The sequence below is a fragment of the Loxodonta africana genome, chromosome 1, assembly GCF_030014295.1.
Source record: "Loxodonta africana isolate mLoxAfr1 chromosome 1, mLoxAfr1.hap2, whole genome shotgun sequence".
Lineage (NCBI taxonomy): Eukaryota > Metazoa > Chordata > Mammalia > Proboscidea > Elephantidae > Loxodonta > Loxodonta africana.
In genome coordinates, this window is record NC_087342.1 from 65765077 (window position 1) to 65837165 (window position 72089).

The window sequence follows — 72089 nt, forward strand, 5'->3', positions numbered from 1 at the left end:
GGACTTGTTCTAATTTTCTTCAGTTTCGACTTGAACTTGCATGTGTATAATTGATGATCTGATCTGCAGTTGGCCCGTGGCCTTGTTCTGCCTGATGATATTGAAGTTTTTCCGTCATCTCTTTCCACAGATATAGTCGATTTGATTCCTGTGTATTCCATCTGGTGAGGTCCATGTGTACAGTCACCATTTACGTTGGTGAAAAAAGCATTTGGCTACTAATCAAAAGGTCAGCAGTTCCAATACTCCACCAGCCACTCCTTGGAAACCCTATAGGGCAATTCTACTCTGTCTTACAGGGTCGTTATGAGTTGAAATCAACTCAATTGCAATGGGTTTGGTATATATATATATATATATATATACACACACACACACACACACATATAATTCCGTTTTATTCCTAAGACTTTGTTGTTGTTAAAACACTGCCTGGTCCTGTGCCATCCTCACAATTGTTGTTATGCTTGAGCCTATTGTTGCAGCCACTATGTCAATCCATCTCATTGAAGGTCTTCTTTTTCACTGACCCTCTACTTTACTAAGCGTGGTGTCCTTTTTCAGGGACTGGTTCCTTCTGATAACATGTCTTAAGTATGTGAGATTAAATCTTGCTACTCACAAGAGCCTGTCATAATGGAACCTGAGGAATAAAGGCTAGCGACTGTTCTTGGGAAATGGTGAGTGGAGAAGAGAGTAACCTCGGGGAGCAAGATTTAGAGAGTTTACTAGAAATGGGAAGTCAGGGTGAGAGATGACAAAGAAAACCAAAAGTTCCTGAGAATCCACATAGATACTGGGGAGAATGCTAACCCACGACATTATGTGGTAGTGGGGGGTCTCCAGTTTATATGGGTATCAAATGAAAGAGAAACTCAAAGGTTTAGTGCAAATGGGGCTGCAGGCAACAAACCCATGAGTTAGAATTATATTATTAGGCTATATATTCTGAACCCACAAATTAGATTATTAGACTGGAAGTAAATCTTTAGCAGCTCTTCCATAAACACCACAACTGGTATTTCAAAAGCAAAAGCCAACACAGTGATTTTCTGGCTCAGGCCTGATGGAAATTTTGTAGGGCTTAAGTATTTAATTTTTCTTCATTTATATTTTTGCTTTTATAAATTGTGTAAAGACCTTGCTTTGGTAACTGTTCTTCTTGTAATGTATAGACTGACTTAGCAGTCATGGGGATTGAAGGTTTCTCTAGCACTCTAAGGAGCCTGGTGAGTGGATGCCAAAAAAAGGGGAAATGGGCTCTACCCTCAAAGAGCTGGCAGACCAGTTGAGGAGTTAAAACATATACGTGTGAAATGATTGTTGTAAGTTCTCAGCCATTTGTCTTTGAAAGTCAACAGTATGCTTTATCTCAAAAGGGGCTTCAGGATAGTTCCCCTATATGAATCAAGGCTGTAGACAGCAACTGGGAGCAACTCCTAAGCCAGGTGGTATGAACCCTAGAGATGAGAGGTATTGGGCTAGGGAAAATGTATTTTACACCTCAGCTGCTATACCTCCTAGTCCCTGGGTGGTACAAACGGTTAATGCCTTTGACTGCTAACCAAAAGGTTGGCAGTTGAGTCTACCCAGAGATACCTCAGAAGAAAGGCCTGGTGATCTACTTTCAAAAAAAATCAGCCACCGAAAACCCCATGGAGCACAGTCTACTCTGACATACATGGTGTTGCCATGAATCAGAATCAACTTGACAACAGTTTTGTTTTTTTTTTAATGTACCAGGTGTTGTTCTATGCTTTTAACATATACTAACTCATTTAATCCTTTGTACATTCAAACCTCATGATGTATCCCCAACTGCAGATGAGTAAACTGAGGCACCAAGAATATAATAATTTGCTAAAAATTGCACAGAAATTAAGTGTGAGGTCCAGAATTTAAACCCAGGCCATCCAGCTCCAGATCTTGCTCTTTTAGCTAATACAGAAGGGCTAGGTTAAGAGGTCAGCTGCTAACCGAAAGGTTGGCAGTTCAAATCCACCAGCTGCTCCTTGGAAACCCTATGGGGCAGTTCTATCCTGTCCTATAAGGTCCCTGTGGGTTGGAATTGACTTGAGGGCAACAGGTTTATTCTCAGATAGTTAATTCAATGGTTCAGTACAACCAATTCGGCTGTACCGGTTGCTTTACGGTGAGTAGATTGGCTGGTGCCTGTAGTGCACTGGTTGTTAAATATTTGGAATGTCCCCTCTGCCCCTAGGTAGTCCAGCTTTCTACTTTGCCAGTTTCATCACATCAGCAGTGTCTTCCTCCATGGCTGTGAGAAGCTCATCAGTTTTAAGAATCTCAAGCAGGTATGATGACGTCCAGCCAAAAAAGAACTAGGCATTTTCTTTCTCTCTCCCCAAATTTTTTTGTTACTTAACTTTTTAAAAAGGTATAACGCACATACACAAATCTTAATGGTTCAGCTTGGTGAATTTTTACTGTTACACCTGAGTGATCACCACACAGATCAGGACATAGAATATTAACAGTGCTTCAGAAGCCTCCCTCCTGGCCCCTCCTACATTCCAATAGTTTTCTGAGGGAATTCTCTATCTTTCTATTTTTTTAGACATACGAATCAGAGTTATTTTAAATTCTGATAATTATAATACTTTGATCGCCCTTCAAAAATAAACCAAACCCATTGCCATAGAGCTAATTCCAGCTCATAGCAACCTAAAGGACAGAGTAGAACTGCCCCATATGGTTTCCAAGGAGCGCCTGGTGGATTCAAACTGCCAACCCTTTGGTTAGCAGCCGTAGCTCTTAACCACTATGCCACCAGAGTTTCCTAATCACCCTTAAAAAAAAAATTTTTTTTTTTTTTTTTTTTTTAAATCACCCTTAGGTCTGTGTATATTGTCTGTTTCTTCATTTGGTTTTTGGTCATTTGGTGCCATTTGTTGATATGTTTGCAAATGTTTTACTGGATTGCAGACACTGTATATGAAAAGTTGCAGAGGCTCTGGCTGATGATGTTCACATCCAAAGAGGATTTGATTTTTTTTTTTCCCCCTGGCAGGAAGAGTATTTTCAGATCAACTTCATCCAGTTGATGGTGAATCTTAGGCTTTATTAGGTTTGGTCTTTTTATGTCCTGTTCTTACTCCCAAAGTAAAATTCTCTGGGGCCTCAGCTGAAAGTCAGGGATTTGTACCAGGGGCTGCCATCTTGTTAGGCCCCCTGCTTCAGTCTTTGTCCCCTCATCACCATAAGATAGTGTAAATCTCTGCACAGCTCTTTAGCTCCCAGCAGCTGCTTTCGGGAAATCTCGCTCTGTACATTCACTGTTTAGGAATTGCCAGATGTATGAGGGAAATGACACACAAAATGATGGGCCAACTTCCCTGTGGTTTCATCTTCCTCTCAAGTCCAGGTCTCTTTGGCAATTCCAAACTCCAACCTTTTCCTCCTAAATCCAATGAGATTACCCCAATCCTCAGCTGTCACTTTGTGCTCTACTCCCATACCATAAATAGGTAACTAGTTGCCAAACTGGTTGATTCCCACTCATGGCAACCCCATGTGTGTCAGAGCAGAACCGTGCTCCGTAGGGTTTTCAGAGGCTGGTTTTTTGGAAGTAGATTACCATGCCTTTCCTGTGAGGCACCTCTGAGTGGACTGGAACCTCCAATCATCCAGTTTGTAGCTAAGCGTGTTTACCATTTGTATCACCCAGGGATTCATAAATAGGTACAAGCAGAGGCAGATGGGGCTCATCTCAGTATGTCTCCTATCTCTCCAGGATGTTGACTGCGTAAGGCTGTCCGCCTTGGTTGAACCAACTATTGATCTAACATTGAAATAGTTGGCTGAAATACTTTATTCAGCTTTTGTCAAGAAGGAACATCTATCCAGTATGTCCCCAGAATTCCTTTTAGTTGTCAATTGTGGGATTGTCTGAAAGAGTCAATGATAAGAAGAATTAGACCATCATATGTAGTTTACACCCACTTGAGTACAAAATTGAGGGTCTTTCCCTCCCCCCTGAAAAAAAAGTATTAGGAGAAGCTGGGATTCCAGAATATCTATTTATGTGATGATATATGTACCATATATAGTAGCTACCATTCATAGTCTAGTATGTGCTAGATATTATGTGAGGTACTTACATATTACTTTAAGATACATAATAATTCTAAAAAGGAAGACATTATTATTCCCATTTTATATTTAAAAAAATAAATAAATGAATCTCAAATGATTTAAGTAACTCACTCAAGTTCCCACAACTAGGAAATTACAAATTTGAAGTTAATTCTCTCCAAATCCACAATTCACACTTTTTCTATTAATTTGCAATCTTTTTGGGTCATTGGCCCCTTTGAAAAGAGTTATGAAAAAATGCATGTTACAAAAAAATACGAATGTTCACATAGACAGAAATTTTTTATATACAATTTCAGAGAGCTTTACAGATACCCTGGGGCCCCATCTTATTAATCCCAGGCTACATGTAACATGCTGCAAAGGAAGGTGGACTACATTATCCATGTCTTCATACAGGTGTGTAGCCAAATCGTTCGTGGGGAAGTATTTCCTTTAATTTGATCATTAAGATTCCAGGTCTACCAAACTTAATTCTTTCTTTTTTTTTTTTTTCAATGTTTTAATTTACTTTTTTTTTTTTTAATTGTGGTAAAAAAATATATATCACAGTTTGCCATTTTAGCCATTTTTAAGCGTACAAGTCAGTGATATTAATTACATTCGTCACGTTGTGCTACCATCATCACTACCCATTTCCAAAAGTTTTTTTATTACCCCAAAACAAAACTCAGTATCCCTTCATTAATGACTCTCCATTCGCCTTACCCTCCCAGACCCTGGTAACCACTAATAAACTTTTGTCTCTATGCATTTGTCTATCCTGGATACTTCATATTTTGGGGTCATACAATATTTGTCCTTTTGTGTCTTATTCACTCACCGTAATGTTTTCAAGGTTCATCCCTATGGTAACAGATATCAGAATTTCATTTCTATTTATGGCTGAATAATACTCCATTGTATGGATATATCATATTTTATTTATCCATTCTTCTATTGATGGAGACTTAGGTTGAACAGTGCAATGAATATTGGTGTACACACATCTATTTCAGAATCTGCTTTCAAGTCTCTTGGGTAATGGCCTTGAAGTGGAATTGCTGAGTCATATGGTAATTCTGCTTTTGAGAACTGCCAAATTCTTTTCCATAGTGGCTGCACCATTTTATATTCCCCCCAGCAGTACCTGGGGGCTCCAGTTTCTCCAGATCCTCCCTATCCTTATTAGTTTTTTTCCTCCTAATAGCTATCCTCGTGAGTGTGAGTTGGTAGTAATCTTAATTCTTGAAATAAATTCTCTTGATTAAAAAAAAATATTCTTTTTATTCCTTGCATTCAGTGGAAGACTTTTTAGGCAGACCTGTGATGCCCACTGAGAGACTCTCTGCCATGTTTTTCCTTACCAGGAATATCAAGTTTTCCAATTGTATGAGGTTCATCATCATCTTGACCTTCTGTAGACAGACCCATCTCTAGATCTAGGATCTTCCTTTCTGCCTCCTATCAGCTCTGCCTTGGTTCCATTATTTTATAAGCTCCTCCGAATCCATTCTCTGCCTCTTATATCTTCAATCCAAAATGTGTCTAAAATCAAGATAAGTGAGATTCTATTATGAAGCATTTGATTTGAAATGCAGTTTTCTTATGTGAAACCAAAATAACATTAAAAACTACATTAAAATTAAAATGTATCAGAAAACTTAAAAGTAATATATAGTTTTCTTCTCAACACCAATGACTTATTAGCTTATAATATAGGAATCTATTTAAACTATAATTATTTATATACATACTCTTGTTAATAATATACTTGGCCATTATAGAATGTTTGGAAAATAACAGAAATGCACAAAGAAGAAAACAAAATTAACTTTAACCTCACCACCCTGATATAATCTTTGTTAACTTTTTGGTGAATATTCATCTGATATCTCTCTCTCTCTCTCTGTGCGTGTTTGAAATTAAAACAGCTTTAACATAGTGGCATTTGCATATGTTTTCAAAACAAACTCTGTTTTAGTATTTATCAACTTTTTCTTTAAGATGCAAAAAAAAATTAAAATCTATAGTATTAGATTATCTGAATATTAGGGCTTCTTAGTCAATTAAGCAATAAAAGTGATAACTCCTTGATACTGTTTTGGCAGTGTTTTCCTCCATTTAAATCATATGACCACACATCCTGAGAGTTTTGAAGAGAAAATGAAATACATTTTACGGGAGTCAGGTCACAATGAAAACAAAGAAGGAATTCAAGAATAATCTGTCAAGTTTCACACTGTCATGCTTATAACCTCACAGCAAACCTTGGAGATTAAATTGCCACACTTACAGACTGAGAATTCAATGCTCAAACTCCTCCTCCTGTTTTATTTCACTAATGTCTGAAGAATGTTGGTGGTCTTACCAGAGAACCTGAGTAGAAAGAGGAAATAGCAAACATTAGGGAATAGCCTAAAAAAATAAAATAAATAAATAAAATTAAAAAAATAAAAGAGCCTAGGAAAATAAAAACACAATATCCTTTCTTCTACCAGAAAATATAGCTGTTCAGCCAAGATTAGTCTTTTCTTGTGCAAGATTATCTATTGGGGTGCAAAAAGAATATTACGACCCTTTATCTTTATTTTTTCATTTTTAAAAGTACATTTTTGTATATATTTTATAATATACGTAACATATTAAGACAGTAAGAGGTATACATATTTTATAAATAAATATGTATTTTGGGAGTGAACTAAAATATATTTAGGTGTGTATACTATAAACATAGGGTCGCTATGAGTTGGAACTGACTCATTTGTACCTAACATCAGCAACTGTTACATACTATAAATTTTTTAATGATGTTGTGGTTAGTTGCTGTTGAGTCTATTCCAACTCATGGCAATCCCATGTACAACGGAATGAAATGTTGCCCAGTCCTACACCATTTTCATGATCATTGGTTTGCTCAAGTCCATTGTAGCAGCCACTGTGTATTTTGAGTACCTTCTAACGTAGTGGGCTAATCTTGCAGCACTGTATTGGAAGATATTCTGTTGTGATCCATAGAGTTTTCACTGGCTAATTTTTAGAAGCAGATCACCAGAACTCCCTTCCTAGTCTGTCTTAGTCTGGAAGTTCTATGGAAACTTATCCCCCGTGGGTAACCCTGCTGGTATTTAAAAGACAGGTAGCATAGCTTCCAGTATCATAGCAACATGCAAGCCACCACAGTATGACAAACTGACAGGCAGGCGGTGGTTTTTAATGATAGGAGTACACAATAAAAAATTTGGATATGAGTGCTTAAACTTCCCTCAAAATCGCTTGTTTACTGGAGTCTTGAAAGAGATTCAATTACATAGTAAAGGATCAGATCTTCACTGGAAAATGCACTTTTTAAAAATTCTTTTTTTTTATGTCTTTAGTGAAGTCTCAGTTGCCATATTACTAGATGGAGTCTCTTAAAGAAGAGGGACTTCCCCTTAACCTTTCCCTATGCTTGTTTACTATTTATTGGGTGAGTGCCTCTCTGTGTGGAATACTGCTGGAGCACTGTGAGGGAAACAGGTGATTAACACATGGTCCAGATACCAAAAACCCGTTACTGCCCAGTTGATTCCAGCTCATAGCGACTTATAAGACAGAGTAGAACTGCCCCCTAGGGTTTCCAAGAAGCGGCTGGTGGATTTGAACTGCAGATCTTTTGGTTAGCAGCTGAGCTCTTAACCACTGCACCACCAGGGCTCCAATAATAATCTATAATTCAAGGGAAAGTGAGACTCTTTAATGGAACGGTGGATGAAGCACTATGGGATTGCAGAGAAAGAAGCTATTAGTTCAGACTGGGGGTGTCAGGGAAAAGGTTTCCAAGGTGGAGCAGACATATTGGAGAATGAGAAAGATGTCCATAAGCAAGGCAGTGCTGGACATTGCTGGCTAAGAGATTAAACAGAGCTGTGGAAAGTATTTCTTCTGTTGGAGACAACAAAAAGTCCAAAGAGGCTGGATCTTAGGGACCACAAAGTGACAGAGAGAGCTATAGGCTGAATGGAAAGAAGATCATAAAGATTCTTGGGTATCATGCTAAGGAGTCTAAGAAACAGCCCTGTAAGACTGTTATTTCAATCTCCATTTATATATATGAAGAAACTGAGGTTCAGAGAGGCCCCAAGGCATAGTGCAGGTACGGAGCAGAACCAGCCTCTAATCCAACATTCTTTTCACTTTTAATTTATAACCCTTAGAAGTATAAAAACAAGAGTGCAGTATAAAATGCTTTTCTGCATTATTGGCTAATTGTCATGTGGACTGAGAAGAGGTAAGCTGAAATAACTAATAAGACTTAACAGTTATACTACTGGTCCTTTTGAATCAGTATGTTTGAAATCATGTTGTAATGCTCACAATGCCAGTAATTAAAGCATTAATGGCAGGGGCTGAAATTTGTGGCTATTATATCCTCAGAAGCTGATACTGCCTGGACTATAGCAGGTATCAATAAATACAAAGAAAACAAAATGATTCTCTTTTCATTTTAGGGTAAGGAAGTCTATTAAATTTAAATTCAATCAAGGAGGTTGGTTAGTAGTAGCATGCACACAAATACATTTGAAATGAATTTCTGTCCGTTGTGGATTTGGAATTATGAAAATTTTATTTACAAAACTAGGGCCTTTGAATTTCCAGTCAACAGCTACCTAATTGTAGTATGGGAGAGAATACAGTAGAGGACAGGGCACGGGTTTAGGAGTTAGATTCAGGTTAAAATCTTGGTTCTTTTTTCACATGTTATTTAACCTTGGATAAAACTTTGTAACCTTGGATACAACTTTGTAACCTTGGATACCTTCTGTAAGTTTCAGTTCTCCCATCTGTAATATAGGAACATTAATACTACTTTGCAGGGTTGTTGGAAAGATTAGAATAAACTATCTGGAAAGTACCTGTCATAAAGTAGATAGATAGTTGCCAGTGAGTCAACTCCGACTCATGGCGACCTTATACACAACAAAACAAGACATTGCCCGGTCCAGCAATATCCTGTCAATCACCAGCATGTTCAAGACCACTGTTGAGGCTACTGTGCCAATCCATCTCACTGAGGGTCTCCCTCGCCCCCACTGGCCCTCTACTTCACCAAACATGATGTCTTCCTCCAGCAATTGATCCTTCATGATGATGTGTTTCAAGGCAAGCAGGTTGGACAAGGTTCTGTTGTGATCCATAACATTTCCATTGATTAATTTTTAGAAGGAGACCACCAGGCCTTTCTTCCTAGTCTGTCTGAAAGCTCTGTGAAATCTGTCCACTGTGGGTGATCCTGCTAGCATTTGAAATAATGGTGGCATAGATTCCAGCATCATCGCAACATGCAAGCCACCACAGTAGAACAAAATTTCAGATGAGTGGTAGGTAATATAGCAAGTACTCAATAAATTGTGGCTATTATTATTTTCTCTTTTATTTATTTACTCAGTTACACTTCCTGACAGGTAGTAGTCCTGCTTAACAGAAATCCTAGCTTATGACATCCATGAACGTGTTCTATAGCCATATAATTTTCTCGGCTTTTGAATGACATAAATTAAATACAGAATAATCCTGTAAGTACGGATAACTTCAGCTCACTTGTTTCACATCTATAAAAATATTATCACCATTTATTTAATAACTGATGTCAGAATACGGTTAATGCAACCTACAGAATCGTAGTGAAATTGAGTTTAAATAAATCTGTCTGTTTATATTTAATTCCTTCCACTTTCTGATAGAATGAACAGTTTTATTAGAAACTAATCAGTATGCAGATCTCTTTTCTACACATTCTTCCCACCTTCTCTACATACACCCCTTAATCTCAATGACTCTTGTTGAGTTGGGCTCTTACGAGATAACTATGAATATTAAGCATAGTAGCTACCACATTCTTCATTCTGTAGGGAAATTGATTTGATGGGAGCCATAGATTTTGAGTGCCAACCTTGAGCAGTGGGGAGAATGTACAGAAATAAATAGATAGCAAAGTAAACAATATCTTTAAAGAACTTATCATTCCCTCTCCAGAAAGGGCTCGCAGAGTCATTCTTTTGCTGTGTATCTTATTTTGTTAGACACATAAATCTCAGCTCTAAAATCATTTGAGGACTCTGTTATGCAACTTCATAAGAAGTGTGCTTGTGAGCTTTTCAGAGTTCCCATACACTCGAAGCATCCCACTCATTCCCTGTTCCCTTGGGAATGCTTCATGAGAGGCTTGAGACATGTGAGTTAATAGGGTTCACGATCCCCATTCTGTTTTTCCTCCAAGCAGGTCTCTTAAGAGTATTAATTTACACATCCTATTTCAATAGAGACTTTAACACTAAAAATGTCAAATTCTTACCCACATAATTTTTGTCACTTATTAGTGAAGTCTCAGTTGTCGAATCCCCCTTCACCTGAGAAGTTTGCATGAGATGAGTTTCAACTCCATTGCAGTTTTCCCTGTTGAAATTCCACACTCTGGAAATTCTGTGTGCAGATCTCAACCTGTAGGAGAACGTTACCTTTTAACCTTCAACTCCCCCTTCCATAAAGACAAGTTTCATCCTGTTTGGTAGTAGACATTTGTTAAATTCTAACAGTCCTTTTTTTTTTTTTGGTCTTTGTAATACCATTTCCCCAAATAGTTTACTTTTCAAGTAAAAAGGAATGGGAAAAAAAAAAGTGGAAATACTCCATACTGTAACGGGCTCTTCTTTTGTGGCAAGAGTCCAAAGGTTTTTACAGAGGGTGCCTTGTAGTTTGCTGGACTTTGGCCAGTCTCCACAGGGGAAAGTCAGGATGGGAGGACTGTGAGTGTCCCCATGGATCCTTTTCCTGCTTTCCTGATGCAGTGGGGCCAGGAATCCTAGGTCAAGGTGTGGGCCCTTCAGAACTCTACATTAGAAACCTGACAAGCATCCTGGAGAATGAGTTCATCGATTTATAATAGGTTTTCTTTGACCTCACAAGGTAGTAGAGTACAGGTCAAGAGATATCACCCCAACTTGAAAGACAATATACAGATCACTGCAGCTCCAGAGCCTATGGGTGATTGCCAGGGCTGCAATTGTTCAAGTACCCTCTTGTTCTGTCTTGTCATAGTCTCCTCAGATGCCAGTTGTGGATCTCCAGCCATTTGGTTGGTCCAATATTTAGTAGGTGTTATCTCCCATACCACCACCCATCTGTTAGTTTCTCACACTGTGGAGGCTTGTGTGTTGCTATGGTGATGGAAGCTATGTCACTGGTATTTCAAATACTGGCAGGGTCACCTGTGGTAGGCAAGTTTCAGTGGAGCTTCCAGACTACAAGAGACCAGGAAGAAAGGCCTCGTGATCTACTTCCAAAAATTGGCCAATAAAAACCCTATGGATCATCTTAGAATATTGTCTGATATAGTGTTGGCAGATGAAAACGCTAGGTTGGAAGGCACCCAAAATATATAGTGGCCGCAACAATGGACTTAAGCATAAAAATGATCGTGAAGACAGTGCAGGACTGGGCAACATTTCATTCCATTGTACATGGGGCTGCCATGGGTCAGAGCCAACTTGACAGCAACTAAGAACACCAATTTCATGTATTCTGTTAGTGGTGCCCTCCGTGTACTTCAAGTTTGATGTGCAAAGGGTGAGTGTTTAGGCAGAGCCCCAGAGCTCCTTGCTGAAGTCCTAAGTCCCCCAACTGCTTCCTCTCGGGTCTTTTGACTGGGTAGGTCAACACGATTCCTCTCTGTATTTAGGACTCCATATATAGCACAGTTTGGAACATGCTCTATTTTCAGGGCACTTTCATTTTAGTTTTTCTACTAAGAGAGAAGGTGGGATAAGTGTCCTTAGATGTTCTAAAAAGCAAGTTCCTAAAACTCTAAAGATTTTGCACCCCCATGACTTTTTCCTAATGAGCTTCTCCTTGCAAACATTCCAAGGAAGGGAGTAGCCCTGGTTAAAACTGGGGAGGAGAGTATCTCCATTCTTACACCAATAATCATTGCAGCATTATTCACTATAGCCAAATGGTGGCAATAACCCAAGTGTCCACCAACAGATGAATGGATAAACAAAATGTGGTATATGCATACAGTGGACTATTATTCAGCCATTTCGGTATGACAAATTGCTTTTATATGGCTTTTCTAGCCATGGTCTTATAACACCCACAAAATGATTGGCTGGGTCACAGTCTTGCAAGGGATTTGTTGATTTACTATGCAAATAGTGTCTTGAAAATCATCCAATAGAATTGAGCCCCTTGTGGTCCAGCTAAAGGATTGATCAGTTTTACCATCTTGGTAGGCTCATATAAAAGCTAATCTCTCAGAGGTTCAGGAGAATCTCACAACCATCAAGAAGAGTCTGGAGCAGAGCGTGTCCTTTGGACCCAGGGCCATTGGGCTGAGAACCTCCTAGACCCAGAAGAGAGAGCTGTAACACTGAAGATGGAGACACAGTGGTCAGCCCATAGAGAGAGACACCAGCGGTGGGCCAGTAGGCCCACGGAGAGCGAGTTGGGTGCCTCGGTGCAGAAGTTTGTCGGTAGAGTGCTTCTGTGCTAAAAAGCTATAATACTTGCTCACGCAGGGCACAGGCATGAGTGTGCTCCATGTAACATGCTCTTCCACCAGACATCATGGCAAGAGCTAAAGGAGCCCTCGGGCAGGATGGGCCCAGGTAGCATTGTGGCAAGAGAGAATCATGTGGGCCTGGGGAGCATGACGGGAGCCAGCAGCAGAGACCTAGGAGGGCCCAGTGACACAGGCTCAGGAAATCCTGTAAAGGGGTTTTCACTTTGGCAAGGGAAGGCTCAGTGAGGCCCAGAGGCAGAGCAGAAGGCTCAGTAGCCATGCAGGCCCCCTGAGCAGCACAGGGTAGCTGGAGGCAGCAGTGACGTGAACGCAGCACCTGACCTGAAGCACAGTGCCTCCACCCAGCGACATAAGAATGGACATGGGTAATTTGGGAAAGTCTAAGTGTTTCCCCTTTGAGAATGTGTAGTTATTGTTTACCGTGCGCTTTCTATAAGTAATGATAACAATGGCTTTTACTTTGCCAACACTGTGTGTTTTGTGTGTCTGGCTTGATCACAGATGTGAACGTAGCACCCGTGGAATGGTTGATGCCAATGGGTGTACATGCCTCATTCCTGGCATGTACACCTACTGGCATATGCAATGTAGATAGGGAGACAGACAGGCAGGCACATAGCCATAAAGAGAAATGAAGTTCTCATCCATGCTACAGCATGGATGAATCTTGAAAACATCATGCTAAGTGAAATAATTTAGATACAAAAGGTCAAATATTGTATGATGCAACTTATATGAAATATCTAGAACAGGCAAACACATAGAGACAAAAGTGGTTATCAGAAACTGGGGGAAAGAGAAGAATAGGGAGTTATTGCTTAAGGAGTTTCTCTTTGGGGTGATGAAAAACTTTTGTAAATAGTGGCAATGGTTGCACAGCATGGTGAATGTAATTGATGTTACTGAATTGTATTCTTAAAAATGGTTGCAATGGCAAACTTTTTAATGAATATATTTTTTTGTCGTTAGGTGCCATCAAGTTGATTCTGACTCTAATGATCTCATGTGACAGAGTAGCACTTCCCCATAGGGTTTTCTTGGCTGTAATCTTTACAGAAACAGATCGCCAGGTTTGCTGGAGTGGGTTTGAACTGCCAACCTTCGGTTAGCAGTCCGGAGCTTAACTGTTGTGCCACCCAAACCCCAAAACCCATTGTCATCAAGTCAATTCCACTCACAGCAACCCTGTAGGACAGAGTAGAACTGCTCCATAGGGTTTCCAAGGAGTGGCTGATAGATTTGAACTGCCAACCTTTTGGTTAGCAGCCGAGCTCTTAACCACTGTGCCACCAGGGCTCTGTGGTGCCACCAGTGCTCCTTACATGTATATTTACCACCATAAAATTTAAGAAAACAAAAACAAAAACAAAAACAAAAAAAAAACCCTGCCTATCAAGAAGGAAAAAGTAAAAAAAAAAAAAGGAAGGCCTCCTTAAATTAGATCATTTCCCCCTTCTCTTCCAAACCTTTCCCTGCCTTTCCACCTCAGGGTAAAAACTATGGGGTTCTGCAAGATTTGGCCAGTTGTCACCTCTCAGCTCTCATGCCTCCTCCCCCTTTCTTCCTGGGCTCCAGCCGCAACGGCCTCTTCTCTGTTCCTCCAACGTCACCACCGTGCTCCTGCCTCAGGCTTTGCCCATCCTATGCCCTCTACCTGGAATGTTCTTCAACATATATCTGCCTGATTCTTCCCATCGCCTCCTACGTCTTCAGTCAACTGCAAGCTTCTCAAGTGACACTTTCCCTGACCTCCTTATATAAAATTGCACCTATAACTCCCTACACCCTTCCTACCTTCCTTCTTCATTTAATTTTTATCCTTAGCACTCATTACTAATATTTTATGTAATTGAAACTTTATTTTACTATTTGTCTGCCTTTTAAAGCGTGAGCCTAATGAGGGCAGGGATTTACGTGTGTTATTCATTCCTATATCTCCAGCACCTAGAATAGCCTTGGCCCATATTAGGTACTCAGTTAACATTTGTTGAATAAATAAATGCCTGAGTGAAGAAGGAGCCCTGGTGGCTCAATGGCTAAGCGCTTGACTGCTTACCAAAAGGTTGGCAGTTCGAATCCATCAACAGCTCCTTGGAAACCCTATGGGGCAGTTCTACTCTGCCCTATAGGGTCACTGTAAGTTGGAATCGACTCAGCGGTGATGGGTTTGATTTTCTTTTTGAATACAGAAGAGATTGAGGGCAGGCCCAGGGCTCATTTACCACCACTGTTGGTCGTCCTCAGTCAAGGAGATACAACTTGCCCTTTCCCAAGGGTCACGTGGTTCTCCATCCACCTCTATGGAAGATCCAAGCTGCTGTGGGACCCTGGTTGAGCCCCTGAACACCTGAAGTTGGCTGGCTCCTCTTTCACTGTCACTGACCTGGCTGGGGGTGCAGTTAATATGTATTCCTTGGCTCATTGTAAACATGAACTCAGTATCTCCAGCCTTACTCTCCTGTGGGTACAAATGAGGTCAATCCTTACAGAAGGAGATCATGTTTGGTGAAGTGGAGGGCTAGGGAAAATGAGGGAATTCCTCAGTGAAATGGATTGACACAATGACCACAACCATGGACTCCAACATAGCAATAACCATGAAGATGACACAGGACTGGGCAACATTTCATTCTGTTTTACATCGGGTCACTATGATGTGAGCCTGCTTGACAGTAATAAAAACAGTTAAAAGTTTTAGCACGCTGCCTGGCACCTAGAAGCACCCAAAAACGTTCACTAGATAGCAGAATATTAAGTATTGTTATAGGGTTGGAACAAAGTCAGAGCACAGCAAAGAGGGTATTTAGAGATAAAACTGAAATATAAATCACAATGGCTCTCAGCGCCCCTTCCATCCCTCATAATTACAGGACCTCTATGCATCTATCCCAATTTATTTCTGTTCCTGTTTTTCCACACCAACTTTGCCAAGGCACCTCGCCGCCATCTCTGCTATCAGTGCCCTCTTGAGAAAGGGACCCACTGTGCCCAGCACCACACAACTGAGAGTCTCCTCTGCTCAGCACCAGAGCTTCTCTTGGCCCCTGGAGGAGTGAGGGAAGGAGGTCAAGTAGCTCTGTTTCTGTTCCAGAGTGACAAAATCTTGAGTGACCACAGCTGCTTCCGGAGCTAGGTCTACCATTTGCACCTTCAAGGTGTATACACAAAACTTCAGGCTGGTGGGGAGTAGACAGCGTACATCCTCCCCTTTTCTTTCTCTTCCAGGTGCTTGGCCCTTCTCCCCAACATAGATGGCTCTGTGTAGACAGACACCTGGACTGAAAATCTGGAGTTGTCACCCATATGCCAGAAGTTTCCAATCTACCTTAGCAGGATACCTTGTCACTCATCCTTCTCCTGTTTAGAGGATTCTTTAATGTGCCAACCCAGTCTCTCTCAAGTTCACTCATAGAGGATCCCATTACCAAAGCCATGGCCATGGAGTCAATTCCAACTCATAGCAACCCTATAGGACAGAGTAGAACTGCCTCATAGGGTTTTCAAGGGTGTAGATCTTTATGGAAGCAGACTGCCATATCTTTCTCTCACGGAGAAGCTGGTGGGTTCAAACTGCTGACTTTTTGGTTATTAGCCAAGTGCTTTAACCATTCCACCACCAGGCCTCCTTTCATAGTGGATCAGGAGGTAAGTATTCCTTCCCCTACAGAGGACACAATCCCAGTTCTTTCAGGATTTTCTGGGAGAATCTGTGGAAAATTGCTGTTCATCCTCCTCTTTCCTTATATGTAAGCTCATTGAGTTAGTACAAACTACTACTTGTAGGGCTACTTGTCTCTTGGGAAATTGGTATTATTTCACATCACAATTAAGAGTTCCCTGGTAGAGAAAAAAATATCACCCTAAAGTCATTTTTCCATGGTCTCTTCCTTTACACTCTTGTTATTAGCTGCCATCAAGTTAGTTGATTTTTGGAAGTAGATCTCCAGGCCTTTCTTCCTAGTCAATCTTAGTCCAGAAGCTCCTCTGAAACCTGCTCAGCCTAATAGCAACATGCAAGCCTCCACTGACGGATGGTGGCTGATCATGAAAGTGCATTGGCTGGGAATCGAACCCAGGTTTCCCACAGGGAAGGCGAGAATTCTACCACTGAACCACCACTGCCCTCACCTTTACTCTCAAAAGTTGGCAAATTATTCTGATCCAAAATTATGACCTTTCCACATTCCTTCCATTTACGCCCCTTCCCTTCACCTCCACAAAAAAACAAAAAAAAAAACAGCCCTAGTCAATTTGTGACATGCTAAAGACCTTGAATTTGGAAAATAAGAGTTTTAACAAAATAATGCACATCCTTCAAATGGGAGTGTTTATTTTCGGCATCTTTTAGTGATTTGATTGTAGCTAAAAAGTGCTTATTAAATAGAAGCAATGTGACCAGGAAATGTTTTTGTTTTAGGTACCTCCAAGTCAGTTCCAACTCCAGCAACCTCATGAACGACAGAACAAATCACTGCCCGGTCCTGCGCCATCCTCAAAATCATTGCTATGTTTGAGCCCATTGTTGCAGCCACTGTGTCAATCTCTCCCTTTGAGGGTCTTCCTCCTTTTCGCTGACCCTCTAGGAAATACTGCTGTCTAAAATGAGCAAAAGGAGCCCTGGTGGTACTATGGTTAAGCACTCAGCTGCTAACCAAAAGGTCAGTAGTTGGAACTCACGAGCCACTGCGAGGGAGTAAAGACCTGGCGATCTGCTTCTTTAAAGATTTCAGCCTAGGAAACCCTACGGGGACATTCTACTCTATCTTAAAGAGTCGCTATGAGTCAGAATCAATTCTACAGCACACAGCAGCAGCAGGAGCAAAGTAAGCAATGTTCTATGCTTACATTTGAATCATAAAAGACAGTAGTCCTCAAATTACAACTCTAGAGCTAAAGGCAGCTGCTCCTGAGGCAGGGAGCCTGCGTCTGGCCTTCAGCCTGTGTGCTGTGCTTCCTAAGTCCCCTGTTGCTTTGCACACTTACCCTGCTTTGCTGTAGCTTTAGGACAAACAGAAGTTTGCTTTAGTTCCCTACGTGTGCTTTCTTTTTTTTAAATGGCTCAAAGCTGGAAAAACATTGAGGATCAACTGTTCTCAGAGGAAGAAAAAGAAAATACGTAGGGATTGTCACTGCCAGGAAAACTGGCACTAAACGGTCGCAGAGAATTATATACTCTGCTTGCATAAAGGCTGTTTTTCAACAACCTGGGCTGGTTCTCACACAGCAAGAAGACAGTTGGCTCACGTGGGACTGAGACCGTTTCTAAATCCTTTATCCAGGAACCGCAGATGTTCACAAGATAAGTGAACTGGTGTGCTGTCTTTCGGGTTCAGCTCAAAGTCCACAATTTTTACAAATAGATGTTTCTTGTGAAAAGGATATCTCAAGATTGCCACTTTGAGAATCTGTTTTCACTGAAGATGTGGACTGTTTTTATTATCAAATGTCCCTTAGCCTTGTGACCCGAAACAAAGTATCACCGAGATTTGAATGTTAAGAACTTAAAAACTGTTATGAACTTAAAAACAAGAAACCTGCATATATCAGCATTTTAATCCAGGAAAATGTCAATTTGGAATTAAGGCTCAAATTTTCAATTGCCTAAGTGGCTGACACTGATTCTACTTTGAATCACGGCTGACTTATTTATCCTGGAATAAATGCAATGCCATTATGTCTTGGTGACAACAGAAACAAGCTTTGGCCAGGTCTGTGCATAGTTTGGGGATGAAGAAAATAAGTTCTGAAAGGCAATGGGCATTGCTGATTATAGACTGTTATTAGGAACAGATGTGGGACTCTGGTGTTTAGTGGTAGACAAACTGTTATTAAAACAAGTCTGCTGACTAAGAACCATATCTTCTTTTTTAGGAAAGAGAAACATTAACAAATTTGATTCATAATCGTTTTCTTTAAGGGATCACCCAATCATCAAAAACAAACTCTGGATTGTTTATTTGCGCATACATTGAAGAGTGCACGGTTCAACAGGGAGCGCTATTTTTGTTAACATTTCTCCAGGTTGAAGCAGAGGTTTAGAAAGTGATTCTAAGAACTTCCCTTACCATTGTTACTAAACCTTCAGATCCTCTGCACTTTAAATTTGTTTATGGCTACCCCTGTCTCACAGTTTCCTCCTCTTAGGGTCTAGCGACACTAATGCCAAGATATACACTGTGGGATCTTTTTTGTGTATTCCAGGGCTGTGTTCCTCAAGGAGAGCATGAACACTTAGGATTACCTGCTGCCTAATTTTGGACTGGAGCCCTGGTGGCGCAATGGTTAAGAGCTCAGCTGCTAACCAGAAGGTCAACACTTCAAATCCACCAGCTGCTCCTTGGAAACCCTATGGGGCAGTTCTACCTTGTCCTCTAGGGTCACTATGAGTTGGAATCAACTCCATGGCAACAGATTTGGGTTTTGAGGTTTTAATTTGGGGCTGGGTCAGCTAAGAGGGAGACTTTTTTAGACATTACGAATAGTTTCCAGCTCTCCTTGCTAGCCCGCTTTCTCCCTACTCACTAATTGAGGCCCCTTCATTTAAGGACACTTCTCAGAAATTTCCTATGACACTTCTGATCATATACCATTGGCCGAACTTATTCAGAGTCCTTGGATGATGCAAACGGTTAATGTGCTAGGCCACTAACTAAAAGGTTGGAGGTTCAAGTCCACCCAGAGGTACCTCGGAAGGAAGACCTGGTGATCTGCTTCCAAAACACCAGCCATTGAAAACTCTACGGAGCACAGTTCACTCTGTGGGGTTCGCATGACGGGGTTGACTCAGTGGCACTTGGTTACCGGTAGAATTTATTCACATGGCTACACATAGCTTCAAAGGAGGCTGGGAAACAGGTTATTTTCAGTGGCCATATACTAAGCTGCAGAATCAGAGTGTAACTTTGTGAAACGGGAAATGGATATCGGGAACAAGTATAGTCATCTGTACCACAGGCTTGTACCAACGTACCAACGTACACTCCTGTCCACAGGTACGAGAGCTCCTTTTCCACCACGTTTTCATTAAACTTTGGTTTTGTTGAATATTTTATTTTTGTCAATCTGATAGACATTCATCTAAAAAAAAAAAAAAAACTTTTCATATTCTGTTATGAATTGCATTGTGTCCCCCAAAACTATGTGTTGAATTCCTGGTCCTTTTACCTGTGGATGTGATCCTGGTTGGAAATAGGTTTTTCTTTTGTTATGTTAACAAGGTCATACCTGTGTAGGGTATATCCTAAACCTAACCACTTTGGAGCCCTGATGGCTCGGTGGTTAAGAGCTTGGCTGCTAACTGAAAGGCCAGCAGTTTGAATCTACCAGCTGCTCCTTGGAAACCCTGTGGAGCAGTTCTACTCTATCCTATAGGATCGCTATGAGTTGGAATCGACTCGACGGCAATGGTTTTGGTTTTTGGGAACCACTTCTGAGTTACTAAAAGGGCAGAATAGCCACAGAGACACACACAGGGAAAGACAGAAGCCATGTGAGGATCGTCTACAAGCCAAGGAACATGAAAGAACCAAGGAAGGCCCATGGTTACCAACAAGGAAGGAATCAACATGGCTAAGATCCTGGTTTGAACTTTAGTCTCCTGTAAGAAAATAAATTTCTGTTCTTTAAAGCCACCCACTTGTGGTATTTGTGTTACAACAGCACTAGGTAACTAAGTTGTATTTATATCCTACTCCCATTTCCTCACCCTCACAGGCAACCATTCTAATGGATTGAACATGTACCTTTGTTTATAGTATACACAATGGATATTATTTGGTATGACCTATTTTTAGTTCTTTAATCCATAAAATTATTGCATTACATATCTGTGTTTATTAAGCACTGTGTTTTTAAGGTCATTCAGGTTGCTATTTTTGTATCTCTGTTGCTTCTGACTGCTGTGTAATACTCTGTGATATACACCCACCTGTTTTACTTGTCTCCTCTCCCGGTGATGGACACTCAGTTTGCCTCAAACTCCCCAACATCACCTACGTTTTACAATGAGCCTGTGAAATAAGTATTATCATTGGAGTTTTACAGATGAGAAAACCGAGGTTCAAAGAGGTTCCAAATTTGCTCCAGTTTCCATGGTCAGGGTGTTCTACTACCTTAGCTTCTAGAAAGAAGGAAAAGGTTCCAGGGAAAATTTACTTGTAAGTAGAAAAGGTAGTTTGTGTATCTGGTGTGATTTCAGAGGTTCCAGGTAAGCTGTCTTCTTCCTAACTATCTCCTCCATTCAGCTCCAATAATGCTTCGGAGTCTGAAAGTAGAGATTTCTTTTCTGTGACTTTATGATTCCTCTCAGAATCTGAATGGGTTGTAAATCTATTGGTCATTTATGCCTCTTTTCCTGGAGCTAAAGGATTAGGTGAGCTGTATAGCTATTGAAAGGAGCTTCGGTGGTGCTGTGATTAAGTGCTCAGCTGGTAAGTGAAAGGTTGGTGGTTCGAACCCACCAGCCGCTCTGCAGGAGAGAGATGTAGAAATCTGCTTTTGTAAAGATTTATAGCCTTGGAAACCCTATGAGGCAGTTCTACTGTGTCATACAGGATTCAGAACTGTCTCAACAGCAATGGGTTTGGGCTTTTGGTTTTATAGCTATTGAGGGTTTAGAGGGCAGTGGTATTGTATTCAGCTATTAGTATATGAAAACCCAACTATCAGTGACTTCAACAGACAACAATTCAGTTGTCAGTAGATCTCAAAGTGGTCTCGCACCAGCAGCATCAGCATCACCTGGGAACATGCTAGAAATGCAAGGTTTCAGGCACCCACCCCAGGCCTGCTGAATCAGCCACTCTGGAGGAAGGGCCCAGAAATCTGTTTTAATGAGCCCTTCAGGTGATCCATGTACCCCCTGGGGTTTAGGAACCACAGAGATTTCCCCTATAACTGGAGGTCCAGGGTTGGGCAGCTGAGGGATGGTCCTACGGCTCAACAATGTCACCAAGGACCCAGGCTCCTTCCATCCTCCTGCTCTGGTGCCTTTGGCATATGGCTTCCATCTTCATGACAGCAAGATGTACTCTAGACACCACCTCTGCATTCCACCTAGGAAAATGGGGGAATCCATAATGGGTGGTACTTATATCAAGAAAACAAAATTTTTGCCAGAAATCCTCTGCTTATGTCTCCTTGACAATAAATGTCACCAAAAAAACAAAACCAAACCCAGTGCCGTCGAATCAATTCCGACTCATGAAACCCTGGTGGCGCAGTGGTTAAGCGCTACGGCTGCTAACCAAAGGGTCGGCAGTTCGAATCTGCCAGGCGCTCCTTGGAAACTCTATGGGGCAGTTCTACTTTGTCCTGTAGGGTTGCTATGAGTCAGATAAATGTCACAGTCATGGCCAAATGCAGTAGAAGCTGGATCAGTAAGTATGTTTTAGCTGTGAATCCTGCCATCATCCCCTTTCCTACAAGCTGGGATTCTGTTAGTAGGAAGAATGGGGTGATGGATATTGTGTGTTGGCAAATCAGCAGGTTCTGTTATTTGCACTTAACTCAGAGATGGAAGAGGCCAAAATAGAGTGTGAAGTGGTCAAGAATGGATTTAAACTGCTTCATAACATTTCTGGAGATTGGCCTCTATATGATAAGCGCTCATAACTCTTTATAAGCCCCTACACTTGAACACCACCTGTCTTTCAGTTTGTTGTATTATGATGATTTATTGTTGCTCTAATGCTGGGAGCTATGCCACCGGCATTTCAAGTATCAACAGGGTCACCCATGGTGGACACGTTTCAGCTAGCAGAGCCTCTAGACTCAGACAGACTGGGAAGAAAGGCCTGAAGATCTACCTCTAAAAATTAGCCAATGAAAACTCTATGGTTCAAAACAGAATATTGTCTAAAATAGTCCTGGAAGATGAGCCCCCAAGGTTGGAAGGCACCCGTGGATTCAAACATACCAATGATCACGGCAATGATGCCAGACTAGGCAACATTTCGTTCTGTTGTGCATGGGGTTGCCATGGGTTGGGGGCTGACTCGACCGCAGCTAACAACGCACCTGAGAGAGACTGCATGAATAACAGTCACTGGGATCTGTGGCCAGCAGTTCCTTTTGTCCTCTGAGATCAAGACAAGCTCCATAATTCAACCAAATCTGAAACCCTAGCCTCAGCACCGAGAATGTATTCTGTCTTGCAAAAACCACAGATGCAATTAGCAGTGGGACAGAAACAGATTAAGAAGGGCTTGTTATGATGAGTTTGTTTACAGGAGTGCCCGCAGCCCGGGAGCAGGGAGCATAATTTATTTTTGCCTCTCAGCCTTGAGCCTGTTTTTTCCCTGAGTGTCTCCGCCTGTTGACTCGCTGTCTAGCTCAAGGAGTTTTTTCACTTCATTTCTACATATTCTTTGGACTAGGCCCCTGAATGGAAAGAAAAAATAAGTATTTTTTGCTTACTCATCCAAGGGCTGTCTGTTGAAAAAGAAAGGCTAGACCTGTTGTGGGCTGGATTAGGCATTTGGAGGTTATCGAGTGTAAGAGAGAGCTGGTTTAGCACAAGTCACGGTGGGAAATAAGCAGAAATGAAGTCCCTATATATGCTGCAATATGGGTGAACCTTGAAAACATTATGCTGAATGAAATAAGTCAATCACAAAAGGACAAACATTGTATGATTTCACCAACGTGGAACACTTAGAACAGGCAAATGTATAGACATCAGAGTTTAGCAGTGGTTATCAGGGACAGGAGGGAAGAGGAAGGAGGGAAATCTATGTTTAGTTTGCACTGACTTTCTGTTTATGGGGATGGATAATAAGGCAATGGATGTTGGTGATGTTTGCACAACGCAATCAATTTAATTGGCTTCATTGGATTGTACAAGTGAAAAGTGTTGACTTGGCAAATGTGTTACCTATATTTTTACAACACTTAAAAAGAAAGAGAGAGAAAAAATAAATCTAAGAGGAAAAAAGGCTATTAAAAAAAAAGAGGGAGTCAATGGGCAAGCCTGCATCCCCCAGCCTGCTGCCCGGAACGGGTGTGGCCCAGGGCTTACCCAAGGACTTTCATGTTTCCTTGCTACGAGGAGTAGGTTTTGCCCGTCAACACTACAGGTGGGTCCTAGGCAAGTGCCAAACAAGCAGCTGCACAGCCCAGGGACTTTGAGCTGTGTGCAGCTCCCCTCTCTTTGTACCCCTGCCAACTCATACACACCTGGGATCTCACCAGCTGCCTGCCCACTGCAGCCCTTTCCACCACGTGATCTAATCCTCATTCCACCTGCTCCTCTGCAGTGCCGCCAACCCCATCCCCACCTTGTCTAAATAAGGCTTGGGGAGGTTTGAACAGCACACACACTGTTCATGGTGAAAACAGCCAACTCCACTGATTTCATGGCAAATTATGAGGGATGAAGAACTTTGAAGAGAGGCCGGAGCTGACAATTAATCCGCTTGGTCACTTGGGGATCAAATCAAATTGGACCCAAGGTCTTGGCTCAAGAAGGGAATCAAACTCTCTCTTTTGGCATGGTGTGTGCATTGGACTGAGAATACAAACACCAACCCTCTCCATCTTCCTTCTTTGCCTATAGATGTTCATTTGTGACTAAAACACGGCGTGGGAGAGGCAAGTACTATAATTTAGTTTTTTTTAAGTGAATGCAGGGCTTCCATTTAATCCAGCAAAGATGTGTTTTGTCCTCCTTTTGTCTAAGACATCACTCAGTTAAGTGCTGGGGGTAATAAATCTGAGCAATACCAGATTTATTGCTTCAGGGAGTTCAAAATCCAGTAGAGGACATGGATAGCCTATTAAGTATAAATTTGACTATCTAGCACTCCAAGGTATAAAAATCTATACCAGTACCACCAGCTGCCATCAAGTTGATTCCAACTCATGGCAATTCCATGTGTGTCAGAGTCAAACTGTGCTCCATAGGATTTTCAATGGCTGATTTTTTGGAAGTAGATTGCCACGCCTTTCCTCTGAGATGCCTCAGGGTGGACTGGAATATCCAACTTTTCCATTAGCAGCTGAGCATGCTGTTTGCACACCCAGTGACCCCATTAAAAGCCATGTTGTTGTTGTGTGCCATTGAGTTTATTCCGACTCATAGCAACCCTACAGGACAGAGTAGAACTGCCCCATGGCATTTCCAAGGAATGACATGGATTTGAACTGCCAACCTCTTAGTTAGCACGGAGTTCTTAACCACTGCACCACCAGGGAAACTACTAATTCTGATTAGGATTACCAATGACTTTAGAGAGGAGGGGACATTTGAGCTGAGTTTTGAAAGATGAATGGTAGTTTTGTACTTTCTCTCTTTGGACAGACACTGTTAAGTGACCTGAGGTCAGGATACTTTCTTTAATTATGTCTGACACTGTTTTGCATCATTATTGCTCCAACATTTTGTGTGTGACTATAGTCCAAGGCTAAAAGCAGTAATCACCTTTGGAAACTGCCAACTAACATGAATAACTCTTCTGAGGCCAACTTTGCTCAAGGAAGTAATAAATGTCCTCTTGTGGCTAATGGCAATAAGCATGAAAGTCTCTCTCTGGCTCCCTCCCTGTCCTGTGACTTTGGACATGAAACTTAATATATCAATTTGTTGCTTTTACAAATGTGGATTAAGATGGTGTTAATTAATCAGCAAATAAGTTACAAGCACTTGTATGTGCTTGGTACTATTCACTGACAGTTCTGTCACAAAAGTGCAAGAAAGATGAAAAATAGGACTATAAAGCATGCTAATTGTCATATGTAAGAAACCACCTTATTACGTTAAAACAGAACTTGTTCAAGTGGCCTCTAAAGTTTTTAGGTAGCTGGCAAATTTTAGAATTCTAGGAACTTTTCTAATAATTTTACACCTCCCCTTGATTAGAGATCATTCACTATGGTAGACTGGTAGACATGAGTGCTGCTCACTAATATTTCCAGTTCTCAGGGAGCATTGTTACTGCTGCTAGCTGCTGTTGAGTGGGCCCCCAATTCATGGTGACCCCATGCACAATAGAATGAAAAGCTGCTTGGTCCTGTGCCATCCTCATGATGGGTTGGGTATTGGACCATTATGATCCACAGAGTTTTCATTGGCTGATTTTTAATTCCTAGTCTGCCTTAGTCTGCAAGCTCTCCTGAAACTTGTTCAGCACCACAGCAACCCACGAGCCTTCACTAACAAATGGGTGGTGGCTGTGCGTGAGATGCATTGGCCAGGAATCGAACCCATCTACCGCATGGAAGGGAGGATTTTGTCATTCAACCACCACTGCCCCCTCTGGGAGCATTGGTGATTGCATTTCTTTATTTGCTTGAGGTTAGGCATGACCATGTGTCAGGCTTTTATCAATTAAATGTAAGTGGAAATGGCATTTCATATTTGAGTTGAAGCATTTAATTGCCAGCGCACGGTTACCATTATTAACTTTTTAAAATGGAAGAGACTGGAATAAATTAGAACACACCCACCCTAAGTAAATGGATGCACAGTAGTTATTTCAAGGTATTGTTGTACATGCTTAGACCCTTTACATACAAAGCTTATAGCACTTCATATAAACTATCTCATTTTAATTCTCACAACAATACTCTGTGACAGATATTATACAACAGATGAGAGAACCAAGAATCACAGAGTTCAAGTAACTTGCCCAAGATCACAAAAAATTGTCAAGGTGATGCCAAAAGCCAAGTTCTTTCCGTTATCCTCACTGCCTTCCAGGATGTTAATGTAGATTGCTTCCTGATTGTATTATTTTGTACAGATTAGCATGAAGCCAAAGCCCACATGGGCCAGGTAATTAGCCTTTTTTCCTACAGTCTCTAACCTCAGTCTCACCTGAATTCTGAATCAAATGTCTGAGGGATGTGTGCCTTCAGTGTTGGAGAAACCAGATAAGAGAATGTGGAAGGAATGGGGGAAACCCATCCCAACTTCTGGAAAACACAAACCAGATAACTGGTCAACAGGGACATCACTATGTATGAAATACAAACAAGATTTAATGTAAAATGTTTCTTGTTAGCCATTGTTCATGGCGACCCCATGTACAATGGAACAGAACATCGCCTGCTTCTGTACCATGTTCATGATCATTGTTATGTTTGAGTCTGTTGTTGTGGCTACTGTGTATCTTGACTGCCTTCCAACCTAGGGCGCTCATCTTCCATCACTATTATCAGGCAATATCCTGTTGTGATCCATTCCATAGGTTTCCATTGCCTAATTTTCAGAAGTAGATCACCAGGCCTTTCTTCCTAGTCTGTCTTAGCCTTGGAAGCTCTGATGAAACCTGTCTACCATGGGTGACCCTGCTGGTATTTGAAATGCTGGTGGCATAGCTCCCAGTGTCATAGCAACATGCAAGCCACAACAGTATAACCAACTGACAGACAGTTGGTGGATGTGATACTGAGATTAAGCAAAACTCAGAATTTCAAAAGTTCTAAAAAGGTTGTCCATGTTCTATTTTTCTAGCAAAAAAAAATGGTTATAACCTAACTAGGGCAAGTGTACCAGTTCTGACCTTAATATGTCCAATAAAGTTTTCATGATTTCACACAGTGAGAGTCTTGCCCGTATCCCTGACAATGGATAAGCACTCCAGTTTCCCCGTATTTGCATATGGCCTGCAGTCTAGCATCAGGGTTATACACAGAACAGAGTGAAGCTCTATGAGGACAGGAACCATGGCGATCTTGTTAATTAAATGGATCTTTTTTTTAATGCCTAGTTTAATGTCCCGGCAGAGAGTAAACACTTTGAAGTATTCGTTAAACTAACAAAGAACCCATGACCACTGACATGGATTACAAAATAAACACAGAAGGGATTGTGGTTCTGCCAAAATGAAAGACCTGATTTAGCCAATCACATGAAGGGCTGTCCCTAAAATCTGCTTATGAAACCATACCTAAGAGCCTATCTGAAGCCCAAACTCAAAAATGGAAAATGATCTTTCCCTCTATATGTAAGCTGAGAACCTCCTTAGAGGTTTCTGTTTTATGCACTCTAATTTAATATTAATAAGAATTATGTTGCTGTTCCTAATATATTCCTTTGGTAAAGGGAGAAATTTAAATTGGGAGCTTTTGGAGGATTTTTTATTCAGGATATGCTGGCATCTGGCCTTGGCTTTCACAAGTGGAAACGAAAGCTCAGTCGAATGAGCATTGGACACGCACTGCCAAGCCAGCTGCCAAGTAGGAAGAAACTATTTGAAGAATCCCATGTTGCTCTTTGAAGTGTGATCCACCTGACTCAACAACAGCCACCAGGCAATTGGACTTTTTGAAGTGTCCATTGATTTAAGAAGAATGGCTCATTATTTGGAAATTCTAATTCCAATACATGCACCATCTTCCACAGTGAAGGTAATAGATAGTCACCAGAGAGGTTTTTCTCAACCATATATACCTATACATGGTAGATATTACAAAGATGAAAGATGTATCTGCGTGTACAAATGTATTTCATGAGAATCAGAGCATCTCATTTTAATTAATAACTATTTTTCCCCCTAGGGATAATTTTTCTGACTCTAATGAAAAATTGAGTCTTATTTAAAAAGAAAAAAAATGTTTGCATTAATGGGGATAGGACTGTAAAAAGCCTTCTGGTGCCAGAACTACTGCCTAAGGCAACTCCTCTTTATTTATAGAAGGTCCATGGCTACTTGGAATGATGAAAAAACTGGTGCTGCATGACATTTTCTAAGTATCCAGTGGTTATTAGCGAAGCTCCTTCATCTTGTTCTATATATTCGTCCTTTAAGTTTCTAGTAGAGGGATTCAGAGAAGCAGATGAACTGCACTATCACTCTAGAATTGGTTTTGTGAAGAGGCTGAAAGAGGAATGTACAATGGCCCTGTTTTCCAAATCGATACTGAACTAAAAGAAAGTGAGTTAATTTTATTATTGTGTCTCCCCAACACACACACAAATCAGGGCATGTGATCTAACAGATGTAAATGGGACAAAGTAATTAAAACTGGGACTGTAAAAGATAGTCTAGGCAACACAGAGACCACTCATTAAGTGCCTTACTGGACAATTGCGGTATAGAGCACAGTCTTTAGGCAAGTATGGAGCCCTGGTGGTGGAGTGGTTAGAGCTAAGCTGCTAACTGAAAGGTTTGGCGGTTTGAATCCACCGATTGCTCCCTGGAAGCCCAATGGGGAAGTCCTACTCTGTCCTACAGGGTTACAATGAGTCAGAATCAACTCATCGGCAATGGGTTTGGTTTGGTTTATAGGCAAGTATGTGCCTTTAAGGAAGTGATGGACTTAGGGATGGGAGCAAAGAGGGAGGAAGGTATACCCTAAGTAAATAGAGAAAAGTAAAAAAGGAACAAATACCTTCATGAGCCTGCCTTGAGGACGTGAATGGATTTATGTTTCTTCTTCATGTTTCTGAAATCTTTTAGGGAATGTGTTTCAGATAGTATTGTGACCAATTGCAAATAATAGAAAACCCAACTATGGTGGTGGAATAAAAGTGGATTTTTCTTATTAGAAGTTTGGAGGTTGGTGATTGCTGGCGTCAGTTCAATGACTCAAAACTGTAGGGAAATGTCTCTGTGAGTCTCTTGGCCTTTCCCTCATAGTGCTATGATGGCTGCTGTAGCTCCAGACATCACATCTGCATTTAAGAGAAGGAGAAAGGAAAAGTGGTTTTGCCAGACATATTTGTTATGTTTTACCAAAAAAAAAAAATTTATCCAGAGCCCTGACCCTTGATCCCACAGATATTCATTCATTTAACATTACCCTGAGTTTTCACACCATTACATCTAACTACGAAGGAAGATGGGAAAGTATTTAACTATCTCAGCTTTTAGAGTAGAGGCAGGCAAGGGAAAAATAATGAGGAATGGGTATTGCGTCTACAGTCTACTTGTCTGACATGAGAAGACTGCTCAGTTATTTTCCATATTTATTTAGAAAACAAGAAAAGTTTCCATTAGACATAGGAAAAAAGTCTTAACCCTCAAGTCAGACTACTGAGACAGACAGCAATGCCTTGGAGATCTTCTGCTATTAATGTGTCTTAAAAGAATTTGGTATTCAGTTGTCTGAAGCCTGGGGCCTAGACCAGATGATTTCAGTAGGTCTATGATTATTTGATTCATCATTTCAAAGCTACACATTCTCCATCTCTCAGAGCACTGTGAAATAACAAACAAGAAAAACCAAGGTGCCTTCTCCCCTGTTCTTCTCCCCCCCTTATCTACTTCATTGGAAACTACCAAATGCACTTAACTTTTAGAGATTCTAACGCTGTTCAAAACTGGTTGCAGGAAAAGATCAGACTTAACGGTCTGACTGAGACAAGAAGGACCCCGGAGATCATGGTCCCCAGACCTTCTGTTAGCCCAAGACTGGAACCAGTCCCAGAGACAACTCTTCAGGCAGGGATTGGACTGGATTATATATAAAGTAGAAAATGACACTGGTGAGGAGTGAGCTTCTTGGATCAAGTAGACACATGAGACTATGTGGGCAGCTCCTGTCTGGAGGGGAGATGAGAAGGCAGAGGGGGACAGAAGCTGGCTGAATGGGCACGGAAACACAGGCTGGAGAGAAGGAATGTGTTGTCTCATTAGGGGTAGAGCAGCTAGGAGTACATAAAAAAAAAAATTTTTTTTTTAAGTTATATATAAATTTTTGGTATGAGAGGCTGACTTGATTTGTAAACTTTCACTTAAAGCACAATAAAAATTAAAAAAAAAAAACTGGTTGCAGGTCTGTCAAGGAAAAAAGCAAGAACTGGATAAATGAAGTATAAGGTAAAGATCGGGAAATCATGGTTTGTTTAGTTTCCCTAAATGTATTTGGGTAAAGCTAAAAATTGATCTAAGATCCTATCAGGCAGATATGGAACAGTTACTTGACTATGATGTGGGCATTTTACAGTAGAGCCTCAAAACTTTCCTCGACATAATATTATACACCATTATGTGTTATGCTTATTCTTTAAGTAAACACATTTGTAAATCACTGGGCAAACATGTTGGGATCCCATGGTTTATTTCTGCTTTGTGTTGCACTGTAGTCTTGGCTACCCCAGGTTCCCTGATGGCAAGGAGGAACCTTTTCCAGACAATCACTCAGGCCCCGAGGCAGGGAAGACAATGGTGCATTGTGAACTTACTTGCACAAGGTTTACGAATGTGGTGCAATCTTGCTGTGCCCATGGCCTGAACTTCAGAAACCCATCGATGATTCCCGCCAGCCTATACTTGTCAGCCAGAAGGCATGAGGAAGACTGGGTAAAGTCCCTTCTCTTAACCACATTTAAAGATGATCTAAAAGACACTTTCTTAAAGACACTTTCTTCCCCTCTGGTTTTGTAAATGACCAGAAACAGGAGTGGGACTGGTTTCACAATAATGAAACAAATCATCTTTTTCACACATATTTATTTTTATTATATTACCAGGTTAGTCTAGGGAAATTTGTTAGCATCTATTTCTTCTGTAGACTTTTGGATAGCTGATAGCCCTTTTTGTTTTCACCAGGTTCCAGGCTCTATGCGAGGTGGACCCTAAATTATCTCTAATTTATTTCATCCATTCGACAAAATTTTTATTGAACATCTGTTATGAGCTGGTCATGTTCTGAGTATTTGAGACACTTGCTATTGCTAACAGTCACAACATTACCAGGTAATTGCTATTATCTACATAATAATTTTACCTACATAAAAATATTGTCATGGATTGAACTGTGTCCCCCAAAATATTTGTCAACTTGGCTAGGCCATGATTCCCAGTATTGTGTGATTGTCCACCATTTAGTCACCTGATGTGATTTTCCTATGTGTTGTAAATCCTACCGCTATGATGTTAATGAGGTAGGATTAGCAGCAGTTATGTTAATGGAGCAGGACTCAATCTACAAGATTAAGTTTCATTTTAAACCAATCTCTTTGAGATAGAAAAGGGAAAAGTGAGCAGACACAGGGACCTCCTATCACTAAGAAACTAGAGCAAGGAGAATACCGTGTCCTTTGGACCCAAGATCCCTGCTTTGAGAAGCTACTGGACTGGGGAAGACTGATGACAAGGACCTTCCTTCAGAACCAACAGAGAAAGAAAGCCTTCCCCTGGAGCTGGCACCCGAAATTCGGACTTCTAGCCTCCTAGACTGTGGAAGAACCAATTTCTCTTTGTTAAAGCCATCCACTTGTGGTATTTCTGTTATAGCATCATTGGATAATTAAGGCAAATATTATCTATTTGCCTTAAATAAAGATTAACAAACTAAGGTCCAGAGAGAATAAACAACTTCTCAGTCACACAGCTAGTGTGTGGCAAAGCTGGGTTTAAACCCATAGTCCATACGTTTTACACAGTATCTTGCTGCCTTCCTCCTATCGACTGATCTTATCGCAAATGTCCATCATTATAAATGGATGAAATCTTTTTGTGTGTGTGGTAAAAATATATATGATGGAACATTCACCAATTCAACAATTTTTATGTGTACAATTCAGTGGCATTGATTACATTCGTCATGTTAGGCGATCAACACCACTGTTTCCAAATTATTCTACCACCATTAACAGAAGCTCAGTGCCCCCTAAGCAATGACTCCTCCTTTCCTCTCCCCTCCCACCCCTGGTAACCACTAATCAGCTTTGGTCTCTATACATTTGACTATTTCACACATGTAGGATCATACAGAATTTGTCCTTTTGTGACTGTCTTATTTCATTCAGCATAATGTTTTTTCAAGGTTCATTTATATGTAGCATGTATCAGAATTCCTTTCTTTTTATGGCTGAGTAATATTCCACTGTGTGCATGTACCACATTTTGTTTATCCATTTATCTGTCGATGGATATTTAGCTTGTTTTAAAATCTTTCTTGAGATTATAATTCATGAACATTTATGCTTACTCTTCCAAAAATAGGTAATGTTCATAGTATGAGAATTAAGAGGAAAATTCTACCTTTGCTAAGCCCTCCTCCCTAAATTGCTCATCTTCAAAATCTGACTTTAGAAACCTTTAATTCGAAGGGATAGCTAATTCATGCTTCCGTTCAGTGTCCTGGCAGACTAACTTTAGATTGAGGGTTAGGGGGATCCTGGTAGGAGTATCCTCACAGACACAAGAATCTTGAACTACAGTCAGAAAGGAGACCCAGAGTTTCTGATCTGCTTGCTCACCAGCTGAATAACTTTAAGTTGTTTAAATTCTGAATGTCCCAAGTTTGAAGCCGTGAGAATCAAATGAGAGAACATGAAAGTGGCTTGGAAATCATAAAGCAAATATATAGATATAAAGAACTACCATTATCATAACTTACAAAACAGAAGAGAAAGAAAAAGACAGCATGAGAAAACACTTCAGCTGAACTTTACAAACCTTCTAATAAAAGATTATGTAATGAAAAGGCTACGAGGAGGGATAATGAAATTAAGCATTTTCTGTCACAACCCCTTTCCTACTGGTATCTGGGGCATGGAATTCTGAATATCATTAATTCTTCTTGAGCATAAACTCAACTGTGGTCAAGGGTGGATCCTTCTTGCCCCGCCGATCTTCTAAAAACTAAGTATGATGGTTTAGTGGGTTCTCAATGATGACTACTGAATGGAACGTTCATAGCGTATCAGAGGCAAGTGGAGGGCAAGGCAGCTGCTTGCCATTTGGTTGGTGAACCCCAAATGGCCTCCACGTGGCCACAGGCAAGAATCACAGAGGTAGGTCTTTAAGTGTCTTTAGACTTAAAGATGCAGGCATGGAGGGAAGAGAACCAGAATGATTTTTGGTGGCCTAAAGCAATCCAGTAATTGAAGTCTTCTGGAATGAGGTAGATTATAAATGGAAATTTATACTTAATGGTCAATTATACTTAATGATCAATTAGGGTGGCTAATTTTGCTTTTCTTCCTTTCCCTAACAACCTTTCTTGAGGGATAAATAGAAGAATTGGTGGACTTGAAAAATACAAAGACTTCTAAATAAGGGTTGAGTCTCAATATACACCAAGAGCTTTACACTGTTCGGATCCTGTTTTAGCAATTTCATTTATAGGAACTTATCTTAAGCAAAGAAGCAAACACTTTAAGTTATTCATATAAGAATAGTGTTACTTAGGTAACAGGTATGAATTTCTCTTAATGCTTGGGTACCAAATAACCTTTCTAAGCAAATTAAGTCTGGTTTATCACCCATTAGCCAGGGTTGGTGGGTAGTCTAAGCACAATCTTTTTTTTTTTTGAATTTTACTTTTCCTCTTTCATCCCTTAGGATTGTCAAGAATCCTTGGGTTTAAACTGTACAGGAATTTAGGAAAGGTAGTTCCTAGTTCAAACTGTGACGTTGGCAAAGAATATTGTAGAATGTCAAAAGTATGAACAAATCAATCTTAAATACAACCAGAATGTTCCTGAGATGCAAGGATGGTGAGACTTCGACTCATTTACTTTAGACACATCTTTAGAAAAGACCAATTACTAGAAAAGGACATCATGTTTGGTAAAGTAGAGGGCCAATGAAAACAAGAAAAACGCTCAATGAGATGGATTGACATAGTAGTTGCAACAGTGGATTCAAACATATCGATAGTCATGAAGATGGCACAGGAACTGGACAACATTGTTCTGTTATACATGAGGTCTACATGAGTCAGAGCCAACTCAACAGCAACTAACAAAGTTCCTAGGAGCTTCACTATCCAGTATTTCATACTGCCAAGGCCAACACCTCTGCTCACAACTTCACAAATACTTGAGCCAAACTCAGCCACAGAGACCAGGGTAGTCCTCAGGAACCCTCACAGTCCCATATCTTAGGTTCTGCCACCTCCAGGATGTCATCACCAGCTTCCTGAAGAATCCTTTCCTCTTTGCAAGTTTCAGAATGTTCCACAGTTCTTTTTTTGGTCAGTCCCTTTTCCCTTTTTACTCTAGAATTTCAAAGCCTCCAACCCTTTCCTATCTAGCATTCTCAGTTTACCAGACTTCCAGTTGACATACCTCTCTGAGCACACATTTTTGGAAACAAAAGCCTGTTAACTTGCGTTTGGGGCCAAAGAAAGCCCGGATCATCACAACCCAAAGTCCAACATGGGCTCTTGGGAGGAAAAGGGAAGAAGACCTCTGTTGTTTCATAATGAACCTGTTGTTGTTGTGTGCCCTCGATTCAGTTCTGACTCATAGCGACCCTATACGACGACAGGAACTGCCCCATACAGTTTCCTGAAATCTTTATGGGAGCAGACAGCCAGGTTTTTTCTCCTGCGGAGCTACTGGTGAGTTCAAACCGTCAACATTTTGTTTAGCAGCTGAACGCTTAGCCATTTTGCCACCAGGGCTCCTTATAATGAACCTACAGCCTAGAAAACCAAAAAACCAAATCTGTTGCCGTCACGTCACATCAATTCTGACTCATAGTGACCTGTTTATTCCCAAACAATGTATTCTGCCACATTAAATTTTTAATAAGTCATCAAATTACACTTATAATTGTGAAATTCTGGAAGAAACTTAAATGTCTTACTAAAGGGGTTGTATACTAGAATAATATAGAGTGATTAAAGGGCTCAGTTTTTTTAAAACTATTTCAATAATTTGGAAAAGCACTCATGGTACACTCAAAAAAAAGTAGGAGAAAGATGTGGCAGTCTGCTTCCAGCCTTGCAAGCTCTATGGGGTAGTTTAACTCTGTCCTATAGGGTCACTATATGTTGAAATCACTATGTTTTGGGTGGTTTTTTACATAGTAATAAAGACAAAAAACCTGTTGCCATCAAGTCAATTCTGACTCATAGCTGCCCTATAAGACAGAATAGAACTGCCCCATGGGGTTTTCAGGGAGCAGCTGGTGGGTTTGAACCGACAACCTTTTGGTTAGCAACCCAACTGCACCATCAGGGCATCTATAAATGACGTTTACATGTCCATGATTTATTGTGTGTAAACCACCTACACAGTCCCGGCTACATCCTCTCGCCTTATTTCCTAAATCTTTTTCTCTTTTTGTCTCTGGAATTTTCTTTCAGAAATCCAATGGTGAAAATTATCACATTTAACCAGGTTTTATTTTATGAAATGATGAGTCTCCTACCTTTAGATATTAATTTCTTAACATCTCTGTTTTAAACTTATGCACTGAATACTGAATTCAGCACGAATGGCTCCTTTCTTTAAGTGTGGATTGACTCCAATCATCTCCTAACTCAGCTGCTGCTGGCTTTCTGGCTAGGTCAAATACAAAAACCAGTGTACCACTTTGATATGCCAGTAGAGAGAAAGAGAGAGGAAATTCTTTTCACTTGTCAGAACATACATAAATACAAAATGGAATTTCCATATTTTTAGAATTTACTAACATTTTTTAAATTCTGGACTAAAAACCTCAGCTAGAGACTGGGCATCCTAGCGGGTAATCACCCTTTTTCCCTTCGTACTAACAGTGAAGGTGTGCTTGCCCACTAAGACAACTACCAGCCAATCAGGTTCTTAGTGAACTGAGATATTCAAAAGCTAGCTTAGGTAACAGGCCTGGCTCAGTATTTTCAGGGCCCAGGCAAGAGTACAGATGGAAGTCCCTATACTGTATTTCTAAATATTTAAAAGGTACAGATCAAGCCAACGCATTGTTAAATAACTTCTACCCTCTTATCTTGATAAATACCCCTGCCTAAAGCCAAAGTTAGGGGCAGTGGTGGTTCAGTGGTATAATTATTGCCTTCCATGCAGCAGACCCAGGTTCAATTCCCAGCTAATGTACTTCATGTGTAACCACCACCCATCTCCATGATGGTGCAGGACCTGGCAACATTTCATTTCTTTGTACATGGGGTCACCATGAATCAGGGCCGACTCCACAGCAGCTAACAACAAAAACAAGGCCATAGTTGAATTTAGGATTCTCCCCAGCCCTGGTGTTCCATGTGAGACTCTGGCAGCCATGTGGAGAGGGCCAATGCCTGTTCTCTGGCCTGACCCACTCCTCTGCCCACTGCTGGCTCTCTCTTGCACTAGAAAAGCCCTCTCTCAAATATGTGGATATTCCAGCACACCTGATGCTCTTCCCCAACAGCCTGGCAGCAAGTTCATCCTCGGAATGGTGGTCCCAGGGAAGATGTCCACGCAGGCCTGGGGTGCAGCGCTGTTTGCGCACAACTTCAGGACTCCAGGGTCTGGACACCCAGAGCATGCTCTAAAGGGGGTGAAGCACAGGCTCTGGGTAGACATGCCCCCTAACGTACTCCTTACCCTGTGACAGGGCAAGTGGATGGGTGGAAAGGACTCTCTAACGTGCAGCTGTCTATCTAAAGGGTAGGTCCCAGGGCAGCCACCCCTCATGCTGGGTCAAAGGGTGGAGTTTTTCTAGTTTATCCTCAGTGATGTGTTGTGTTTCATGGGGTGGAAAGGGGTCAGGGATAGTATGGTAGAAAATTAATTTTCTATGATGCTACTCTTTGACCCTCCTAGAGGGAAAGACCCTATGCCTTCCCCTTTTATTATAATTAAATTTTAGTTATGCTTGAATATTATCCATAATTTGATTTTTCAAGATAGAATTCTGAAATACCACTTTCCTGGAGAACCCCTGAGGAAAACCTGGAGAACTCACTTAGAAGAGCTTAGTTATTCATTGGCAGTTTTTGCTCCTCAGTGGGCTAAAGGCTGGGGGAGTTTTTAGAACTTGAAAAGGGAATTTAGATTGGAGGTCTACCAAAACCAAAAATCAAACCCACTGCTGTCTAGTCGATTCCAACTCATAGTGACCCTACAGGACAGAGTAGAACTGAGCAGCTGGTTAATTCGAACTGCCAACCTTTTGTTTAGCAGCTGAGTTCTTAGCCACTGTACCACCAGGGCTCCTGGAGGTCCACTAGCATAAGCAAATTTGGACATCAGAAGAGAGGACAGCAGTCTGCTAGGATTTATTAGATGACTGATGATGGAGGGTCAATTGAGTTGTATGATGATGGCAATGATTATAATGACACTAGTATACAGTGGAAGCCCTGGTGGCACATTGGTTAAGAGCTCGGTTGCTAACCAAAAGGTTGGCAGTTTGAATCCATCAACTGCTCCTTGGAAACTCTATGGGGCAGTTCTACTCTGTCCTGTAGAGTTGCTATGAGTTGGAATTGACTCAACAGCAGTGGGTTTGGTTTTGATTAGTATACAGTGAGGAAGTCACTAGTGTGCAAATGGTTAATGTGCTTGGTGCTAACCAAAAAGGTTGGAGGTTCCAGTACACCTAGAGGCATCTTAGAAGAAAGAACTGGTGATTTACTTCAGAAAAATCAGCATTGAAAACCCGATGGAGCACAGTTCTACTCTGCCACACATGGGGTCATTATGAGTCAGAGTTGACTCAAAAACAACTGGTTACTGGTAAGACATAGTGAGTAAGATATAGTAAGATACAGTGGTAAGATATAGTAGGTGCCATGTTCTGTACTAAATACATTATATTATGTCATTTTAAATTCACAGCAACCCTATGAAGAACTGAACCTTAAAAGTTTCAGTAACTTGCCTGGAATAATGCTACCAGTAATGGGCCAAAACTGAGATTACAATCTAGGTTTGTCTTGCAATAGAGCTTAAAGTCTTAACCCATCTGTTTCATCCGAAATTTAGTATATAAAAATAGGCAAATTGGTACAGTTCCAACCAAGGATAGACTCAGCATTAATAGCTAGCCCTGGCAGTGCAATGGTTACACTTTTGGCTGGTAACCAGAAGGTTGATGGTTCAAACCCACCCAGTGGCTACTTCTGGACAAAAACCTGTCTATCTGCTTCTGTAAAGACTACAGCCAAGAAAACCAGAGCTTCAAACCAGTTCATTTGGGTTCAAATTCCTACTGAGAATTTGCGTTTCTACTCCAGATATACTAAATCAAAGTCTACAGTTTAACAAGATCTCCAGGTGATTCTTACGTATAATAAATTTTGAGAACACTGCTCTATTAGTGGTTCTCAAAATTGGTCCCTAACCAGTAGCATTAGCATCGCCTGGGAACTTGTTAGAAATGCAAATTCTCAGCAGGGGTTTGAACCTAACTGGTTGATTGAAGATTGGATTCAATAGCATTCAACAACCAGAGCTTTAGGCATTCTGAACTAAATGAAGAAAGATGGCCTGAGGGAGGAGACACCTAGAAGGTGGTGTCCTGTGTAGATGACCCAAAGCCTGAGGAAGGAAGCTTTAGGAATATCCTCACCCAGTGGGCCAGCACCAAGGCAGAACTTAAAAGCTACACCTTTTTACTACTACCGAATGCAGTGTTTTATGGACTAGAGCTAGAGACTAGAAATTGTAATCTCTGAAATTTGGCAAATATTGGAAGCATAGAGAATGTCCCCATTCTTAGCAACCCAAATATTATAGAAGATTGATCTAGGATTCAGTTAAGAGAGGAATGGGTAAATCTCATCTACAAGATTGAATCCAAGAGTTGAATGAATGCAGAGGTATCTAGAGGGCAATCCTCAACTCACTTACGTTTTAATTGAGACCAAGACAAATTAATTCCTTTAAGAGTTCTTGTGATTCTCTAATTCCCCACCTTTGCTTTCCATAATCATTCCCCTCAAGTTGCATGCGGTAAAATTACTTGAAAAATGAAGAGATTTGTTTCCTGGTTTCTGAGAAAAAAAATTAGGAGTAGGGAATAGGGAGTAGGGAGGAAGCAGGAAAGAGAAAGTAGAAAGGAAAAAAAAAAAAAAAAGAAGAGGAAAGGGAAGAGGCAGAGAACAACCCAGGTGAAATAATAGTCGGTGGTTGTTGAGGAGGCAACTAGGTTGCTTCCCAGGAGCCTGCAGGAGAATGAAAGGAACACTTGTCCAAAAATGAGAATCACTGGTTCACCAGTTGCTATTCAGTGGATTCTAACTCATGTGGGAACCCCATGTGTGTCAGAGCAGACTGTGCTCCATAGGGTTTTCACTGGCTGATTTTTTAAACAGGTCACCAGGCCTTTCTTCAGAGATGCTTCTGAGTGGACTCGAACCTCCAATCTTTTTGGTTAGCCGCCAAGCACATTAACAATTTGTACCATTCAGGGACTCCAAGAATGGGAATGTTGTTGTTATTCGGTACTGTTGAGTCATTTCTGACTCACAGTAACCCTATGTACAGCAGAACAAAGCACTGCCTGGTCCTGGTCCTCCACCATCCTCCCAATTATCGGCTATGCATGAGCCCGTCTTTGAAGTCACTGTGTCAGTCCATCTTGTTCAGGGTCTTCCTCTCTTTTGCTGACCCTCTACTTTACCAAGAATGAGAATAACCCAAAACCCTTGCCATAGAGTCAATTCTGACTCATAGCAACCCTATAGAACAGCCCTCTAGGGTTCCCAAGGAGCGGCCAGGCTGGTGGATTCAAACTACTGACCTTTTGGCTAGCAGCCATAGTTCTTAACCCCTTTGCCACCAGGGTTTCCAGAATGGGAGTAGTCCCTGGCTATTCAGCAAGTATGCCCTGACACCTCCTCCATTGCAATACTGATGTAAGTTAACAGTGGTCCCTGGGCTTGGTGGGTGAAGGCTTACCTGGGGACGGAGGTTAGGGCTTGCTTCTCTCTACCAGAAATGAAAGATTTGTACCCTTCAATTTAAAATCTAGGATCCTGAGAATTTGCAACCAGCCACTTACCACGACAAAGTCATAGTTTATGCCACATAAGAAATAACACTGCATTTTTTTCGAAGTTCTATCTTCATCATATATAAATTTTACTTAAAGTAAATCACTATAGACAAACGTTGAACTCTAGTTAAACACTTTAGCAGGCATATCCTTAGAGGAAAGTGTACTGATATCTGCAACTTAGTCTGAATTACATCAAATAAATAAATAAAGTGGATTGATTGATAGTTGAGTAGATAAGTGATAAAGCAAGTATAATAAAATATTATTTATAGAAGCTTGATGGTTGGGACACAGGTGTTCACAATTTTTCAGCTTCTCTGCATGTTTGGGAAACCCTGGTGGCGTAGTGGTTAAATGCTACAGCTGCTAACCAAAGGGTCTGCAGTTCGAATCCACCAGGCGCTCCTTGGGAACTCTATGGGGCAGTTTTACTCTGTCCTATAGGGTCGCTGTGAGTTGGAATTGACTCGATGGCACTGGGTTTGGTTTTGGGTCTGCATGTTTGAAATTTTTCATGACAAGATGCTGGAAAAAAAATCTATCTTATCAAAAAGAGGGGGCTCTTTAAAAAGACAGTATGCACGCACACACACACACAATTATCAGCCTTTTTTAGTCGTGCAATTTTAAAAAAAGGACTCACTGAATAATGAGAGAGATTTCATTTTTTACCTGTTTCTTTTGTCTCATCTGCCTTTTTCTCTTTGGCAAACTACTAGAGCACAAATATTGGTACCTGGTAAAGGCACGTTTCATTACTACACGCTGAAAATTTCAGGGGAAATACACGATGCCATTGTTCTTGTAAAATATGTTAATTAGGCAAATCTTCTGTCAACTATGAATATTCTATTTGGCTCTATGTGAAATGCATCTGTTCATCACAGTATTTGTTAACTAGTTAACAAATGTTAAGTAGAGATTAATGCATATTGTCCCTGAAGAGTTTTTTGTTTTGTTTTTTTACTCCAAGAGGGACTTTAGTAATGAGATGAAATTTAAAATACACAGGTGTCCAGAACAACTGCAATGATGAAGGGATAAATTTTATACATTCTATCTTAAAGCACAAGGCATTTTTGTGGTGTTTATGCATGTGTTTCTATGTGTTTAAATTTTAAATTACTACTTGGCATTGTAGCCGATGCTCTGGAGTGACTGGGAGTCAGGAACAAGGAGAGAAGAGATACTTTTTTTTTTTTTTTTTACCTTTCTTCTGCCCGTTAAAAAAAAAAAAAAAGAAAGAAAGAAAAGCTGCAAAATAGTGTTAGGCTATGATTGTCAGGGATTTCACTTAAGTTAACCCCTGCTAGTATACGTTCACAGTTGATTCTTTAGTTTTCAAATCAATTGCAATTATAAAGTTATCCTTACAGTCTTTTTTAACCTATGCTAGATATGTCTAGAATGTCATAAGTAAGATATATCCATAAGTGGTAAAAACATTGTCCATAATGGATTAACACATATCTAATGAATTTATTTTAAAATATTATGTTTATTTGCATTCAATTACTTTTAGAATTTGAAAGGAAAATTTAACACTGGAGTTCAAGGTTTTTAAGCTAGTTAGAAGTGCTTATATAACGAATCTTTTCTTTTTTGTGCCAAAGAAGTGAATTTCACTATCCTCAAACAGTAACACATGATAGTAAATTCTTACTTATATTTTATTTAAAAAAAGGCTAATATTCTGGTACTACATCCTAAAGAAATAAACTCCTCATTCTCCAAAATAATAAAATGTAAATATTAAAATCTTAAGCTCCAAACTTGCTATTTTTATCAATAGAATATAATTAGTTTCTAGTAAGCCCCCAAAAGTAACATAAGTCTGATTCCCAAATATTCTTGGATCATTTTGGGATACTTTTATTACTTAAATATCAGACCCGTAAACCCGTTTGTTCGACCAATGATTACTCTGCTCAGATTTTGGCTATTAAAAAGCTTTAACATGGCTGAAAGTAAAAATCCTTGGCAGAATATAAGGACTGTGTTTTATGAAAAAAGAAAACACACTGGCACACAGATAGTGTGAACTTTCAAAAAGCCCTTTGTCAACTAACTGCCAAGCCTCTCAAAAGATAAGAATAATAGGTTCAGTATTAGAAACGTGAGCTCTCTAAAGAAAACAATATGGTAACATAATTGATATCTAGTAAGTTGCTTACTATTTGGAAAAAAAAAGATTACTTACTAAGAACTATTTTCCCTTTTCCTTTGAAAAGCATAGAAACCTTGAGTGCATATAGGTAAAGGGAACAAAAACTATATTTAAATCACTTTTTAAAATACCACGTTTTCACTTGTACTTAGGAAAAAAGTTGTTAGTTATTTTGAAGGTAGTGAGAATAACAGTAAGTAGGAAGAAAGCATAACATGAAAAGCATGTGTACCCACTGAAACCAAACAGTGAAGAACATACTCAATTGCACAAATGATTGGAAATACAACTTACCTCATTCTCAGGAAGGTACTGTGGGGGTGCCGGATATGGGACGGGGTAAGCCGTGACAACAGATCAAGGAACCTACCAGAGCCAGGGATCTCTATCAATAAAACAGAACGTTAGTCAGATGTGCTTCAAACCTCCCTTCCTCCCAAAGTGTTGCCAGACCTCAGAAACCCTACCTTACGTAATCAAACTTAAAGGACTTGAGTAGCAGGAACCCACAGACTGTCTTCATGCTACTGAAAGAAATATTCCAGAAGCCTTGTGCCTGTTAAACGATTACAGTCTGTTCTCAAATGAGGATTTATAAACATGCCACCTCCTGAGGATGGCACAAGTACCCTAAGATGAATTGTGTGGTCTGCCAGGAGAAAAGTTATCTTTAGTACAGACTTCTTCTGCTAGATCACATGCACACACAAACACAACCAAAGTCCTATCAAGGCTTCATTGAATCACTGAATACAACATACATACTTTTAATCAAAGCCACACAAAGGTATTCCTGCTTGGCTCCCCTGAGCTTATTTTCAATCTGAGAAGTTTTTAAACACACCATACCAGGATTCCAGTTCCTTGAAAGGATCTCTAACCTCAAAGCAGGTGGGGATTTCAAAGAAGACACAAAGACATACATCTTATCTCGGCTGCATTTTTAACCTCCCCTCCCACAACAGAATCTTCCCTCCCTTCTGGTAAGCACACGCTTGTAGGTATTCAAATAAAGAAGGTGTATAAATTAACAAGCCAATGCTCTGTTGTATCCAAGAATAAACCGCAAGCCCTCACAGGCGTACCCTTTCCCCAAACAGGCGTTCAGGGTATAGGCATTGGGAAAAAAAAAAAAGCCCAAGATACAAAATTGCAAATCAAATGAAAGAGACATGGTAACCTAGGAGAGTATTCTTTGCTAGGCTTTCAGAGTTGAGGTAGAAGGCACAGTGTTCCACTTTTGTTCCGGTGACAGATCCACAGACACCAGACATGGTGACATACAAAGGGCATTGATGGCACACAGTTAGTCTTAGTGAATGAGGTGAATTAGAGATCGTCTGATGGCATTCTGTTGTTGCCATTGTAATCACCGTCATTTTCCTGGGTAATGGTGCTTCGTGATGAAGTGCAGTGCTCACAGGATAATTGTGAAAGATACCGGAGGATTCGGGAGACAGCATCTGGTTTTAAAAGGCTCTTCAGATTCAGATTGGCATTTTACTTTATCTTGAAAATTTATTAGAGATTCAGATCATGCCGGTTTAAATGGAAAGGTGAAAGCAGGGTAATTTCAATCTATGAATTATTCAATCTCAGCCTGGCGAAATTGCCATCCATGAGCTGACGCTCTGACAGTCCTTTCGCGGAGCCTCCATTATGCTTGTCATTTTTATTTCTTTATCTATGAGCGCGTTCTTGGTTACAGGGTTTGTCCCTTAGGGCTCAGCTTCACAAACCAAGGATTTCAAATTGGCAATAACCTAAACGTGCGGCTGTCTCAAATTGCTGTCTTCACGGACTGTCTTTTTTTCCAAATCATTAAAAACCACATCCATGATGATATCTGTTAGGCTCTCAGATTAGAAGAATTAAAACACACGTGCCTGCACGCATGCACACACACACACACGCACACATGCACGCACAAAGGAGGGCATCATTGCGAAGAAGAGTTAGGCTCTGCTAACATCACAAGAGAAGACAAAGTGATGCTTTCTACTTCCTTCTTTGTTGTCAGTGTGACCCATCCTAGCTGCATAGCATCACGCAGAAAGGAGCCAGGGCTAAAGCAGCTTGCCTGGCACCCTGGTTTCCAGCCCGAGCAGATGAGGACGGCTTGGTAGGCAGACTAATCCCAACAGCTGTACACTTAGCCAGCCCAATCATTTAGGAAAATAACAAGAAGTCGTCGGATAACCGAAATTAGACTGTGCCATTCTCCTAGGCTCCACCTGGCACAGGCTGCAATCCAGCGATTCTCCACTTGATGGCTGGTTGTGTCACTGCTAGTCAACAGCTGCCCCGCATCCAGAGAAGACTGGGATTGATTTAGGTCAGTGAGTCGGGTTTCTCCTTTACACCTTGTTCTAAGTGAGGCGGGGGCATCTGTGCCAGCCCCTGTGACCAGCCTTACATGTGAGCTGGGAGAGTCACACCGCTTCAGGGAGGCAACGTTGCCTGTACAGGCCCCAGCCAGACACCCCATGGCAAGCATTGTCTCCATTGTCCTAGACTTTATTCCTGTAGGTAGAGCAGCGTGGCATAAGAAGCCCCCGAACTATTCCTACAAATGGCGGGAGACCAGCCGTTCTCCATCGGAAGCCGTTTGGCTTACAAGGCTCCGAGCAGTACCTGCTCAGCTGAAAATTCATGCTGCCAAGTTAGAAGCCAACGTGTGCGTGCAGACTGCATCTCTGCTTCTGGCTGAGCAAATACTCCTCAGATAAGAAAGGATAAGCAGTAGCAGGAGAATACAACTTTAGAGCTCGGTGGCTTTGCACTAGGTGTCTGCCTCTGCTTTGCCGCATTGCGACTCGGCAGCCACAAGAGCTGGAGCTCTGACAGTTTCGATAATGCAGAAAGCAGCAGCTATGACACAGCAGTCAGCTGACTTGCAGGGTGCTATCATTCAATGTCCTCTACAGAACGAGGCCAGCTTCTAAGGTGGCACCAGGCAGATGACCTCGACTACAGAGAGTAGCTTACATAGGGCAGCCTTTCCCAGGCCACACCTGGCAGTGACATCTTACATAGCTTTTCTCTCAGCCAGAGGTTTTAACTGTTTCTGTCCTCCTTGCTAAGATGGAACAGATTGGGGTGACCATTCCAAGACGAAAACAGGTTAAAACCATAACCATCCCTATGATTTTCACTCATTTCATGTTCGAAGTGTAATTGTAGGAGAATTTCTTCCCATGTTTTGGCTTTAAGAGCATACCTCTTATTTAACAGGTAGGAATTGCCTGGAGCTACTGCTGTGTGTGTGTGTGTGTGTGTGTGTGTGTGTGTGTGTAAGTGCTACTGCTGCTAACCAAAAGATCAGAAGTTTGAATCCACCATGCACTCCTTGGAAACTCTGTGGGGCAGTCCTACTCTGTCCTATAGGGTGGGTATGAGTCAGAATCGACTCGACATCAATGGGTATACATATATGTATATGTGTATATACATACACTCTGAAAGAGCTCTGGTGGCGCAGTGGTTAAAGCACTCAGCTGCTAACCAAAGGGTTGGTGGTTCGAGCCCAGCAGCCACTCCGCAGGACAAAGATGTGGCAGTCTGCATCTGTAAAGATTTACAGCCTTAGAAACCCTATGGGGCAGTTCTACTCTGTTCTGTAGGGTCACTAGGAGTTGGAATTGACTCCACAGCAGTGGGTTTGGTTTTGGTTTTACTTTTAAGCTCTAATGAGCTAGTAAATTGTACCTAACAGAATGGCAATAGCAATCAGAAAAAACTCAAAGGTAAATTAGTCCAGAAGTAGCCTTAAATCAGGGCCCGATTTCCACACAGCAGTATGCACAGTGTATGTGAAACACAGACTTGCATCCCAATCAATCTGACAATGGAGCAAAAGCCTTATATGGGATTACCCCAGTGGTTTGAGAAATGCTAAAATAAGAAAGCAGTCATTATTATGCATTTGTTTAATGACTGTAATCATACTGAATTAATTTAACTTGCTGCAATGTTTAACAGAAAGTCAATTATAAATTTGTGCTAAAAGAATAACAATACTGGCATTTGCATAGCACCCTGTTCTGTGGAGACATCCTCTGAAGATAACCTCATATCCTGGACATTTACAGAGCAGTCAGGACATGGTAAGTGCTCTCCAGAACAATCCAGGGCCAGCCTCTCTGAGGACAGGTGCTTCTGATTCTAAGCCAGAATGGCACATATATTGTATGAACAGCATACAGAGAGTTGCCACATTCATTTATGCTGGTCACTTTCGAAGGGTTCAGTGGTTTTTTTTTTTTTTTTATCTCTCAATTTTATTCTCCCATTTGCTTCTCATTTGGCTCTCTTGAAATGAATTCCACTTGAAAGGGGAAATTTCCAGATAGCAAACAGAGAGGTCAAGATTTGACGAAAGATTTCCTGGAGGGAATGTAAAATGGTACAGCCACTGGCGAAGCAGTTCGGAGGTTCCTCAAAATGTTAAGCATAGAATCACCATAAACCTATTGCCGTCGAGTCGATTCCAACTCATAGTGACCCTATAGGACAGAGTAGAACTGCCCCGTAGTTTCCAAGGAGTGCCTGGCGGATTCGAACTGCACACCTTTTCGTTAGCAGCCGTAGCACTTAACCACTACGCCACCAGGGTTTCCTAGAACTACTATATGATCTAACAATTCCACTCCCAGGTACACACCCAAAAGGATTGAAAGCAGGGACACAAACAGATACTTGTATACCAGTGTTCACTGCAGTGCTACTCACAATAGCCAAAAGAGGGAAACAACTTAAAAGTCCATCAATATATCAATGGATTTAAAAAAAAAAAATGTGTATATACATGCAATGGAATATTACTCGGCCATGAAGAGAAATGAAGTTCTGATGTATGCTACAACATAGACGAACGTTGAAAACATTAAGCTGAACAAAATAAGTCAGTCACAAAAGGAAAAATACTATACGATCTCACTTACATGAAGTAAGCAAATATATAGAAACCAAAGATTATGAATAGTTACCAGGGTTGGAAAGGAGCAGGGAAGGAGGATTTTTTGTTTGGAGGCTTTGAATTTATGTTATTGGTAGTGGGATATTTTGGAAAAGGATAGCGATGATGGTAACACAACATGAAAAATGTAACCAATGTCATTGAATTGTAAATTCGGAAGTTGTTCTGGCAGATGTTTTGGTGTATATATCTTTACCACAATTTAAAAGGAAACAAAAAACTGAATGAAAAAACAAAAAAAATGTTTAAATAGCAAATTTTTCATTACATATATATACTTACCACACACATATAAACTAAATAAAAGGCCATTATCCATGTAATTAGAGAATAACTATGAGTGTTAAGTGGCATTTAAATAAGGGACTGATCCTATTTGAGTTGGAAGGGCTGTAGTAGTGAGCTGTAGGCTCATGCTGAGAGGTGACAGCACAGAGGACCAAGCACAGGCCCTCTCTTTCTACACCCTCTTCAGCTCTCATTACTAACATCCAATATTCTCATTAATTAAAGCCTTGCTGCCAACTTTCAAAGCCTGCCATAAGGAAATGAACCCTCAGTCACAAAAGGATACAAGTAACTGGTAAGTTTTCATGTAAATCCACAGAGGCAGCTGTATTTCTGGAGAAAATAAAGCTTCCAGCAAAGGTATGGCTACTTAGTTGTGGACTTTCAAGCATTGATTCTCCAGATGGAAAATCATTTTGAGGAGTAAGGAGGCCTTCTAGGGAGACCACTTTTCCTGCTTCATCATACGAGTTCTGAGCCCAGGACGCTCACCTCCCAACAGTGGTAGGTAAGGCTTGGCCAGGAAATCCCTAAAGCCAACATAACATGGACCTCAAATATTGCTGGTCAGTGTGGGTCCTTGAGGTAGGACAAATCGTGGCATTGTCTTTCACTCTTCTCAAGGACATCATTTCTTTGGTTGTGATTTCTCTCAGGTTCTTGACCACCAAAGAGAAGTAGCCTGAGCAATGATACTTTTTAAAAGCTCCCCTAGGTAATTGATTGTACTGTGTACCCAGGATTGAAAACAACTAATTAAATAATGCTAAGTACTTCTTTTTGCAAATGTGAATTTCTGGTTGGAAATTCATGCACACTACATATGTTTTAAGGAGCCTTAGTAGTGCAGTGGTTAAGCACTTAGCTGCTAACCAAAAAAATGGAGCTTTGAACCCGTCAGCCACTCCTTGGGAGGAAAAACCTGGTACTCTAATCCCATAAAGATTTACAGCCCAGGAAACCTTATGGGGAAGTTCTACTCTGTCCTATAGGGTCACTAGGAATTGGAATTGACTTGATGGCATACAACAAAGCAAAATATATCTTTTAGGAGTCCCTGGTGGCATAAGTGGTTGATGTGCTCAGCTGCTACTCAAAAAGTTGGAGGTTTGAGTCTACCCAGAGGCATCTTGGAAGGAAGAACTGGTGATCTGCTTCTGAAAAATCAGCCACTGAAAACGCTATGGAGCATAGATCTACTCTGGCATACATGCGGTCACCATGAGTCAGAATTAATCCAATGGCAACTGGTATGGTAACCCTGTTGTTGTTGCTGTTGGATTGCATGGAGTCAATTCCAACTCCTAGTGACACCAGCTGACTGAGTAGAACTGCCCCATTGGGCTTTCTTGGCTATAAAGTTTACGGAAGTTACCCTGTCAGTTGTTGTCAGGTTCTGATGCATAGCAACCCTATGTTCAATAGCACGAAACCCTGCCTGGTCCTGCCCCATTCTTACAATTGTTATGCTTGAGCCCATTGTTGAAGCCACTGTGTCAATCTGTTTCATTGATGGTCTTCCTCCATGATGTCCTTCTCCAGGGACTGATCCCTCCTGGTAACATGTCCAAGGTATGTGAAACAAAGTCTTGCCATCCTTTCCTCTAAGGAGCATTCTAGTTGTACTTTTTCCAAGACAGACTTGTTTGTAATCTGTTGCTGTCGAGTTGACTCTGACTCACAGCGACTCGACAGGACAGGGTAGAACTGCCCCATAGAGTTTACAACCCTTTGGTTAGCAGCTGTGGCACTTAACCACTACGCCACCAGGGTTTCCTGTATAATAACAGAACTGTAGAAGGAAGAATAGAAACAATTACCATTTATTGAGTATCTGTAATATATGAGGTACACATGATAATCTTCCCAAAAGTAAACACATGTATAGCACTTTCTACGTACCAGAATTCCGAGTGCTTTGTATATAATGGAGCCCTGGTGGCGCAGTCAGTGGTTGAGAGCTACAGCAAGCTACGCTTGCTAACCAAAAGATCAGCAGTTTGAATCCACCAGCTGCTTTTTGGAAACCCTATGGGGGGAGTTCTACTCCGTCCTATAGGGCCACTATGAGTCAGAATCGACTTGATGGTAACGGGTTTTTTTTATATATAATAAGTCAGTTAATCCCTACAACAACCCTATAAGGAAGATGTTATTATTATTCCTATAACAACTCCATTACACAGGAATTACTATGCCACTTTCACAAATGGGAAAACGGAAGTATGGAAAGGTGAATATTGCCTGAATGACACAGCTCGGAAATGTGGGTGTACAGATTCAGACTCATGTGTGTCTAATCTGGGTTCAAATTCAAATCCTCTGTTCTTAGCTACTAATATGCAGATATGGGCTTCCTACGGATTAGTGTTTAGTTGCAATAGTTTCTGATGAGTTGGAAGAGCCTAGATAAAGAAGGAAAAAACAGAAGCTAGACTTGGAATCACTCAGGGGATGGGTGTAAATCTAAGAATTGGTGGGTAAGGAGACTCTCATAAGAATTACCAAAAAACTGGACTTTTTCACTAATATATTTCTTTAATGATATTCGGGCTTGGTTGTATGCTGATAAATAAGCAATCTGGGGTGGGGGCACGGGGGTGGGAAGCTCTGGTTTGTAGTATTTGCCATTTCCTAGAATGGCCAGTTTTAAGATTCCAACAGTTTAACAACCTGCTTGCAAAATTCCTGCATATTTTTAACAATTGGCTCTCAGAAGGCAGTAAGAGTTGGCTCCAGAACACCACTCTTTGGGCTGAGTAAGACTACTCTGCCCCCTCCGGAAGCCACATTATTTTATTTAAAAAAAAAACCAAACCTGTTGCTGTAGAGTCAATTCTGACTCCAGCGACTCTATAGGCCGGAGTAGAACTGCCCCACAGGGCTTCCAAGGAGCGCCTGGTAGATTCAAACTGCTGATCTTTTGGTTAGCAGCTGTAGCTCTTAACCACTACACCACCAGGGCTCTGCATTACTTTATTAAAAAAAAAAAAAAAATTACTTTATAGTACCTATAAATCCCTCATAATAGACTAAAACATACCAATGGTCATGAATATGGCACAGGACCAGGCAGCATTTCTTTTGTTATACATAAGGGTGCTATGAGCTGGTGCTAACCTGATGGCACCTAACAACAATGACAACATACATTCAGAGTGGAGTTTGCATTAAACACACTGTTCACTGATGCTGAAAGACCTTAGGTAGTCTCCTATATCTTTCTTGCTCTCCCTCCAAAAGTGTGTACTTTTACATCTTGTATTAAATTAAAAAGTTTTTTACTGCCTTTTTTTTACTTCAAAAGGAACGTAAGAATTTTATATTTCTCTTTGCTCGACTATGTAATAATCCTAACAAATGGGAGCTGCATTTTAAGGGGGAGTGGTCCTTGATTAATTGGGTGAAAGATTCCTCACCACTGTCAAGTGGCCAGCCTTTGGAAAACCTAAAGTAGCTGCAGGTGGATGTTTATGTAGGCACTTGTGTGCACATACATGCATTCACAGTATTTATTGAGAGCCTAGTATATAAGCCAGTAGCATGTGCAAACACTATCCTCACCATTTTGGACTAACACCTGTTCCTAAGTGCTTTCCCATGTTTTACCTTAGCAATGCACAATATTTTGAGGCCTTGACAGTCATGCAAGTCACCTTGTAAGTATATGATTACCATGAGGTCATGATCTGAATTCAGACCTAGCAAATTAAATGGCAATTACCCTTTGAGAAACCATGTAACTCTAAGGATAATCACCATGTTCTGTGTAATTTTTTTTTAAGATCTTTGGGGGCACAAATTTGTAAAGCACATATAACCAATTGAATAATTACATAAGAAGTGGGCTGAAAGGTAATTACAAAATAATTGCATGCTATTTGATCCCTCTATGAAAACATGTTTAATAGGATATTCCCCCAAACTGTTTCTTTTACCTGTGGACCATTTCAGGCTTATTCTTTTTTCTCAGTTCTGTGCAACACTAAGCCATAACTGTTTTGAATAATATTATTTGGTAAAATATACTAAAGTGTAGGTCTTAAGTATAGGTTAAAAAACTAGATATGAAGCTTATTTTCCTTCTACTTTATGTCAAGTTTATTAGTTTTTAAACTTGATTGTTAAATGTGGTCTATTTTTAGGAAAATGCACAATAGAATAGAGTTTTTTTGTTTGTTCTTTTGCTGTTTATTCATGCAGGGTTCTTTCTAGAATCTGAATGAGCTTGTGGAGTACTTCCCAAGTGTTACTAACTTTGTATTCCTTTTACCTCAAATGGCAAGCCTGGCCACCTATATTTCTCTCTCCCTCTCTCTGTCTCTGTCTCTAACCCTCTGTGACAGTTAAGTTTGTGTGTCAACTTGGCTGGGCCATGATTCTCAGTGGTTTGGCTGCTATGTAATGATGTAGTTTGGCAATTAGGTAATGATATAATTTGGCAGTTATATAATGATGCAGTTATCCTTCATTTTGTGATATAATGCAATCACCTCTATGATACGATCTGATGTGATCAGCCCATCAGTTGTAAGGGGAGTTTTCTCAGGGGTGTGGCCTGCATCCTATATATGGACATTCCAGCAAAGCTCACTGGCTTTTGCTCACTCTGGATCCTGCATCCAGCTCACCATCATCTAATCTCCAGTTCTTGGGACTTGAACAAGTGGCCTGCCGTACTGCCTGCTGAGCTTAGGATTTGTCAGCCTCCACTCTGTGAACTGGCAGCCTGCCATCTGGTGTGCTGATGTTGGATTTGTCTGTCCCTGCAGCTATGTGAGTCAGGAGAAACCTCCAGCCCAACGCCTGACCCACAGACTTGGGGCTTCCCAGCCTCCACAACCGCATGAGCAATTTCCTTGAGCTAAATGTGTGTGTGTGTATACATGCCTCACTTTCACTGGTTTTGCTTCTCAAGAGAACCCAGTCTAAGGCACTCTTCTTCCATCTCTCTCTACTTCCCTCCCTCTCTCCCTCTCCTTTTACTTCAGGAATGGAATCTAACAGTGGTCAGAGATAAAACTAAATAAGTGCGTTTATATGCCACGGAGGAGAGATGTGGGAGCTTGGAGATAGTAGACACTGGGTAAATCACTTATCTTCTCTATCTCTGGCTTATTGTTTTTATTTTTTGTTTGTGTTTTTTTATTTAATTGTTGGCTGATTATTTTTAAGCTGGGAATGAAAACATTTTATAAGTAATGCATGCACATGGATAATGCATGTCAATGTGTATTAAAAAGTTCACAGTGCTCTTTTAAAATGCAAGTACTGATAAAATAGTCATCTTTAAAATTTTTGAGTAATTTTATTCATCAAAAATGATTTAATGCTATTCTATTACTTACCCTCCACCTCTACCACTCCCGAACCCTGTCCCTCATTCTTACTTCTCTTTGGCCATTTCTTGCTCTAAGTGTGCTCTGCAGATGGTCAAGGACCAAAAGCTACAAAACAGCCAAATAAGTGTCAGCAGAAAATTATTCTCTGTATTCTAAGAGGCGATTAAGTTACTGTTTCACTTCTACCTTTAGGAACTTCCAGGATTTTTCCTTGAAGACTATTGCTTGCTACAATCCACAGAAGTGGTCTAAGTGATAAAATTGGCAAGAATTAGAACTCTTAACACTACCAGTGTTCTGAACATACTTTAGATGGCGAAGTGTAGAAATATAATTACATGACACTTGCAATTGAAATGTATGGTTTTTCCACGCCTCTGTGAAAGTATTTGACTTTCAAAGTGTTTTGCCAAAGTGATTCAGGTCTCTTCCCTTCTCAGAGGATATGGTGCCTGGGGAATGACAACCCAGGGCAGATTCAGACTGACAACAGATTCTCTTTTCTCAGACCCTTCATGTCACTAATGCTTAGTCCACTGATAACTCAAAATGAAACCAGCCATTTTTCATTTACTTTATCACTCAACATACCACTGTTTCCTTGATAAGTTAAATATGGCTACAGCTATCAAATTATTTTCTAACTGTAAAAGAACAGAAGTAGTCAGCCTTAAGAATGGCATAATGAGAAAACCAGTAGAGAGCCAAGAAATCAGGGCAGAGTTTATGTTTACAGAGCTTTATACTGAATTAAAAGTCTTATTGATTTAGTAGGAGAACACATTTGTGAAAACTAGGCTACTTAACAGATCTACGAATGTTTTCTTGATGCACATCAGATAAATAAGTTTATGAGATACAACCATCCAGTTTGTAAACTTCTTTGACTTATAGAGATGGCTGCCACTGGGGAGGGACTTATATTCTGTGATTGTACAACACACTTGGAAATTGGGGAAGGTGAGAATGGGAGGCAAAGTCAGAAGTGGAGACAGCTTATGTTAAACGTGTTAAATATTCCTTTCAGAAGTGTGGCTAACAAGAAAGACTCATCAGAAGGAGTAGTTAGAAAGGTGTACATTTCTACAAATTCGGTTGAAGAGAGTATTTATGTATTTATATTTCTGATGAAAATTTTTTGAATAAATGTATTGGCTGAGGAAAAAAGAACGAGTAGAAAAGGATAAGTTGGAGATATAGGAGACAGAAGGGTCCAATGTTGGCGCAAGTTCCCAGAGGAAACATGGGAGGAGGAGAAGAGCCAAGGTGGAAGAGTTGGCCTGGAACATCTGTCTCATCCTTAGACTGAGGCAAAGGTGGTACGGATATAGGAAAGAGCTGACAGTCCTGCCTTGTCTGAGTGTGAGTCCCTTCATTAAAGCAATGCTGGATATGTATTCTGGTCAGAAAAGATAGAGACCATCATCTTTCTAGTAGTCACCTGGATGGCACCAAGGATTAACTGCTTGACTGTTCATCAAAAGGTTGGCAGTTTGAATCTACCCAGAGGTGTCTTGGAAGAAAAGCCTGGTGATCTACTTCTGGAAAAATCAGCCATTAAAACCCAGTAGAGCACAGTTTTAGTCTGACACACATGGCAGTTTTTTTCAATCATCTTCCTGTGTAGTCCTAGATGGAGCTTTTTAAGACAATAGATCAGTTTCCTTGGGAGATAGTATAATATAAAGGTAAATAGTGAGGGCTCTGGCATTAGGTTCAAACCCTGGGGTACCAGCTTTCCAGCCGTGGGACTTTGGTCAAGTTACTTATAATTCTCAGTTTTCTCAAAATTAAATGGAGATTATGATAACAATAATATATCTACCTCAGAGAATTAAGTAACTCATAGTAAACATTCAAGATAATATTTTGATAATATTTTGGTTGCTGTTATTACTCTTGTAATAAATTTAAATTAATAAATATGTTTACAGGGCACTGTTAAGAAATGGTTCTTCTCATTCTGTTTACAGTTGATTTCGTAGGCTCTGGGGAAAGCCTTTAATTTAACCCTATTGAATTCTGTGTGTTAGATTCATTTTATTATTCCTTCCTCCTGAAATCCTTTCGAGTTTTGACTGCATCATTCAATACATTTATTGTCCTTTCCAGCCTGTGTAATCTTTGAATCTCAAGAAAATCCTGTGACAACCACCGCTAATGACATACCCAATATCCATTCTCATCTTCTTCCTTACTGACAAATCCTTGATTTGGCTCAACTGTAGTAACGGGCCCAATCAAAGTACTCTATCTCCCAGTATCACTTTCAGCTAGGGGTGGTCATGTGACACAGTTCAGACCAATGAGATGAAGGCAGACGTCACTGGGTGGACTTGTTAAAGGGCCCAGATCCATGAGAATGAAAGACATATTCTAAGAGTGATGGAGTAGAAAGAAAAGTAGCTTGGGACATGATGCCATTGTGGTGCCACTATGCTGACCCTTAACTGTGCATCTGCAGGCTTCTTGTTATATGACCAAAAAAAACCCTATCTGGTTAAGCCTCTAAATGCTACATTTAGCAAATGCAATTCCTACCTGCTACAGATGCCATCTACAGATAGTTATGGGGTAAAAAAAAAAAAAAAACTTGAACAGAATGGAGCTAAGGATGAGACCCTATGATATATCATTACAAACCATCTTCCACGTTGTTTTTATAATATTGTCTTTGTAAAAACTGCCACATCAATGGGCAGTTGTTTTACCTGTATTAGACTTGTTTCCATTATTAAATGGTATAGATTGTGTCTTATTTCCTTTATATTTGACACAGTGCCTACCCCTATTCTGGGTGTATGTTATGCACACACATTTCATAGATTTGTAAAACTGAAACGAGTCTTGTAATGATCAACTTTTCATTTCACAGATAAGGAAACTGGGGCTCAGACGCCTTGTCCCAACTAGAAATCCAATAAGTCATAATCACTCTGTGTAAGTCACACCCACATTTTCTGATGTCCCAGGCAGTGGTTCACTGCACTGCACCACCCGCATTTGGAAACGAATATAAACTTTCCTTCAGAATTCTGTTTTATTTTACCAAAAATTATATTGTTAACCTTTATGATATCCTTGGAGGCAAATGAGGGATTAAAGAAAGTTTTTTTTTTTTTCTTTCTATCTCAAGTGAATATACTTTGACTCTGAGTACCTGAGTATCCTGTCCACAGTCACAGAGAACCAGGGGCTAGAATTAAAGGAAAATTCAGAGCTTTTGCAACAGTACAGCCACTGTGTCAAAAAGAAAAAACAGACTGATAAAGGGTCCCACATTTCCCTTTGGACTCGAGGAGGTCACTCCGCCTCACCACCGTTGTTGGAAGCTCAGTAATAATGCCTTTTCCCCATTAATGAGTGTTACTCTTTCTAAATGGAAAGCAATTTGTAAATCTCTCTTACCACCCTGAAATGGGGCCATATTGGCACAGTCACTTCCTTGATATTTAATAGCTCCCTAACTCCCTCCAACTGCTGCAGCTGCTTCCCGACAGGCACAGGGAAAGATTAGATACGACATTTGCACCTGGCCAGCCATAAACTGCCTCTTAGCTGCACAAGAAGGTTAACAGGCTCCATCCCCTTCTCTTCTAAGACCCAGAATGTTGAAAAAAACAATAAAAGAGGACTGTAATTGTTTATAAACAATAAAAACTGTGGCATGTATAACATGAATGGATTTATTTGCCTTCTCAGAGTGGTTGCTGACACAGTTGGGCTTGTGATTAGAAATGCCTTCTCTTCTCCTTACTCTTAGTATTCAAATGTTAGACCATAGGATTTGTTTGTATCAGAGTAACAGAGGTTGCCTCCTAACACTGACCGTGTGCTCCATCTGCTAACTAGTGATTCTAACCTTTGAAAACGAAGACTCTTTCTCCTTGTAGAAGCCCCAAGTGGTGCAAATGGTTAACATGCTCAGCTGCAAACTGAAACGTTGGAGGTTTGCGTCCCCCCAGAGGCACCTTGGAAGAAAGGCCTGGTGATCTATTTCTGAAAAATCAGCCATTGAGAACCCCATGGAGCACAGTTCTACTCTGACATACATGGGCCACCATGAGTCAGAGTCAATTCAGCAGCAACTGCTGGTTTTTTTTTTTCCTCTTTTTGTAACTTTGCCTGGGTACTTTCTGGTACATCTGCTTCCAGATGGCTGGCCTCTTCTTTCACTGTTACAGTTTTGCTGACCCTGGGTTGATCCTGAGGCGGAAGAAGCATAGCTCGGCCTGGGAAATAGGGCAGAGTTCGGCACGTTGCACTGATTCCTCTTCTTAATCATGGTTCAGAGAATCCTAGCTGGCTGAAAGCACCATTAAAATGAGTTTATAGGCCACTACAGCCAGCTGCCATCTGCGTAAATGCAATGATGTAATTTGAGAGCATTAAACAACAAAGAAAACATAAAACTCAAAGACTTCATATTAGCAGATAATTTGAATCTGCTAATTTTTCCCACAAATGCTAATGTTGGAGATTCATTCTTAGAATTTGAATAATTCGCTTGACCATGTGGCGTTCAGAGGCACACAGGGAACTTTAGGTGAAATGGAAACTTGCCATATTGGTGACACTTTCCAGTCCTACTTTCTAGTAGTCCCCAAACTGTCCAAGTATGAGAGCCCATTGTTTAACTTACTAATACTTTAGGTGGAACACTTCTGCTGTTTAGCAGACTTGTTGTTGTTGTTGTTGTTAGGTGCCATCGAGTTGGTTCTGACTCATAGCGACCCTATGCACAACAGAAAGAAACACTGCCCAGTCCTGCGCCATCCTTACAATCCTTGTTATGCTTGAGCTCATTGTTGCAGCCACCATGTCAATCTACCACGTTGAGGGTCTTCCTCTTTTCCACTGGCCCTGTACTTTGCCAAGCATGATGTCCTTCTCCAGGAACTGATCCCTCCTGACAACATGTCCAAAGTATGTAAGATGCAGTCTCGCCATCCTTGCTTCCAAGGAGCATTCTGCTTGTACTCCTTCCAGAACAGATTTGTTTGTTCTTTTGGCAGTCCATGGTATATTCAATATTCTTCGCCAACACCACAATTCAAAGGCATCAATTCTTCTTCGGTCTTCCTTATTCATTGTCCAGCTTTCACATGCGTATGATGCAATTGAAAATACCATGGCTTGGGTCAGGCACACCTTAGTCTTCAAGGTGACATCTTTGCTGAAGTCCTTTGCAGCCGATTTCCCAATGCAATGTGTCTTTTGATTTCTTAACTGCTGCTTCCATGGCTGTTGATTGTGGATCCAAGTAAAATGAAATCCTTGACAACTTCAATCTTTTCTCCAATTATCATGATGTTGCTCATTGGTCCAGTTGTGAGGATTTTTGTTTTCTTTATGTTGAGGTGCAATCCATACTGAAGGCTGTGGTCTTCGATCTTCATTAGTAAGTGCTTCAAGTCCTCTTCACTTTCAGCAAGGAAGGTTGTGTCATCTGCATAACGCAGGTTGTTAATGAGTCTTCCTCCAATCCTGATGCCCCATTCTTCTCCATATAGTCCAGCTTCTCGTACTATTTGCTCAGCATACAGATTGAATAGGTATGGTGAAAGAACACAACCCTGACATGCACTTTTCCTGACTTTAAAACCAATCAGTATCCCCTTGTTCCATCAGAACAACTGCCTCTTGATCTATGTAAAGGTTCCTCATGAGCACAATTAAGTGTTCTGGAATTCCCATTCTTCATAGTGTTATCCATAGTTTGTTATGATCCACACAGTCGAATGCCTTTGCATAGTCAATAAAACACAGGTAAACATCCTTCTGGTATTCTCTGCTTTTAGCCAGGATCCATCTGACATCAGCAATGCTATCCCTGGTTCCATGTTCTCTTCTGAAACCGGCCCGAATTTCTGGCAGTTCCCTGTCGCTATACTGCTGCAGCCGTTTTTGAATGATCTTCAGCAGAATTTTGCTTGCATGTGATATTAATGATGTTGTTCTATAATTTCCACATTTTTTGGTTGGATCACCTTTCTTGGGAATAGGCATAAATATAGATCTCTTCCAGTCTGTTGGCCAGGAAGCTGTCTTCCGTATTTCTTGGCATGGATGAGTGAGCACCTCCAGCGCTGCATCTATTTTTTGAAACATCTCGATTGATATTTGTCAATTCCCGGAGCCTTGTTTTTCATCAATGCCTTCAGAGCAGCTTGGACTTCTTCCTTCAGTACCATCGGTTCCTGATCATATGCCACCTCTTGAAATGTTTGAATATTGACTAATTCTTTTTGGTATAATGATTCTGTGTATTCTTTCCATCTTCTTTTGACGCTTCCTGCATCATTTAATATTTCCCCCATAGAATTGTTCACTATTCCAACTTGAGGCTTTAATTTTTTCTTCAGTTCTTTCAGCCTGAGAAGCGCCGAGCACATTCTTCCCTTTTGATTTACCATCTCCGGATCTTTGCACGTGTCATTATAATACTTTGTCTTCTTGAGTTGCCCTTTGAAATCTTCAGTTCAGTTCTTTAACTGCATCAATTCTTCCTTTTGCTTTAGCTGCTCGACATTTGAGAGCAAGTTTCAGAGTCTCCTCTGACATCCATCTTAGCAGACCTATGGCTGTGTATTTTTTTTAAATGGGCCAATGTAATTTGATAAAATTCCTAATCAGCTCAAGTTTCTTTTATCTTCTTACAGTGCCTAACCCTTAACCAGTATAATCACTGCATTAGCAATAGTGAACTACCCTTGAAAATCCTTCTTTAGGAAAACTACATTAAGTAGAATGCAGAGAACATGATGAACAATTTGATTGAATTATTATATGAGATTATTAACAAATATTGGGTTATCATATATAATTTTTAAATCATGTTCTCTCTATTCAGACCCTTAAAATAATAATAAGACAACTTGTTATGTATTAAAAATTATTTCTAGCTTAATTTCCCTTTGGGTTTGGGGCAAGTAATGATCCTTAAAAGATTCTCCAACTCACATCTTAAAATACAAAGCAAAATTCTTTCTTCTCTAAAAAGTCTGGGGGAAAAAAAATTACATTTGATTTTTCAGTTATCTCCTGTTCATATTTTCTCCTTGGAGCCCACTCTTCCTGACAGAATTACATTTGACTTATAATCTGAAGACCCAATGTTTTCACTGGGTGACAAGAAATGAAAGGATCTGCCCCACACCTAAATCAAACTATTCTCTGGATTATCCTCTCCAGATAGCAAACATCAGAACAAGCAGAGATAAACTTCACGTGGGCAGCCTCAAGGCTACCCATCCCTTGGAGGAATAGTTCCAGACTTCACTGGGTGCTTAGTTACAGAAACAACACGGTCTGTGGGGAGGAAAGATACACATTCCCAGGAAGAGTTTATACAAGTTAAATAGTGACCCCTCCAAACAGGCTGGGGACCTGATAACCTCTTCTAGTCTGGCTCTCCAGAAGGATCCTTGAAAGCCATAAGGTAGACTGCTGACATAAATTCGACTGCCCTGACAAAATGCAGTGGGCCTGCCAACATCTAATGGCCACACACCTACACAGACCTTCTATAAGGGAAGAAATCAAAGGCTTCGCTCTCAGTCCTGTTCTGTAGCACAGGGCTGCATTCTTCACATATTGTAACACCCTCTTCCTTCACCCCAAAGACTTCAACTCTCTCTCCAGAGCCTACCTCCAAGCCCACTCTCCCTGAATTTGCATTCAGGTGCAAATCCAGAAGCATGGTGGGAATCCTTTGTCAAAATGCAAATCATTTTTCAAGATCAAAATTCTTTGGCTACGGGATTGTAGGGACCAGCCTCTAAGAAAATTTGTCTTTTGACTGGTGGTATAAGCCATGGGTTATAGAAATGGAAGGACAAAGGGATCATTGCGAAATCAAATTAACAAACAAATGAGACACAAATATACTCTATTAACTGTCTACATTTTTTTTTTTAAACAGGAAGGGATTAGAATTTAGAACGTTGAAAAGCATCCAACTGAACAGGGGGGAAAAGACTTTTAAAGAATTACTTATACAACTTGAGATGCAGACTGGGTAATTAGTGTCTCCATTACTGTAACTCAGTGGAAAGCTGGCTAGATTTAGCCCTCTTCAGATGATTTGTCAGAGGAAATGTCTGTATTTCAAAGTTAAGAGTTCCATATAATTGTGGTTTAAGACATCTTAGAATAAAGAATATTTAAACTAATATTGGAAAGGAAATTTTGAAAATATTTTCCAGTCCAATTCTTTAAAAATAACCTGCTAATACATTTTAAGTCAATATCTTCTTAAGTTATAAAAAAATAAAACGAGAAATTCTTTCCAAATTTAGTTCCAAACATAAACCCACTGCCTTTGAGTCAATACCGACTCATAGCGACCCTATAGGACAGAGTAGAACGGCCCCACAGGGTTTCCAAGAAGCGCCTGGTGGATTTGAACTGTCAGCCTTTTGGTTAGCAGCCATAACTCCTAACCACTACGCCACCAGGGTTTCCAGTTCCAAATATACTTTTTTTTTTTAAGTCCTTATTACTTTGTTCTTTATATCATTCTTAATCCAAATAGGGCATCACGCTTGGTAAAGTAGAGGGTCAGTGAAAAAGGGGAAGACCCTCAACAAGGTGGACTGACACAGTGGCTGCAACAATGGGCTCAAACATAGCAATGATTGTAAGGATGGTGCAGGACTGGGCAACATTTCATTCTGTTATACACAGAGTCGCTATGAGTTGGAGGTGACTCAATAGTTCCTAACAACAAAAAATTCAAATATATTGACACTGAGAGACCAAGGTATCTTGAGCCAGTCATGTGGATAAGCATTAGGGCAATTAAAAAGACTTATAGGAAAAGTACCACCAGCAATTTGTAAGATGGAGTTGCAAGTTTGGATGCAAACTTGGACAATGACCAATGTCATACACCTTTGATCATCGGTGTTCACCTGGAGCCACCCAGGCATGTAAGCTTATGTCCTCAAGATCTTTAGAGTCTTACGTTGGCCCTGCGAAGACCTAGGCCACCTCTGTGCACAGGCTGGAAGTTGTTTAAAGCTTATCTAGAGTTGGATCAGATTTGTAGAATACAGTAAGGTTGGCCTTAGAAACCACGGAGGATAAACGAAACAGAATGCGTTTTCTTGTTTCTCATTTCTAGGCCTTCCTGAGTCTAGATGAGTGTGGTTAAAACTGCACATGGACAGCGATTAGAGTTACTCATTTCCATGCAATTCTGTGTTGTTTCTTCAGGTTGACTGAAAGTCTCTCAGGACAGGAAAGATCTCTCCTGCTTCTTCCCCTGCTAGGCATCTAGCCTAATCTGGTGCCTGGCAGCCAACCGTCGAACCGTTGACCATTGTGGAAACTATAGACCAGATTAGTTGAAAGACCTATTTGAAAACATTCAGTATGATTATTGGTACGTGATAATCATGTATTGGTCTTTTCCTCTCTTTCCCATCTTCCCTTCCCACCTTTTGGAAACCAAAGCAGAACTCTGTGTGTGTGTGTGTGTGTGTGTGTGTTTGTATGAAGGTCCTGTTCATACCTAACTGTAGTTGTGGAACTTCTTATCACAAAATACTTGAAAGGCTTATCTTTATTAAAAGAACTTACTCCACCCCTGCCTCCTTAACCCTTCTTCATTCTAGCAGTAAAACTTCCATTCCTTAATGTCACAGTCAGCCAGCAGTTAGGCTTCTACAAACTGTTTTAATGATGCCTGCCTTAAAGAACACAAAAACCAAAAATACCCATTGCTGACTAGTCAATTTTCACTCATAGCAACCCCATAGGACAGAGTAGTACCGTCCCATGGGGTTTCCAAGGATTGGCTGGTGGATTTGAACTGCTGACTTTTTGGTTAGCTGCCTAAGCTCTTAACCACTGTGCTACCAGGGCTCCTAAAGAACACAACATGTTATATTTTCTCATTCCATCCCTCTCCAGAGTCAATATTGGACTCAAAATTCAATTATATCTTGAGGTCTAGTAACACTATTGTATGATGGGATCTGTTTAGGAAGTACCAAACTCAATGTTTGACATGGGCTAAGTATTCAGTAAAAGTTCTTTACCTTTTCACCTCTTATCCTTAAAGTTAACTGAAGGTTGGATGTAGCTTATACCCTATGCTAGCTAATCCACTGAGAAAACTCATAGTATTTACAAACCATTTGATCATTAAGCTCCTTTATTTTCTTCTATGACTTTAACCATGTTTATAGTTCTTGATATACAACATTGCTGCTGCTTGCATTCACTCTCCCACTTATTCAGTAGACATTTATGGAGTGTCTTTTAGGTAGAGTACTACAAACAGTAGCATACATACTGAGACTGAGAGCAGGCTCCTGAGTAGACTCCATCAAGTTACTTAAATGATGTTCCTCAGTTTTCTCGTCTGTGAAATGGGGATATTTATCGTATTTACCTTATTGTAAGGAATAAATATGGCAGATCATGTGAAGTTCTTAGAACAGTGTCTGACACATAGTAAGCACTAATTAAGTGGTAGCTATTTTTTTATTTTAATGGGTCAGGAGCTAGTGCAAGGGTTCTTAAATAGGGGTCCTTGGACTCCTAGGTTAAACAGGTATACTTACAGTGTCACAGAAGTCCTTGAAATTATTTGCAAAATTTAGAACTTTGTCTAGAGGGTAAGTTTATAGTTTTCACCAGATTCTCAAAGGGGCATGTGAGGCAAAAAAAGATTAGGAACCACTGAATCAGGGCTATTGGAGATACGAGACAGAAATTTTTGCCCTCAAAGACCTCACAGTCTCACAGAGGAGGTGGACATTTAGGTACAATAAAATGTGACAGCAATTATGTACAAATGAGCCCAGGATGCAATGGGACACATAGAAGGGCCACTGAGGAGTCATGCAGCAAGGAAGGCTTCCTAGAGGAGGTGGCATTTAAGATAAGTCTTGAAGTATAAATATGAGATAGCCAGATTGAAGAGGAGAGTAAAAGTGTTCCAGTCACAGTGAACATCATGTACAAAAGTATAAGCTAGCGTGGTCTGTTTAGGAAAGAGCAAATACTTGAGTGTGAGTGGACCAAGAAGAAACTGGAGAGAGGGGAGGCTAGTTAAGTGGGCAAAGCCTAGTGATGAAGGACCTTCATTCATTCAATGTTAGGTTAAGGAGTGTGGATCTTAAATAGATGGCCATCATGGTAGACACTAAAACTGCACACCACTATTTCCAATTCTCCTCCCCTTCCCAGATAGAAGATACATTTCCTTGCTCCATTGCAGAAGGGCAGGACCATATGACAGATTCTGGCCAATGAGTTAATGTGCCTTTACCAGGTAAAATCCTTCAAGCACCAGGGCACATTTTCCATGCCCCTTTCCCTTGCTGTAGCAATAATGGAGGAGGCCTTGTGTTAAGATGGATTATCTTGCAATCAAATGTTCTGCCAATGAGATATACTCCCCAGAGGGCAGACTTTGAATGTGTGGAAAATTCTTATTATATTATACAGAGCCCCTTGGTGATACAAGCAGTTAAGCGTTCAAATACTAACCAAAATGTTGGTGGTCTGAACCCACCCAAATGTGCCTTGGGAGAAAGGCCTGGTGATCTGTTGCAAAAGGTCACAGCCTTTAAAACCCTATGGAGCACAATTCTACTCTGTAACACATGGAGTCAACATGAGTTGGAATTGACTCGATAGTAACTGATTTGGTTTTGGTTTTACTGGGTTATATCAGTGCCATTTGGGGGTTATTACCACATTATCTCTTGACTTAACATCACTAATATTGCCATACCAAAAATGTGTTGCTGTCAAGTCAATTCCGACTCATAGTGACCCTATAGGACAGAGTAAAACTGGCCCATAGTGTTTCCAAGGAGCGGCTGGTGGATTAGAACGGCTGACCTTTTGGTTAGCAGCCGAACTCTTTAACTCTTAGCCCTGTGCCACCGTGGAGGGTGACTAAAAATGTTTTCCTTGCATATTACAGAAAGGAGTTTATATAGAGGCGCTATAGAGATACTGAAGGACTTTAATTAGGTCAGCGATATATTTGTGTTTTAGAGGGATTGCTCTGGTAGCAGTGTGGCCTACACCAGAGGGGAGGAAGCATGAGGCAGTTAAGAGGCTGATTTGGGACATTAGTCCCAAAGTGAAGCAATCAATGCCTCAACTAAGGCAGTGGCCTGGGGTGGGGGACAGTAGGCAAGCCCGGGTCCTTACTTATGTATCAGGGGCTCATGAGTCTGCCAATTACTTATTTTTTAAAATAATATTTTATTGTGTTGTAGGTGAAAGTTTACATAGCAAATTATGTTCCCTTTTAACAATTTTTTTATACAAATTGTTCCCGTGCCATTGGTTACAATTTATACAATGTGTCAGCATTCTCATTATTTCCATTCTGTTTGTTCTGTTTCCATTGATCCAGCTTCCCTTCTCCTCTTTGCCTTCTCATCTTTGCTTTCAGGTAAATGTTGACTGTTTGGCCTCAGGTAGTTCATTGTGTAAGGGAGCACAATACTCATGGGTGATACTGTTTATTTTATAAGCCAATCTATTATTTGGCTGAAAGGTGACCTACAGAAATAGCTTCAAATCCAAGTTCAAAGGTTATCTTGGGGCGATAGTCTTGGGTGTTAGTCTAGTCTCCATTGTTCCAGTAGGTCTGGTCTTTTTAGGAATTTGAGTTTTGTTCTACACTTTTCTCCCATTTTGCCCAGGACCTTCTGTTGTGTCCCTGGTCAGAACAGTTGGTGGTGGTAGCCGGGTGCCAATTACTTATTCCAAGTATGTACTGAGATATGTGCTCTAGCACACATCTAATACATACTGTTCCCACATCCATGACTGCCAGCCATGATCAAAGATTTTCGTGGCAGAATTTGGAAAATCTATTAAGAGCAAACTCTTTGGCTAGCTTATTTATGAAAAATCTTTTCCAACTCCATTTTAATTTGTTTCTAAAATGCAGTTGGAATGACCTATTTTTCATGTGTGTATATGCAATATAAGTAAACACTGGTGGCATAGTGGTTAAGAGCTATATGGCTGCTAACCAAAAGGTCGGCTGTTCAAATCCACCAGGTGCTCCTTGGAAACTGCACAGGGCATCTCTGGTCATTTCAGTGGTAGTGACTAGTTTTACATATTCTGTGGCAAAACAGAATCGATTCTGTAGCTTCTTAATGATCTGCCCAGAGGAGTTATAACTCCTGATGGCAATTAATCAAAATTAAGGCAGACTGCATAGAATGAAGCAAATTCGAATATCCAGCCTCAGTTAGGAACACCTGGACATCAAGATTAATCATGGACCCTGCTTCAGTATGATAGTTATGTCAATATTATAGAGGAAAGAGAAGGGTAACATTTTCCAGGACAGTTTCAAGTATATTTCCAAGGAGCAAATGTTCTGCTATGTTGCACAAAACTACATAAAATCCATAGTCATCCCTGACATTGAAATAAAAAGTTCTTTTTCTTCTAAAAAGCTTAGATAGCTGTGGCAATTTGTGCTACAAAACCTAAAATGTCATTACAAAGAGCCCAAAAGAAGGTAGGTCGGTGAAATGTTTTTTGTTTTGTTTTGCCCTGGAGAGTATTAAAAAGCAGACAGAATTTACCTGTTACTCCTAAATTTAAAAACAAAGCATATGTCTTAGTCATCTAGTGCTGCTGTAACAAATACCACAAGTGGACGGCTTTAACAAAGAGAAATTTATTTCCTCATCAGAGACTAAAAGTCCAAATTAAGGGTGTCAGCTTTTCTCTCTCTGTCAGCTCTGGAGGAAGCTCTTTCTCGTCAATCTTGCCCTGGACTAGGAGCGTCTGTGCACAGGAACCCTGGGTCTAAAGGGCATGCTTTGCTCCTGGTGCTTCTTTCTTGGTGATACGGGGTTCCCTGTTGCTCTGCTCGATTCTTTCTTTTCTCAAGAGATTGCCTCAAGACACAATCAAATCTTGTAGATTGAGTCCTGCCTCATGAACACAACTGCCACTCATCCTCCCTCATTAACATCAGAGGTAGGATTTACAACATATAGGAAAATCACACAATATGGGGCATCATGGCCCAGCCAAATTGATACACCCATTTTTGGGGGGACATAATTCAATCCATGACAGCGTAGTTTTCTCAAACTTCCTCTTCTACATTGCTTATTTTAAATGTTTTTATCATACCATGCCACTCTATAGGAGAACCAGAGGGGCAGCATGTGTAGTGTGAATAACACCCATTCTCTGGAGCCAGATTCCTGGGTTTGAAACCCAGTTCCACCACTTATGAGCTGTGTTACCTTGAACAAGTAACTTAATAGCTCTGATCTCAACCTCCTTCTGCAGACTGGCCTTAACAGTTAAGACCTACATCTTATGGTTGAGAAATAAATGAATTTATATGTACGCAGTTTAGAACAGTACCCGACAGATGGCGAGCACTTTATGATTATTTGCTAGTCAAACTCGTGGCTGTCAAGTCAATTTCGACTCATAGTGACCCTACAGGACAGAGTAGAACTGCCCCATTGAGTTTCGAAGAAGCGCCTGGTGTTCGAACTGCTGACCTTTTGGTTAGCAGCCAAGCTCTTAACCATTGTGCCACCAGGGCTCCTACTTACTACTACTAGTAGCATTTTTGTAATTTGGAAAGTCACGTTAGTTCTCCAGGCCTCAGTTCTTTTATTTATAAGATGGAGATGATAGTAATGCCTGCATCATAGTGTTGTTCTGAGGACTAAATGAGATAATATAACGGTTTACTCTCTAACAGATAATAGTAACAGCAAGGATGATGATGATGATATCATGTACTGAATGCTTATTACATGCTAATCCCCATACATTTGTTTTCTCACACTATCCTCATACCAAGTCTAAGACGTAGATATCACTCTACTCTTTCAACAGATGAAGAAACTAAGACATGCAGAGGTGAATTAAACAACATCTGTTTCCACAGCTTAATAACTAGTAGAGCTAGGACCCTAGCCCAGTCTGTCTCATTTTAAAACTTACGCTTTTAACAATTATCCTACACTAACAAGAAAGGAGAGAGAAAAATAAAGTGGTTTAGGTCCTTTAGCTGAACCTATATTGCAAATACTATGTAGCCTAGACTATCCATTTCCACCAATGTAATTAGAATAAATAAATACAGCTTTAGAATACTTTTAAGTCAGAGAAGAAAGCTTCTGGATTAGAGACATGTGTAAGAATAAAATTTTTTTAACTCCCTATTCTCCCCTCCCCCCAGCCCCTAGTACTGCTAATAAACTTTTGTCTCTATGCATATGACTATTCTAGATATTTCTTAGAAGTGGGATCACACAATATTTGTCCTTTTGTGTCTAGCTTCTCTCATTTAGTATAATGTTTCAAGGTTCATCCGTATGGTGGCATGTAAACCTAGAACCCCAGTGCCATCGAGTCGATTCTAACTCATAGCGACCCTATAGGACAGTGTAGAACTGCCCCATAGAGTTTCCAAGGAGCGCCTGGCGGATTTGAACTGCTGACCTTTTGATTAACAGCCGTAGCACTTAACCACTACGCCACCAGGGTCTCCATGGTAGCGTGCAGAAGAACTTAATTTCTCTCTATAGCTGAATAATACTCCATTTTATACCATAGTTTGTTTATCCAGTCACCTGTTGATGGGCACTTGGGTCGTTTCCTACTTTTGGTTATTATGAATAATGCTGCAATGAATATTGGTGTACGTGTGTCTGAGTCACTTTTTTTTCTTCCAATTCTTTTGAGTATATACCTAGGAGTGGAATTGCTGGGTCATATGGTAATTCTATGTTTAACTCTTTGAGGAACAGCAAAACTGTTTTTCACAGTGGCTGCACTATTTTACATTCCTACCAGCAATGTAGGAGTGTTTCAATTTCTCCAAATCTCGGTCAATACTTTTTTAAAAATATTATTACAGCCATCCTAGTGGGTATGAAGTCATTTTTTTATAAAAGCCATCCTAGTGGGTGTGAAGTAGTACCTTATTGTGGTTTTGATTTTGCATTTCACTAATGACTAATGGAGGAGCCCTGGCAGCACAGTGGTTAAGCGCTTGGCTGCTAAGAACAAAGTCGGTGATTTGAACCCACCAGCCGCTCCGGAAAGATTACAACCTTGGAAACCGAATGGGGCAGTTCCACTCTGTCCTACAGGATCACTATGAGTCAGAATGGGCTTGATATCAATGAGTTTAGTTTTGGTTAGTGACTAATAACACTGAGCATCTTTTCAAGTGCTTATTGGCTATCTTAGTTATCTAGTGCTGCTATAACAGAAATATCACAAGTGGATGGCTTTAACAAAGAGAAATTTATTTTCTTACAGTCTAGCCTGGTTAGTAGGCTAGAAGTCCAAATTCAGGGCATCAGCTCCACGGGAAAGCTTTTTCTCTCTGTTGGCTCTGGAGGAAGGTCCTTCTCATCAATCTTCCCTGGGACTAGAAGTTTCTCCACACAGGAATTCCGGGTCTAAAGGACACACTGTACTCCCGGTGCTGCTTTCTTGGCGGTGTTATGTCTCCCCTGTCCCTCTACTTGCTTCTCTCTTTTATATCTCAGAAGAGATTGGCTCAAGACACAATTCAATCTTATAGATTGAGTCCTGCCTCATTAACATAACGCCACCTATCCCACCTCATTAACATCATAACCTCCCCCCCAAAAACATCATAGAAGTAGGATTTCTAACACATAGGAAAATCACATCAGATGAAAAGATGGTGGACAATCACACAACACTGGGAATCATGGCCTGGCCAAATTGATACACATATTTCTGGAGGACACAATTCAATCCATGACATTGGCCATTTGTGTATCGTCTTTGGAGAAATGTCTATTCATGTCCTTTGTTCAATTTTCATTTGTGTTTTTATTGCTGAATTTTAAGAATTCTTTATATATTCTGGATACTAAACCCTTATGTGATACATGGTTTCTAAATAATTTCTCCAATTCTGTAGGTTGTCTTTTCACTTTCTTGATCATATCCCTTGATGCACAAAAGTTTTTAATTTTGATGAAATCCAATTTATCTATTTTTTTACTTTTTGCTTTGGCTTCTGGTGTCATATCTAAAAATCCATTTCCTAAAAGGCCCTGGAGCTTTACCCTTTCGTTTTCATCTAAGAGTTTTATGGGTTTAGCTGTTATATTTGGGGCATTGTTCCATTCTGAATTAGTTTTTCTGTGGAGCGTGAGGAAGGGATCTAACTTCATTCTTTTGCATGTGGAGATCCAGTTGTCTCAGGACTATTTGTTGAAGAGACTCTTCTTTCCTCATTGAATGTATCTGGCATTCTTACGGAAAATTAGTGGCCATAGATGTGTGGGTTTATTTCTTGCTTTTCAATTCTATTACATTGGCCTATATGTCAGTCCTTCTATGAGTGCCACACTGTTTTGATTACTATAGTTTCATGATACATTTGGAAATTGAGAAGTATCAATCCTCCTACTTTGTTTTTTTCAGGATTGTTTTGGGTATTTGGGGCCCCTTTCAATTCCACATAAATTTGAGGATTGACTTTTCCATTTCTGCAAAAAAAGACTTTTGGAATTTTAATAGGAATCACATTGTATCTGAAGATTGTTTTGAAAATTGACATATTAACAATATTAAGTTTTCCAATCTATGAACACAGGCTGTCTTTCCATTTATTTAGATCTCCTTTAATTTCTTTCAGCAGCGTTTCATTGTTTCAGGGTAAAAGTTTTCCACCTCCTTGGTTAAATTTATTCTCAGTATTTTATTATTTTAGATGCTATTATAAAAAGTATAGTTTTCTGAATTTTCTTTTCAGATTGTTCATTGCTAGTATTTTTTTTTTTTTTTAGTAATATAGAAACAAACTGTTGATCTTGTCTGAGTTAACACAAAGTCAACAACCTTGCTGAATTTATTAGCTCTAGTAGCTTTCTTGTGGGGTCTTGGGGATTTTTTTATATATAGTATCATGTCATCTACAGATAGAGATCATTTTACTTCTTCTGACTTCCATGATCTCCCAACTGTTCACCAGAGTTCCAACAAGGCTAGTGCTGTCACTTCCGGCTTTCTTAAAAAATCTTCCTAGAAGAATGAAAGCGTGAAGGTTCTTACTCTGCCATCTTGGTTCCAGTATCTTTGAGAGAGTAGAAAGTTTTGAAGTTTGAATTTTGCAGAACAGGGTAGGAATTATAATGGTAGCAATTGTTTAAAAATACAAACATGCCTGTTGTTATTAGGTGTTGTCGAGTTGGTGCCAACTCATGGTGGCCCTTTGTACAACAGAATAAACACTGCCCTGTCTTGCACCATCCTCACAATCATTGCTATGTTTGAGACCACTGTTGCAACTACTGTGTCAATCCACCTCGCTGAGGGTATTCCTCTTTTTCGCTGACTCTCTACTGCACCAAACATGATGTCCTTCTGCAGGGACTGGTCCCTCCTGATAATAGCTAACGTAAGTGAAATGAAGTCTCTAACATGCCTACCTTAACAGAATTTCAATTAGCAGGATGCAAATGATAAAAGATATTAATAAATTGACATAAATTTATTCTCAGGAAAGGCAATTCTTAAATGTAAAGAGTTTAGAGGTTCCATCTCGTCCATACTCATTTTAACACCAAGTATCAGGAATGGTTTACCTGTTCAGGTTTAAGCAAAACCAGTCCTATGCCTGAATCAACATCGTTTGATGAACTCACATCACCTAATGAGTTCACTTGTCATCATTAATAGAAAAAAAAATCATTAAATTAGAACATAAGAGTAACACAGGTACAAACTGCAAATGTGTTCACTAACTAGTTAATCTAGTTCTCCAGAAACAGGCCAAAATGGAGGAGATAAGAACGACCCTCGCTAAGCATCCATTTATTCAACAAATATTTATTGAGCTTCTACTTTGTAACCTATATTCCCTGGAGAAGGGCATCATATTTGGTAGAGGGTCAACGAAAAAGAGGAAGACCCTCAAAAAGATGGAGTGACACAGTGGCTGCAACAATGGGCTCAAGTATAACAATGATTGTGAGGATAGCACAGGACCTGGCAGTATTTTGTTCTGTTGTACATAGGGTTGCTG

The 72089-nt window shown here is 40.4% G+C and overlaps 1 long non-coding RNA gene across 1 annotated transcript; it reads right to left on the reverse strand.

Annotated features, from left to right (window-relative positions):
* Positions 1-2868: 2868 nt before the first annotated feature.
* LOC111752382 (uncharacterized) lies at positions 2869-49440 on the reverse strand. Its single transcript, XR_002787329.2, has 5 exons — positions 49156-49440; positions 42725-42815; positions 10430-10575; positions 6392-6474; positions 2869-5643 (listed from the first exon to the last, which is right to left on the reverse strand). It is a non-coding gene; the product is annotated as an uncharacterized LOC111752382 (long non-coding RNA).
* Positions 49441-72089: the final 22649 nt, after the last annotated feature.